The 70,117-nt window shown below is 39.5% G+C and overlaps 3 protein-coding genes across 7 annotated transcripts; 1 reads left to right on the forward strand and 2 right to left on the reverse strand.

Moving 5' to 3' along the window:
- Nucleotides 1–1,070: 1,070 nt before the first annotated feature.
- On the reverse strand, nt 1,071–32,897 carry LOC135465390 (E3 ubiquitin-protein ligase TRAF7-like). Of its 3 annotated transcripts, none has more exons than XM_064742615.1 (15): nt 32,695–32,897; nt 31,355–31,467; nt 30,686–30,832; nt 30,042–30,139; nt 29,560–29,681; nt 27,249–27,367; nt 26,494–26,602; nt 24,660–24,801; nt 18,117–18,221; nt 17,289–17,366; nt 16,637–16,723; nt 8,896–9,031; nt 6,910–7,058; nt 3,197–3,316; nt 1,071–2,003 (listed from the first exon to the last, which is right to left on the reverse strand). In XM_064742615.1, exons 1-15 carry the CDS (start codon nt 32,805–32,807, stop codon nt 1,968–1,970), a joined length of 1,674 nt encoding a protein of 557 aa, XP_064598685.1. In that variant the 5' UTR covers nt 32,808–32,897; the 3' UTR covers nt 1,071–1,967. The 3 variants fall into 3 exon arrangements, 2 of the variants coding, with proteins under 2 accessions (XP_064598685.1, XP_064598686.1); XM_064742616.1 differs by lacking the exon at nt 6,910–7,058 and adding an exon at nt 7,583–7,731; XR_010444041.1 differs by lacking the exon at nt 6,910–7,058.
- A 2,430-nt stretch (nt 32,898–35,327) lies between these two features.
- Nucleotides 35,328–56,677, reverse strand: LOC135465389 (chromodomain Y-like protein 2). 3 transcript variants are annotated; one of them, XR_010444040.1, is made up of 8 exons: nt 56,606–56,677; nt 52,572–53,181; nt 44,553–44,983; nt 42,487–42,650; nt 41,391–41,601; nt 40,502–40,645; nt 38,530–39,905; nt 35,328–38,464 (listed from the first exon to the last, which is right to left on the reverse strand). XR_010444040.1 is itself a non-coding variant. In XM_064742613.1 (7 exons), exons 1-7 carry the CDS (start codon nt 56,630–56,632, stop codon nt 39,744–39,746), a joined length of 1,749 nt encoding a protein of 582 aa, XP_064598683.1. In that variant the 5' UTR covers nt 56,633–56,677; the 3' UTR covers nt 35,328–39,743. The 3 variants fall into 3 exon arrangements, 2 of the variants coding, with proteins under 2 accessions (XP_064598683.1, XP_064598684.1); XM_064742613.1 differs by having other exon boundaries at nt 35,328–39,905; XM_064742614.1 differs by lacking the exon at nt 56,606–56,677 and adding an exon at nt 56,139–56,182 and having other exon boundaries at nt 35,328–39,905.
- A 29-nt stretch (nt 56,678–56,706) lies between these two features.
- LOC135465488 (enoyl-CoA delta isomerase 2-like) lies at nt 56,707–69,886 on the forward strand. The gene is made up of 10 exons (XM_064742729.1): nt 56,707–56,759; nt 58,047–58,203; nt 59,057–59,155; nt 61,211–61,393; nt 62,125–62,197; nt 63,774–63,876; nt 64,502–64,622; nt 67,547–67,636; nt 69,105–69,248; nt 69,610–69,886. Exons 1-10 carry the CDS (start codon nt 56,707–56,709, stop codon nt 69,754–69,756), a joined length of 1,170 nt encoding a protein of 389 aa, XP_064598799.1. The 3' UTR covers nt 69,757–69,886.
- Nucleotides 69,887–70,117: the final 231 nt, after the last annotated feature.

Raw genomic sequence — 70,117 nt, forward strand, 5'->3', positions numbered from 1 at the left:
TGAATGTTTACCTCGGGTATGTTTGACTGAATACAAAACTGCATTTATATGTTTACCTTGAAATGGCTTCGGTAGAAATTAACAGCAGTATAATGTTTAAGAAAAATAATTCTTGCACAACAGAATGTTGGATGTGGTGTAGCATCGGTATGGTACATGTATGACTCAACAGCGTGGTGTCACTGAATGTTCACAGGGGAACGTTATCACAATTTCTAAAACACATACAGTATTTAGGCACATAACATCGGTATGAATTGTATTACCTGTAAGAACTCTCCTTGAGTAATTTTGACCTCCCTCAAAAATATAGAATATAGCTTCAAAGTATGCTATTTCCATCTTTGGTTAATTCGCCTGCAGCCAACCTGACTAGTGACGTCACTCAGTGAAAATTCAGATGTTACCAAACCGTTGACACACATGCGAGCAGCTGACACACAGTTTCAATGTACAAAGATGGTCAGCAGGACTCTCACAGTGTCAAATGTCATATATGTCTCTGCTTGATGTGACGCATGGCTAAACTTACATTACACACTAATTTTACCCAATTTGACTCATTTTGTGAATAAAAGATTTTCTAGGTTATCCTGTATAGTTTTTGTCAAAACATATTTTTGGTAATAATGCTTCTCTTGAACTGGGGGAATTTTGGTATGAATTTATGTCTGTGAGGAAATATTTTGCAAGAATAATGTTGGTACGACATTAAATGTGTTAAATATTCATGATGAGTACTTTTAGTAAAAAATAAATGCTTTGTGAACAGTATACATGAACATGTACTGGTATGTCATATTTAGTTCTGACCTGAAATATTAAAGCAATTTAGTAAAATCTGGCAATTTGGATGTAGAGATTCTTAACAATAATATAGTAATAATACGAAATGGTATATACAATTTTAAATGAATAAAAAGTTTATAAATTTCACCTTCAGCTATATTTATAAATCATTAGTAACAGTATTAAAATGGACTTGACGAGTTTTTCATACATGTACAAATGTAATTCTATGAATCACTTTCTTTTTTTTTTTTTTTAAATTTTATATGATCTGACTGTGAACTGTCAAGCATAATGTAAATGTATACCTTTCATGAATATTTGTTGTTATTGTTTATATCTCTCTAATGTACAAAATATATCAAACAACTACTTACATCTACATTACAAAACATTCAAAAAACGAGCAACACGAATTTTCAGCAAATGAGAAATATCACTGTCATGATAATCAACATACCAATCACATCACATACATTTATAAATGGAATGATTATCTGTTTTTATTGAAAAAACACATTTCCTGATGAAATATCTGTCGCCTTTAAGACACAACATACACTATTTGAAAACTGAAATTTTTTGTGTATATCACAGACAACTTTCCTCTTGCCATTCACTCAGGCAAATTCTTCAGTTGTTCTGTTTTCCAGAACAAAATATTTATATAAAAAATGTTCAAAACCAACATCACAACACTAAACACTCATTTTACGAAAAAAAAAGTCTCTGAAATAATTTGTAAGCAGATTTTTTGGATCTAAACCTGAGAATGAAAGTAAATATAGTAAACATCTAGGATGTGTCATAAATGTTGAGAAAGTCTCTTTTTGCTACCACATTACGCCATGCTCAGAAATTTTTCACTTTAATTCCCTATGCTGATCAGTTTATGGGTGGAGAAAACTTGAGAACCTGTTATGCACCCAGCTTTCTCCTCAACCACATTACCAATTCTGTGACAGATTTCTCAAGATGGCTCCCATTTATGATCGGAGTTGCAAATGAATACCTGAACTTGCCACATCAATGGGTTGTTGGTTATCATGAGTTGTGTCCCTTCTAGTTGTGTCCGTTCCCAGGTTAGATTTTTGTGTCCATAATCGGCCATGTGTGTAGCCATTGCTTAGTAACATAAGAGTTGGCAATAATAAATGAACTGACTTGAGCATAGTCCACTAAAATCCTATCTGCATCTGGAAGTACTTGTAGATCTGAAAAAGAGATGAAAAAGTCTTGTGTTAGGTAAGTTTGGTATGTATGTATGTAAGTTTGGTATGTATGTATGTATGTTAGTTCGGTATGTATGAATGTATGTATGTAAGTTTGATATGTATGTATGTAGGTATGATAGGTAGGTATGGTAGGTAGGTATGGTAGGTAGGTAGGTAGGTAGGTAGGTTAGTTCAGTATGTATGTATGTATGTATGTATGTATGTATGTATGTATTTATGTTAGTTCAGTATGTATGTATGCTTGGGTTTCCACAAGAACTCATAAGATGACACAGCTTGATAGCCGTCAAGCAAGTGCAATGGATGAATGTTTGTCGGTTAACACCACATCGGCAATATTTCTGCATGGCAAGAACATCCCTGAAGAGGAAGTCATTACTGAGCCTTTTTGTACACCCCACCTGAGTGTGTTCCTCATATAGCACTAAACACATTCTTGTTCACTGTGTGGACTCTCTGTATGTCTCTTTAAGTGTGATTTTGGACGTACTTCTTTTAATGCTGAAAACCATATACTGTTTTCTGGTTCAAGCATCTTCTCTCAAGGACATGGATGAAATACAGTCAATAAGACCTTGTAAGCCACAATGTGACCTTGTAAGCCACAATGTGAACTTGTAAGCCATAATGTGACCTTGTAAGCCATAAGCCACAATGTGACCTTGTAAGCCACAATGTGACCTTGTAAGCCATAATGTGACCTTGTAAGCCACAATGTGACCTTGTAAGCCATAATGTGACAATTGTTTCCTCAAAGGCCTCTACGGCCGAAGGGGTTAGCACAGCAGCATGGCGCAATGACCCAGGTGCCTCTCACCAATGCAGTCACTGTGAGTTCAAGTCCAGCTCATGCTGGCTTCCTCTTCGGTCATAAGTGGGAAGGTCTGCAAGCAACCTGCGGATGGTCATGGGTTTCCCCGGGCTCCACCCAGTTTCAGCCAATCAAAATGCTGGCTGCTGTCGTATAAGTGAAATATTCCTGAGTACAGCTTAAAACACAAATCAAACAAATCAAATAAATTCTTTCCTTACCTTCTGACTATTAAACTGGTATTTAAGACTTTTTCACTTTTCCAACAGCAGTTAGGTTTATGAGTGGAGGAAACTGGACCATTTCTTTGCAATTGAACAATACAGACATATCAACATTAGCTGTGCACTAAACCATCCACCTTAATTTCTGTGTCCTCTGATCCAGATATCAGCAGGTCCTCTTGTAAGCTCAGGGTGTTGACTGCAGCCTCATGTCGTGTCAGGCTCTGGATAGGTAACATGTTCTCCAGGTTCCACACCTTTATAGACAATTACACAGGTGCATACATGTAAAACTAACTTGTTTTCTGTATATTTATCAGCAGCACAGCTCTAGGTATTATAATTGATTTTTTTTTTTTGACGTAATGGGTAATCCAGTTTCTAATCCTGTTATCTTTGTGGCGTGCATACAAAGCTAGTACAAGCTTTATTGCATGTATAAATACAAACAGCACAGGCTTTAAACATGTGCACCAATAACCAGCAAAGCTATGTTTATACATGTATCCACGTCTGGTACAAGCTTTGTTACATGTTTACACAATCACTACAAATTTTGTTACATGTCTACACAACCAGTCCAACCTTTCATACATTCATACACAACCACAGTTCTGAGATTGATTGGCCACGCCAGCTTCCACATTAACTGCTCTGAGACTGGGTGGCCACGCTCCCAGCTTAGCTTCCACATTAACTGCTCTGAGACTGGGTGGCCACGCTCCCAGCTTAAGCTTCCACATTAACTGCTCTGAGACTGGGTGGCCACGTTCCCAGCTTAAACTTCCACATTAACTGCTCTGAGACTGGGTGGCCACGTTCCCAGTTTAAGCTTCCACATTAACTGCTCTGAGACTGGGTGGCCACGTTACCAGCTTAAGCTTCCACATTAACTGCTCTGAGACTGGGTGGCCACGCTCCCAGCTTAGCTTCCACGTTAACTGCTCTGAGACTGAGTGGCCACGTTACCAGCCTAGTTTCCACATTAACTGCTCTGAGGCTGGGTGGCCTTATTCCCAGCTTAGCTTCCACATTAACCGCTCTGAGACTGGGTGGCCATGTTCCCAGCTTAGCTTCCACATTAACTGCTCTGAGACTGGGTGGCCACGTTCCCAGCTTAAGCTTCCACATTAACTGCTCTGAGACTGAGTGGCCATGTTCCCAGCTTAGCGTCCACATTAACTGCTCTGAGACTGGGTGGCCACGTTCCCAGCTTAAGCTTCAACATTAACTGCTCTGAGACTGGGTGGCCACGCTCCCAGCTTAGCTTCCACATTAACTGCTCTGAGACTGGGTGGCCACGTTCCCAGCTTAAGCTTCCACATTAACGGTTCTGAGACTGGGTGGCCACGTTCCCAGCTTAAACTTCCACATTAACTGCTCTGAGACTGGGTGGCCACATTACCAGCCTAGTTTCCACATTAACTGTTCTGAGACTGGGTGGCCACGTTACCAGACTAGTTTCCACATTAACTGCTCTGAGACTGGGTGGCCACGTTCCCAGCTTAAGCTTCCACATTAACTGCTCTGAGACTGGGTGGCCACGTTCCCAGCTTAGCTTCTACATTAACTGCTCTGAGACTGGGTGGCCTTATTCCCAGCTTAGCTTCCACATTAACCGCTCTGAGACTGGGTGGCCACGTTCCCAGCTTAGCTTCCACATTAACTGCTCTGAGACTGGGTGGCCACGTTCCCAGCTTAAGCTTCCACATTAACTGCTCTGAGACTGAGTGGCCATGTTCCCAGCTTAGCGTCCACATTAACTGCTCTGAGACTGGGTGGCCACGTTCCCAGCTTAAGCTTCAACATTAACTGCTCTGAGACTGGGTGGCCACGCTCCCAGCTTAGCTTCCACATTAACTGCTCTGAGACTGGGTGGCCACGTTCCCAGCTTAAGCTTCCACATTAACGGTTCTGAGACTGGGTGGCCACGTTCCCAGCTTAAACTTCCACATTAACTGCTCTGAGACTGGGTGGCCACATTACCAGCCTAGTTTCCACATTAACTGTTCTGAGACTGGGTGGCCACGTTACCAGACTAGTTTCCACATTAACTGTTCTGAGACTGGGTGGCCACGTTCCCAGCTTAAGCTTCCACATTAACTGCTCTGAGACTGGGTGGCCACATTCCCAGCTTAGCTTCTACATTAACCGCTCTGAACCATTACATTCACTAACCTGGGACTCGGTCCTGTCACCTGTGATGTCTCCAAAGTGCCAACGCTGTACGCCACAAAAAGAGGTGTCCCGTGATCTTAAAGTCATTCTGAATTCATATCACCTTATTATGTACAAATAATAAAGACCATAACATCGCAAATAACACAAATGTAACAAATGTAACCTACGCACCCACTCAGACATCAGACACTTCGTAAGTTGCCATTTTCAAATCACGTGACTCGGTTGCTGGGAAGGACTCGTCTGCTCTATCCAGAATTAAGATCATCTTTTTCACAATATAATTGATTATAGTTTATTTCTATTCATTATTAACACACAAACTGAAGTGAAGACCCCCAAACAATTTGTCAATTGTCCTTTAAATGGTGCACATCTCACTGGTTTCAATCAAATCATTCCACAATGATCTTTTTTCCAGACAATGCAGAGTGCGGCCGACTCAAATTGAAAATGGCGGTTACTGAAGTTTGGCTTGTCGCAGATGTAACAGACACATTTGTGTTGATTGTGACGCTATGGTCTTTATTATTCACGAATAACTTGGTGAATGATATGAAGTAAGAATTACTGAAGAATTACAGGAAACATGGTTGAGTAGCATACAGCTTTGACATGTTGAGGACATGTATACACAGTCAGTACATGCTCTTTTAACATGTACACAGCCAGTATATGTTCTGTTTACATGTATACAGCCAGTATATGTTCTGTTTACATGTATACACAGCCAGTACATGCTCTGTTTACATGTATATACAGCCAGTACATGCTCTGTTTCCATGTATACATAGCCAGTACATGCTCTGTTTACATGTATACACAACCAGCACATGCTCTGTTTACACGTATACACAGCCAGTATATGTTCTGTTTACATGTACACAGCCAGTACATGCTCTGTTTACATGTACACAGCCAGTACATGCTCTGTTTACATGTATACACAGTCAGTATATGTTCTGTTTACATGCATACACAGCCAGTAAAAGCTCTGTTTACATGTATACACAGTCAGTACATGCTCTGTTTACACGTATACACAACCAGTACATGCTCTGTTTACATGTATACACAACCAGTACATGCTCTGTTTACATGTATACACAACCAGTACATGCTCTGTTCACATGTACACAGCCAGTACATGCTCTGTTTACACGTATACACAGCCAGTACATGCTCTGTTTACATGTATACACAGCCAGTACATGCTCTGTTTACATGTACACAGCCAGTACAAGCTTTGCTGAATACAACTGTGTACACACAGCACAAGCTCTATTGATTGTATGTACCACAAGAAGATGCTTCCTTGTCACTCCAACAAATGTCATAACACTGTTGACATAATCCACATCTTTGCCATTATATTCATACAAAATGGATGTCTAAAATTTACAGTTCAAATTTTGTAAATGCCTAATAAAAAGTTAATACATGAACATACTCAAAATGCATATTTAGCAAACAATGGGCAACTTTAAAACAGTCTCGTCAGCACAGTGTCAACCAACTGGTGTTTAGGAAAACTCTTATAACTCTAACCCTTTTCTGCATTCTTAAAATAAGCAAACAAGAATCTCTTTTAATAAGCATTTTAGCTTAATGTAAGGGTTAGCTTGCAACTAATGGAACTGGGTTAAAAGTCAAGGTCAAGAGTTCTCACCTGGATGCTCTTGTCATATGATGCAGAAAACAGGAAACGCCCTGAAGGGGAGACAAGAAGTGCTGACACTGTGCTGATATGCCCCGCTAAACTGCGCACATGGCTGTGACTGTCTACATCAAATATCTGGATGTTATTGTTGTAAGTTCCTACAAAGTTAACAAAGAACTGCTGGTTGCCATGGTCACAAGAGTTTTCATGCTTACAGATTATAATGTCTACACATGAAGAATAAGCTGATGACAAGAGCGTTCAGTTTATTTTTTTCCCTGTCCTTTGCTGTTATTTTGATAAATGTCTTGTATGCTTAGCAGTGATCACACTGAGCGAATGTCGACTTCACTTGTTGAATTCGACGAGTCGAATGAAAACAGGCCACGCACTGTTTCTTGCAACTGTAGTATTCAGCAAATAGATTTTCTTTCCACTTGTCAAATTCGACAATGTCAGTTCGACAAACCGCACTGTGTGAAAGCTACGTTGCTAAAGTTATGGCATCCACTTTAACAGCATGTTCAAAGGAAATAGTCATACAGTACATATCAATTAGCATCACTGCTCATCACACTCCAACATAATCAGCAGATTCCACATGTGTGGCTTGAGGTGTTACCCCCCCCCCCCCCCCCCCTGTAATACTCCTGTCACCATGGAAACCAAGATGGTGGCTCACCTTGATAGACTTATCACTCGAGCTAGAGAAGAGGTACTGTCCTGATTGTGAAGCCTGTAAACTTGTGACAATACCAATGTGACCCTGCAGCGAATGCAGGTGCTGGCGTGATGCCAAGTCAAATACCTGGATGTTTCTGTTGTAAGTTCCTGTCAACAACAATCACACATCATGTTTCCTGTACTTTAATACTTGACCGGGGTCTAAGTCAAAGAGGGAGGTAACATTACAACTTGTGGGGCCTCCATGGCCTTAGCTTGTTAGTGCAGTACAAGGACCCAGGAGACTCTCACCAATGCGGTCACAGTCACTCATGCTGACTTCCTCTCCAGTCATATGTGAGAGGGTTTTCCAGCAACCTGCAGATGGTCGTGGATTTTCTCGCGCTTTGCCAGGTTTCCTCATGCATGCATAAGTCGTAAAAATGAAATATTCTTGAGTATGTCCTAAACACCAATCAAATAAATAAATAACCAGCTCAGTCAGCAAATCTGTTATGTACTATCTCATTCAAATTAGAGTGTTGCAAATGTTAGTACAAACGACTAGGCCTACTGTAAAACCAGCACAAATTAGCAACAGCTGTAACATATGCAGCAGAAAGCCTATGTTGTTAGCACATGGGTATCTTGCTAAGTTTAGAGTGACCCATATTTAAAGATAGGTCCTGAAAAATTTGACTCACAACACATAACAATATACAAAGTTGATTGTCGCAACTAAAATATTACCCATAAAGTCCCAGTGTTACATATATTTTTTTATTTAACTGGTGTTATGTTGTATTCAAGAATATTTCACTCATACATGATTACAGGTCTTTCATGTTGAAAATATTGGTGTAAAATAAAAATCAAATGGCCTGGGGTTGGAGGATGTCTTCATGGCTGAGGAGATAAGCAAGCCAGGAACTTCCCACCAATGCGGTCGGTGCGAGTTCAAATCCAGGTCATGCTGGCTTCCTCTTCAGCCATACGTGGAAAGGTCTGCCAGCAACATGCAGATGGTGGTCACAGGTTTCCCCTGGGCTCTGCTCAAGAATTTCTCACATACACTGATGACAGCCAGGAGTGACAGAGCCCAGAGTAAATCACCAACCTTCCCCAGTTACATCAAAACGACTCAACGCTGCAGTTAAAACAGAAAAAGCTGGATTTGAACTCACCACCTCATTGGTGAGAGACCTGATAGTTGCTGCGAACCAACACTTCAACCATCTGAGTCAGTGATGTTCATTTACAATATTTTATTACAACTGGCACTTTTATTTATCTAATGACATTTGATCATTAAATCTAATGGCTTGTGCTTACCTGCAATCAAATACTCATGAGTAACAGTCAATGAATAGATGGAGCCAAAGGTGTGTTCTATTTTCCCCTCAGGTGTAAATTTTCCTGTAGCATCCCAGATGTCAATAGTGTTGTGAGAACCGCTGAAGAGTACTTCCTGAAAGACAAGCCACAAAACAATCTTCACAGGTTTTCTTGTCTACCTGAACAGAAAATACAGCAATACATTGTTAAAGAGCTACTTTAGTGTTAACACATGTATGTCCAAATGGCAAGGTTAAATTATAAGGACTGAGATGTTGCTAGTTCCAGAGGATAATACACAAGCAAAAGTTTTCTGCCATTTCCAATTTCACATGGTGTGACGTCATTCAAGAATACTTGAAGGCCCGCTCAGACACAATGATTTTTTCATCAGATTTGTGCTTCAGGTTATCGCATGGTTTTAGTTGAATGCTGGGTTGAAAGCTGTTTCTGACATCATGTGCTCACATACATAGATTTTTGATTTGAAAAACGAAAGAACCGTCCAGTAACGTGACAAATGATAAACTAAAATGGCTGATATGAGAACTTTGTCATCTTTGACAGCGGCGACGATCTCATGTATTTGGCGCTTGCGACTTTCACTTTCACTATGGAGTTTACAGCTGGTGGGAAAAGACAGCGAAGTAAACTAGGGGTTTATTCATGCCTTCTAAAGGAATCATCTTCACAAGACCCATCATATCTTAAATATTTCCTCCGAATTTGATATTTTTCTGGAACTAGTGAAACACAAGATACAGAAGGAAGACACCCGTATGCACGAACGCATTCCTCCTGGAGAGAGACTTGCTATAACACTGAGGCATTTGACAGACGGTGAAGTCATTATGGAAAGTCATTATCAAATACCCAGATAAAGCCATTTTTGGGAGGAAAGAAAAAGTGAAAAAAAAAAAAAAAACACAGTACACTGAATGAGTTATCAATCTTGGTGAAAAGAAAAACAGGACAGATCAACAAACAAGGTAGGCACTTCACCCTTTCTAGGTGGGACTGCTTTTTGCGGACTTCTGTCCTTTATTCTTTGCAACAAAATACTTTCCGTCACAGTGGACTGAACCAGCGACCCACTGTAAATACTGGATGTTCAATGTCAGTCAGTAGGCGTCACTGGTCCAGACGCTATGAAGTTGTAAACAAAATTTCTCTAGCCATACTCACTAAGCATTTCCCTCGGTGTAAGTCTAAGGATTAATACCGTAAGTCAGTCAGAATAGAAAATATCTGTGTATAACTTTCGAGTTAGTTTTAATTACCTTCTTTCCATTAAGACTTTTTACTCATCAGCATCAATTCCGTTTAAAACCACAATTGTCTAACAAAATAAATCCCTTGTAGTCCAAGATATTAGATTTAAGATACACAAACATGACCAACATTAAGATACATTTACAAAGTTCTCTTGATGTATCTTGAAAATGAACACATGGGGAAGAATGGATCAGTTTCTTTAATTTGTACTGGTATAAATATCCCCAAATTCCTCAACCATTTCGCATGTCAAAGAGCAACTTTCAGTGGAAATTTATGCACATTTTTGACTTGATTTTGAAGAAAAAAATTACACTGGTTGGATTGGACCGTTTCAGGGCTTTACAAAGGTATAATGTTATCAGTCAAAACAGAATGCCTTCAGAATAAGCTTGAATAAACACCTTGCAAACATCTGCAAAGGTTGAATTACAGTACAACTGGTCATCTATAAGCGTCATATTTTTGTGATATGCTCTGCTATAGTGTTAAGGTCTGAATGTGAACAATCCTGAACAACATACATTATAGATCACAACGCAACAAAGGTTAGAGGTCATTTAGTGATGGTAACGGGTTATAACATATAAACGGGTATTTAAGATTGGTAGTAAATATGTAATACAAGTATATGTGTAATATATTATTCTAATACATATTCTAAAATACGTCACAACAACACAGAATAAACTGTGAATTTTCAGAGCAACAACAGAGACACAACTTGTCATTTAAAAGGCTTTACTTAATACCACTAACAAATTAAGGTACATAAATGTACCAAAATGACCTTAAATACACAGTCTTCCAAAATGGCTATATTATATAAATGATTACATATTTAGTAAGTTTATCAGAATATTAGTAAGACAGTTAGATATTTATCCAAGAGTTACTGGAAACGAATCCTGTAGTAAGCCTACACAACAGGTAAGCCTGAGCAAGAAAAGGGTAAAGGGATGAATTTAGAGGAAACTGAACTCAACTTAACTTATCATTTCCACTGATAACAATTACCAACACCGATATTTATCACATATTACAGTCATTTTGTTGTTGTTGTAGTAATAGTAGCAGTTGTAGCTTTAAGGTTGGCGTTACTGTTAGTGTTATCATTAGTAACTAAATGTTTTCAGTTAGTGAAACAGTTAGCCTTAGTACTGGGTTCTCACTACTGTTAGGATTGGCTCATTTATACGGTAGTAATGGGCTATCAGTGTTGTTGGTATTGGCATATTAGTACTGGATTATTAGTATTGGACTGATAGTATTGTTAGTATTGGGCTATTGTATTGGTATTGGAATATTAATATTGGACTATTAGTATTGTTGGTATTGGATCATGAGTATTGTAGACATTGGACAATGGCAGTATTATTTGTATTGGATTTGGAGTACCGGTATTGTAGACATTGGGCAATGGCAGTATTGTTGGTATTGGATCATGAGTATTGTAGACGCTGGACAATGGCAGTATTGTTGGCATTGGATCATGAGTATTGTAGACGCTGGACAATGGCAGTATTGTTGGCATTGGATCATGAGTATTGTAGACGCTGGACAATGGCAGTATTGTTGGCATTGGATCATGAGTATTGTAGACGCTGGACAATGGCAGTATTGTTTGTATTGGACTACAGGTATTAACATTGTTAGTAATGGCTGGCATTCCTTTTTAACATGGATTATTATAGTAATGGATCAAAAACAGCTGCAAAGCGTAACTAGATGTTACTACTCTTACCACCACTGTTACTATTCCTACTACCACTGTTACTCCTCCTACTACCACTGTTACTCCTCCTACTACCACCGTTACTACTCCTCCTACCACCATTACTACTCCTACTACCACCACTGTTACTACTCCTACTACCACCATTACTACTCCTACTACCACCACTCTTACTACTCCTACTACCACCGTTACTCCTCCTACTACCACTGTTACTCCTACTACTACCACTGTTACTCCTCCTACTACCACCATTACTACTCCTACTACCACCACTGTTACTCCTCCTACTGCCACTGTTACTACTCCTACTACCACTGTTACTCCTCCAACTACCACCATTACTACTCCTACTACCACCACTGTTACTACTCCTACTACCACCGTTACTACTCCTACTACCACCGTTACTACTCCTACTACCACCATTACTACTCCTACTACCACCACTGTTACTACTCCTACTACACCGTTACTACTCCTACTACCACCATTACTACTCCTACTACCACCACTCTTACTACTCCTACTACCACTGTTACTCCTCCTACTACCACCATTACTACTCCTACTACCACCACTGTTACTACTCCTACTACCACCGTTACTACTACAAATAATGAAAGCTATTTCGTCCCTCATAATTTTGCGTCTACTTGCTGTATTTGAAAGGGATGGAAGATATTTCGCTCTTTGCCCATTTGGCATTGTCTGGGATCATTTCGGTAATTCCGGCAGCAACATATTTCCCAAAAGCTGACACAGAATTGGATCTCGTCACTTGCCGTTCTTTCCTTTGTTTCTGCATGATGATTCAGAGTTTTCATTGATAACTATTGGATGAAGTGGAGATCGTGATTCTTGTTGAGATTTTTGGTTTTGGTCAGGGTCTTGGTCTTGGTTGTTTGGTGACTGAACATTCAAGGGAGCTTATCTAGGTCTGGATGGTCAGAACACAGTGGTGTTGTTAGACAAGGAGTTGATGTTGAGGCTGACATGTTCTTTAGCGCCAGTTCCTGAAAACAAGAATTTTTAAAAACTAACCGACCTGTCCAGGAGAATAAAGTAACAATTTAGCTGCCAAACATCTGTTATATATCCATAAGAAAACAGACTGACTGACAGACTGATTGATTTGGACAATGTACTCCACAATGGTTTACAGATAAATGTATTACTGTATAGTAAGGAGTGGCTCAGCTGATATCCTGTGAAATGTTACATTCTGCAACAATTAAAGTAATGGAGGCAATGATACTCAACATACCATATTGTTCTTTCCCTTTTTTGGGGTACAGTGTAGTCTGAGGAACTCGTCCTGTGCCTGGAAATACTTCCATCATGGCTAATGCAGGTCTCATACTGAAGCATCACTTTTCTGAGACAACATCATTTTATTAAGTTCCTGGCCTTTGGTTTTGTTTGATTACTGATTGTAGTCTTCACCTGCTCGACAGATTCATCTGAAAATTTAACAGAATCATCTGAAAATTTAACATCTTCATTTGAAATTGAACTCATGTTTTAAAGTGTAACTAAACATCTTTAATACTAGACAAAAATGTACTTTTGGAATTACATATGAGAAATTGACTTTACATACATTCATCAAATATCAAGAGCTAGAATAACAGAACTTATTTCGTAACCAACTTATTCATGTATTTCACACCTCAGTGGTCACCTCTTCTACAAAGAAACTGGTCAGATATTGATAAATTCTGACAATATAAACTTCAAAGAAAAGGTGACAAGTTGACTAAGGCACATCTGTGTTGAGTAAATATTTACCATGAATGAGCAACAACACTGGGACTTTTTTGTCTAAAAATAAGTTTACTTACAACAGAGTGTTACAACAATATTCATTGATTGCTAATGCTAAAAGAAATAGGGTGCTCAGTGGCATTTGCAGAGGCCCAGTCTAAAAAGTTAAAGCAAATTAGTGTATCAAAAAATATGATTTACCTGATATTTCATACACATGCTTCGCAGGCTGCTTTGTCCATGCTTCCTGTTCATATACTCCTGTTCATATACTCCTGTTCATATTTTGAAGATGGATCCCAGAAATTTCCATGATCATTTGTTTGACTTCTATGAAGTTTTCAGTAGTATCTGCCATGCTGATCATTTGCAGATGAAATGAATTTCACGAGTCACTTTAAGCTATCATTTGATTGGTCAATCTTCCTTCCCTTTCGACAAACAATAGAACATGCTCTATTTCATCCAACTCCATCGAAAGCGAATCGAACCACCGAACAGAAGGGTGTTTGATTTGACATTTTCTACTCGCACGTTACGATAAATCGGATGTAGTATTGTTGTGTCTGAGTGGGCCTAAACGTCACTCATAACTGATGCATACACACAAATGATGACGTACTTTCAAACGTGCGTGACGTCATTCCAGCATAACTGTCTCACTCGACATCATATCGGCCTGATTCATCATCACACAACAAATGTCATCACGTCACATCAGGTAAATTTTTACGGAAACTGCTGAGGATTTTGTTTTTGAGGACTTCAATTTTAGGGGTTAAACAGCATTGTTCAGCGTAAAGTTTTTGAGCCTTGGTGCTTGCTATATTCCACAGGGTATCCTTCATATGAGTGTAATATTTCCACCTGGCCTCTCTTTGGGCTGAAGTAACATTTAATGTTTGACCATAGCTGTCTATTTAATAATCTTCTCGTACCTGTATATTCATTATTATTATTATTTTTATTCTTACTATTATTTTATCGGATTCTTGTTGCCAATTGTTCGCTGACATGATGACGGTTAGGTTTTATGGGTGGACGAAATCAATGGCTGGGGTATAACACCAAATTTCGACAAGTTGCTGATGAAATGAGCAACTTGTGACTTACTGAGCCCAGTTTCACAAAGTGGCGTACAACATTTCTTTATCGTACAATTGTCGTACCATATTTTGTAAGTCACTATTTCCATACCTATATGTACAATTATCGTATGTGCGACATCTTTTTGAAACTGGGTCTTCATTTGTACCACATATCAGTGGAAGATTACTGTTTTTTTAATGAATTGTCAGTAAAGTGCCCCAAACAGTGAGATGAGGGGAATGTACAAGATTTGTGAAAGAGAGGAGTGAGTGAGTGAATGCTTGGGGTTTAACTTCGTACTCAACAATTTTTCAGTCATATGACGACGAAGGAATCTTTAGGGTGCATGTACGTGTAATGTGCCTCCTTGTTGCAGGACGGATTTCCACCGCTCTTTTATCTAGTGCTGCTTCACTGAGACGCCTTACCAAAGGCAAGTAAGCCGCCCTGCCCGAGCCATTATACTGATACGGGTCAACCAGTCATTGCACTATCCACTTCATGTTGAAGGCCAAGCGAGGAAGTTACAACTTCCTCTTTTAAAGTCTTAGGTGTGACTCGATCAAGGATTGATCCTGGATCTACCGGTCCTGAAGCGGACGCTCTACCAACTGTGCTATTCGGGCCGGTGTGAAAAAGAGGACATATGATAATATCTGCTATAGATACTGCACAGTAAACATACACACATGTAGATATTTTGCCATATACCATAGATGGATCTTTAGTTAGCATGCTAGTGTAGCACAATGACTTTGAAGTCTCTCAACAATGTGGTCTCTGTTAGTGCAAGTCCAAATGATACTGGCTTCCCCTTTGGTCACACGAGGGATGGTCTTGCAGCAACCTGTGGATGGTCGTGTGGGGGAAGGGCTCCCATTTTCATCATGCCATAATGCTGGCCATCGATGTATAAGTGAAATAATCCTGAGTACAGGATAAAGCTCCAATCAATTAACAAAGTAAATAAATAAACAGAGGGAACTTTGACCCATTTCACTTACAAACCCAGGTGTGTATATCACAAGAGGAAATCTGCGTAGAACATGAAAAAAAAAAAAAAAATTCCATTCTTCGCCAGTAACCAGAAAACCTTCCAGACTTGAAACCACAGACCAGCCAGCAAGAGTTGGATTCCAGAAAGATTCATTGGTCCAAATCACAGATTTAATTGCTTCATGTGACCTTGAACTTACTATTACTGGTCAAATATGTCAAAATTACATGCATGTATACTTGGAGGTTTAACTTCGTACATCCACTATTCATATCTTATGATGATGAGGAGTCTTCCTGTGGTGCATTTTTGTTTTTCGAAACATCCTTTTTATATGAATTTGCAATATATCAAAACATTTGCCTACATGCTGAATCCAGTTTGAATATTTCTATCTTTAAAGTTTAAAACCATTATTACACTATTATTCAACTACTACAGACAATTTTATTGCAATAATTAATTTATATACATGTACCTGGAATGAGTTCAGTGACACTTTTTTTATTCACGTAACTTTACGCCGGTCAGATTTTCTACCACCACGCTCTACATCGCTTCCTTCATGTAATGGTCATCAATTTTACACGTGGACAAACCTTAGTACAGCCTTTGACAAATAACTTGTATATTGATTTATTTACTTGATCTGATTGGAATTTTATGTTGAACTGAAGATTATTTCAATACTACTACAGCCGCCAACTTTATGGTATAATAGCTTTCCATGTACAACCTGAGAGGAAGCCAGCATGAGCTGGATGTAAGCACACAGTGATTGCATTAGTGAGAGGCGCCTGGGCCGTTGTGCTGCGCTAGCATGTTAACCACTAAGCCACACAGGCCCCAATAACCTGCATAGCCCATCAACATACCTTGTTTGTGCTGACGGCCATTGCTCTAACCCAATGATACAAACCCTGCATACTGTGGACATGGGTCAGAGACTTTGCTTCCCAAACCTGGAATGGAAATAAATATTTATCATTTATACATTTGATTCTTTCTTCAGATGAGAGGACACTTTTAGATTACCTTTATTACAATATTACATGTAAATCTTGGTGGTTTGGCTCATACAAAGAAAAACATGGTGTCAGAAAACAACATCGCCATCTGACAATCTGACATTAAGCTGCTGTCACACCAATGACGGCTAGTTTCAACCACCCACTCTTATGGAACTTAGCCTACCAAATGCCAGTCCTCACAAAGACCTTTGGCAACACTTCTGACCTAGATGTACCCAAAACATATCATTACTCTTTTACAAAGCACTCATTATTTCACTTGTACACAACGGTGGCCATTATGGTAGGAGGAAAAGGAGTAGAACCGGGGGGGGAACCCACCACGATATGCAGGTTGCAGGCTGACCATGTTGCATACGGCTGGAGAGAAAGTGACCATGAGCTGGACGAACTCACAGCAACTGCATTGGTGAGAGGCTCCTGGGTCATTGTGCTGCACCGGCACGCTAATCTCCTGGGGTACAAAGGTGACTGGCAAAATCTCATTCAGGTTTACCTTTATCAATGAATGTGATGATGTAAACAGGTAGCCGTTACAGATGACCATGGAACAAATGATGTTCTCATGCGCATTCTGAAAAACAAGATATACAACATACATTAGTCTTTTTTTATTAATAAATTTCTGGAATCTTTTTCGTCTTCTTCACTGTCTGTACTAAGTGACTGTAGTGTGGTCAAAAGCCATTATAATTTTGACACCTGGTAAAAAGAAAAGCTAGAATCTCATTGTTTTGTTACCATAGTAAAGAGAGAACGAAATATAAAAATTTGTGAAAATTGTAAAGAGATAAATGGGGACATAAAAAGTTTCATTTACGATCACATACATGGTAAAGAGAGAAATGAGAACAACAAATTTCATTTATCATGGTAAAGAGAGAAATGAGAACACAGAATTCCATTTATCATGGTAAAGAGAGAAATGAGAACAAAGAATTCCATTTATCATGGTAAAGAGAGAAATGAGAACAATGAATTTCATTTATCATGGTAAGGAGAGAAATAAGAATAATGAATTTCATTTATCATGGTAAAGAGAGAAATGAGAACAAAGAATTCCATTTATCATGGTAAAGAGAGAAATGAGAACAAAGAATTCCATTTATCATGGTAAAGAGAGAAATGAGAACAACGAATTCCATTTATCATGGTAAAGAGAGAAATGAGGACAAAGAATTCCATTTATCATGGTAAAGAGAGAAATGAGAACAACGAATTTCATTTATCATGGTAAGGAGAGAAATGAGAACAAAACGAATGTAATTTATCATGGGAAGGAGAGAAATGAGAACATCTATGAGGAGGCAGAAATATAAAGCACCTCTAGTGTTTTGAACTCCTCGGCAGTGTCCAATGTCCACATCTTGATGTTAAAGTCTTCACCTGCACTGTAGAGATAACCATGACCCACAGACAGACAATGGACCTGAAAAACAACAACGAGGGAGACTTAAATTTCCCCAAAGATAATAAACCTGTGCCCGACAGAAAGACAGCAAGTGAACCTGCAAACAAAAGTTAGTCATCATGAGACTTAAATTCTGTTCACAGATCAAACACCTGTGCCCGACAGAAAGACAGCTAGTGAACCTGCAAACAAAAATAAGTCATCAGGCGAGACCTAAATTCTGTTCACAGATCAAACACCTGTGAACGACAGAAAGACAGCTAGTGAACCTGCAAACAAAAATAAGTCATCAGGCGAGACCTAAATTCTGTTCACAGATCAAACACCTGTGCCCGACAGAAAGACAGCTAGTGAACGTGCAAACAAAAATAAGTCATCACAACAGACTTAAATTCTGTTCACAGATCAAACACCTGTGCCCGACAGAAAGACAGCTAGTGAACGTGCAAACAAAAATAAGTCATCACTAGACTAAATTCTGTTCACAGATCAAACACCTGTGCCCGACAGAAAGACAGCTAGTGAACGTGCAAACAAAAATAAGTCATCACGACAGACTTAAATTCTGTTCACAGATCAAAAACCTGTGCCCGACAGAAAGACAGCTAGTGAACGTGCAAACAAAAATAAGTCATCACGACAGGCTTAAATTCTGTTCACAGATCAAACACCTGTGCCCGACAGAAAGACAGCTAGTGAACGTGCAAACAAAAATAAGTCATCACGACAGGCTTAAATTCTGTTCACAGATCAAACACCTGTGCCCGACAGAAAGACAGCTAGTGAACGTGCAAACAAAAATAAGTCATCACGACAGACTTAAATTCTGTTCACAGATCAAACACCTGTGCCCGACAGAAAGACAGCTAGTGAACCTGCAAACAAAAATAAGTCATCACGACAGACTTAAATTCTGTTCACAGATCAAACACCTGTGCCCGACAGAAAGACAGCTAGTGAACGTGCAAACGAAAATAAGTCATCACGACAGACTTAAATTCTGTTCACAGATCAAACACCTGTGCCCGACAGAAAGACAGCTAGTGAACGTGCAAACGAAAATAAGTCATCACGACAGGCTTAAATTCTGTTCACAGATCAAACACCTGTGCCCGACAGAAAGACAGCTAGTGAACGTGCAAACGAAAATAAGTCATCACGACAGGCTTAAATTCTGTTCACAGATCAAACACCTGTGCCCGACAGAAAGACAGCTAGTGAACCTGCAAACAAAAATAAGTCATCACGACAGGCTTAAATTCTGTTCACAGATCAAACACCTGTTCCCGACAGAAAGACAGCTAGTGAACCTGCAAACAAAAATAAGTCATCACGACAGACTTAAATTCTGTTCACAGATCAAACACCTGTGCCCGACAGAAAGACAGCTAGTGAACGTGCAAACAAAAATAAGTCATCACGACAGGCTTAAATTCTGTTCACAGATCAAACACCTGTGCCCGACAGAAAGACAGCTAGTGAACGTGCAAACAAAAATAAGTCATCACGACAGACTTAAATTCTGTTCACAGATCAAACACCTGTGCCCGACAGAAAGACAGCTAGTGAACGTGCAAAAAAAAATAAGTCATCACAAGACTAAATTCTGTTCACAGATCAAACACCTGTGCCCGACAGAAAGACAGCTAGTGAACGTGCAAACAAAAATAAGTCATCACGACAGACTTAAATTCTGTTCACAGATCAAACACCTGTGCCCGACAGAAAGACAGCTAGTGAACGTGCAAACAAAAATAAGTCATCACGACAGGCTTAAATTCTGTTCACAGATCAAACACCTGTGCCGGACAGAAAGACAGCTAGTGAACGTGCAAACAAAAATAAGTCATCACGACAGACTTAAATTCTGTTCACAGATCAAACACCTGTGCCCGACAGAAAGACAGCTAGTGAACGTGCAAACGAAAATAAGTCATCACGACAGACTTAAATTCTGTTCACAGATCAAACACCTGTGCCCGACAGAAAGACAGCTAGTGAACGTGCAAACGAAAATAAGTCATCACGACAGACTTAAATTCTGTTCACAGATCAAACACCTGTGCCTGACAGAAAGACAGCTAGTGAACGTGCAAACAAAAATAAGTCATCACGACAGAATTAAATTCTGTTCACAGATCAAACACCTGTGCCCGACAGAAAGACAGCTAGTGAACGTGCAAACAAAAATAAGTCATCACGACAGACTTAAATTCTGTTCACAGATCAAACACCTGTGCCCGACAGAAAGACAGCTAGTGAACGTGCAAACAAAAATAAGTCATCACGACAGGCTTAAATTCTGTTCACAGATCAAACACCTGTGCCCGACAGAAAGACAGCTAGTGAACGTGCAAACAAAAATAAGTCATCACGACAGGCTTAAATTCTGTTCACAGATCAAACACCTGTGCCCGACAGAAAGACAGCTAGTGAACGTGCAAACAAAACTAAGTCATCACGACAGACTTAAATTCTGTTCACAGATCAAACACCTGTGCCCGACAGAAAGACAGCTAGTGAACGTGCAAACAAAAATAAGTCATCACGACAGACTTAAATTCTGTTCACAGATCAAACACCTGTGCCCGACAGAAAGACAGCTAGTGAACGTGCAAACAAAAATAAGTCATCACGACAGGCTTAAATTCTGTTCACAGATCAAACACCTGTGCCCGACAGAAAGACAGCTAGTGAACCTGCAAACAAAAATAAGTCATCACGACAGACTTAAATTCTGTTCACAGATCAAACACCTGTGCCCGACAGAAAGACAGCTAGTGAACGTGCAAACAAAAATAAGTCATCACGACAGACTTAAATTCTGTTCACAGATCAAACACCTGTGCCCGACAGAAAGACAGCTAGTGAACGTGCAAACAAAAATAAGTCATCACGAGAGACTTAAATTCTGTTCACAGATCAAACACCTGTGCCCGACAGAAAGACAGCTAGTGAACGTGCAAACAAAAATAAGTCATCACGACAGACTTAAATTCTGTTCACAGATCAAACACCTGATCAAACACCTGTGCCCGACAGAAAGACAGCTAGTGAACGTGCAAACAAAAATAAGTCATCACGACAGACTTAAATTCTGTTCACAGATCAAACATCTGTGCCCAACAGAAAGACAGCTAGTGAACCTGCAAACAAAAATAAGTCATCACGACAGACTTAAATTCTGTTCACAGATCAAACACCTGTGAACGACAGAAAGACAGCTAGTGAACGTGCAAACAAAACTAAGTCATCACGACAGACTTAAATTCTGTTCACAGATCAAACACCTGTGAACGACAGAAAGACAGCTAGTGAACGTGCAAACAAAACTAAGTCATCACGACAGACTTAAATTCTGTTCACAGATCAAACACCTGTGCCCGACAGAAAGACAGCTAGTGAACGTGCAAACAAAAATAAGTCATCACGACAGGCTTAAATTCTGTTCACAGATCAAACACCTGTGCCCGACAGAAAGACAGCTAGTGAACGTGCAAACAAAAATAAGTCATCACGACAGGCTTAAATTCTGTTCACAGATCAAACACCTGTGCCCGACAGAAAGACAGCTAGTGAACGTGCAAACAAAAATAAGTCATCACGACAGGCTTAAATTCTGTTCACAGATCAAACACCTGTGCCCGACAGAAAGACAGCTAGTGAACGTGCAAACAAAAATAAGTCATCACGACAGACTTAAATTCTGTTCACAGATCAAACACCTGTGCCCGACAGAAAGACAGCTAGTGAACGTGCAAACAAAACTAAGTCATCACGACAGACTTAAATTCTGTTCACAGATCAAACACCTGTGCCCGACAGAAAGACAGCTAGTGAACGTGCAAACGAAAATAAGTCATCACGAGAATTAAATTCTGTTCACAGATCAAACACCTGTGCCCGACAGAAAGACAGCTAGTGAACGTGCAAACAAACATAAGTCATCACGACAGGCTTAAATTCTGTTCACAGATCAAACACCTGTGCCCGACAGAAAGACAGCTAGTGAACGTGCAAACAAAAATAAGTCATCACGACAGACCTAAATTCTCCTCAAAGATCAAAAACCTGTGTCTGACAGAAAGACATCTAGTGAACCTGCAAACAACAAGTCATCATGAGAGATTTCTGCTTATTTAAAAGACAGCATGTACATTTTACATAAAAAGATGAAAATGCTACAAATCCAGTGAATACATTATCGCTGACAGTGATTCAAAAATCAGCATTTACCTATGCTGCATCACTAAGCAGACCAGTTTTCTTCACCCATGTCGTCTGATCACATGGTCTCTAGCTTCCAGGCTGTCTTATAGAATACAGTACCTATCTTATGATCTTTCATTCTTGACCTGTCACTGACACACTATGTGATTTTTTTCTCATACATTACATGAACATGGCACTCTGGTCAACATTTAAATTGACCAAACTCATTCTTACTGAATTACATGTATATTTAGGCACCTGAGCTCTTCAGAAATAAAGGTAGAATTAGTCATCAGATGTTGATAACTATCACTGCAACAAAAGAGTTTCACCAAAGAAATCAAAGTGAACTGAGCACAAATTAGAAGTTTTCCATGCTGTTTTATTTTTCAGCCTCTGTCATTAACAAGGGGAAGCTACAGAATGAGGTCTTTATCAGAGAGTCCTGCCAACTACCCACACTGCTCAGGATTGGGGACTTTCTAAGTTAGTCAGGCATATCTAACAGTATTCAACAAACTTCAAATGGGTAAAGGAGAGCTTTAAATTTTTAACAGGAGCATTGCTCATTTTTTTGTTGTTGCATTAAAGGCTCAAGATGACCACAATACGACGATGCAGAATTTACTTCATTTGTTTATTTGACTGATATTTAACACCATAGGCAAAACTTTCCAATGATAAGTTGACTGTCAGGTTTATGGGTGGGGTAAACCAGAGTGCTAGGAGGAAAAAACAGCCCCTCACTGCGCACCTGGCAAATATCCTCACTTAAAGCCATAGATGAAATGCAGAGACCTTGATCTGAGCATATGACCTCACTGTAGAGGGGTCAGACGATCGGTATAAACAAGTACCAGTAACGGTCTGAACAGCCAGCGAGGGGTCTGACGATCCGTATAAACAAGTACAAGTAACGGTCTGAACAGCCAGCGAGGGGTCTGACGATTGGTATAAACAAGTACCAGTAGCGGTCTGAACAGCCAGCGAGGGGTCTGACGATCGGTATAAACAAGTACCAGTAACCGTCTGAACAGCCAGCCAGGGGTCTGACGATCGGTATAAACTAGTACCAGTAAAGGTCTGAACAGCCAGCCAGGGGTCTGACGATCCGTATAAACAAGTACCAGTAACGGTCTGAACAGCCAGCGAGTGGTATGACGATTGGTATAAACAAGTACCAGTAACGGTCTGAACAGCTAGCAGGGGGTCTGACGATGGGTATAAACAAGTACAAGTAACCGTCTGAACAGCCAGCGAGGGGTCTGACGATCCGTATAAACAAGTACCAGTAACGGTCTGAACAGCCAGCCAGGGGTCTGACGATCCGTATAAACAAGTACCAGTAACGGTCTGAACAGCCAGCCAGGGGTCTGACGATTGGTATAAACAAGTACCAGTAGCGGTCTGAACAGCCAGCGAGGGGTCTGACGATCGGTATAAACTAGTACCAGTAAAGGTCTGAACAGCCAGCGAGGGGTCTGACGATCCGCATAAACAAGTACCAGTAACGGTCTGAACAGCCAGCGAGTGGTATGACGATTGGTATAAACAAGTACCAGTAACGGTCTGAACAGCCAGCCAGGGGTCTGACGATTGGTATAAACAAGTACAAGTAACCGTCTGAACAGCCAGCGAGGGGTCTGACGATTGGTATAAACAAGTACAAGTAACCATCTGAACAGCCAGCAGGGGGTCTGACGATTGGTATAAACTAGTACAAGTAATGGTCTGAACAGCCAGCGAGGGGTCTGACGATCGGTATAAACAAGTACAAGTAATGGTCTGAACAGCCAGCGAGGGGGTCTGACGATTGGTATAAACAAGTACCAGTAAAGGTCTGAACAGCCAGCCAGGGGTCTGACGATTGGTATAAACAAGTACAAGTAACGGTCTGAACAGCCAGCCAGGGGTCTGACGATCGGTATAAACAAGTACCAGTAACGGTCTGAACAGCCAGCGAGGGGGTCTGACGATTGGTATAAACAAGTACAAGTAACGGTCTGAACAGCCAGCCAGGGGTCTGACGATCGGTATAAACAAGTACCAGTAACGGTCTGAACAGCCAGCCAGGGGGTCTGACGATGGGTATAAACAAGTACCAGTAAAGGTCTGAACAGCCAGCAGGGGGTCTGACGATTGGTATAAACAAGTACCAGTAACGGTCTGAACAGCCAGCGAGAATTATATTTTTGCATTCAGAAACCTTATATTTAGAAAAGTGTTAAAACAAAAGTTGCTTACAGTTCTCTTGTGTCCCACAAGAGTTTTGACACAGCCTAGGCTTAGGTGATCCAGGTTCCAGACTTTGACCTCTCCGTCCGCCCCACCACTGTACAGTTTCCGCTTGCATGCCACCGTAGAGAACACTGTATTCTTGTGACCCCTAAACAGGTTAATGGGCAACCAGTCACTTGACCTTATTTACGTCTATAATTTATAGATTTCCTCTATTGTACTTGCCATAAGTACCCAACCCTGTATACATTAATAATGCTTCACACTGAAAATTGTCATGCAGTAAGCTGAAGTCACAATTCCTAACCCTGAGTGAGTGAGTGCTTGAGGTCTAACATCGTACTTAACAATTTTTCAGTCATATGACGACTAAGGAATCCTTAGAGTGTATGTAATGTGCCTCCTTGTTACAGGACGGATTTCCACCGCTCTTTTATCTAGTGCTGCTTCACTGAGACGACTTACCAAAGGAAAGAAAGTCAACCCCCCATACAATACTTAATAAGATATTACCCTTAATATTTTGTTTAACAGTGATTTTAATACACAATACATTAAGTCAGGAATTCAATAATTTATGGTATTTAATATGCACACACCCACTCAACTACTGAATACCCCCCTTGTGTTGTACATGTGAGCAAACCTTGAGCTCAATACATGCAGCACTTTTCAAGATACCACCCTAACATTTTGTTTAACACTGATTCTAATACATAATACATTGGGTCAGGAATTCAGTAATTTACGGTACTTAATACGTACACACTGAATCAAAGATGGAATTTCCCCCTTACATGGTTCTGCTCTACACGTGGTCAAACCTTGAGCTTAATACATACAGTGCTTTTTGGGAAACCACCCCTAACACTGTTTAACATTAAGTCAGGAATTCAGTAACTTATGGTACTTAATATGTACACACCGAGTGAGTGAGTGAGTACTTGGGGGTTTAGCATCCTATTTAACAATTTTTCAGCACGTACGTGTAATGTGCCTCCTTGTCGAAGGATGGATTTCCACCACTCTTTAATCTATTGCTGCATCCCTGAGTCGACTTACCACAGGCAAGTAAGCCGCCTTGCCCAAGTCATTATACCGATATGGGTCAACCAGTCGCACTATCCCTTTAACACTGAAAGCCAAGCGAGGTTACAACTGCGTCTTTTAACGTCTTAGGTGTGACCTGACCAAGGATTGACCCTGGATCTACTGCTCCCGAACAGGACGCTCTAGCAACTGTGCTATCAGGGTCAGTGTGTACACAACGAATCAACGATGGAATATTCCCCTCATGCTATTCTGCTCTAAATGTGTGCAAATCTTGAGCTCAGTGCAGGCAGTACTTTTTGAGAAACCACTTTATATAGGCGGGTTAAAAATGACAAGACTTTGGATCATCAAGAAAAGCTGTTCTGCGGTTCTGCAGATATAGTGATAATGACACAAATAATGAAGCAAGCAATACATCACAAAAGGGGCATAACTCTGTCTTTGCTGACAACATTCATTATTATATAACAGGCTTATGAGTCAACTGTTATATGTAGGTATGTAACTACCTCACGTTTAAAAAGTTCAGTGAAACAGTTCTTTACCCAAAAAGTTGATGGATGGACACACAGACGCCATACCATAATAATTCTATGACATGATATCAAACAAATACCTGGTTGGTTTCTTTTCACAGTTTGCTCATCTTTGTGATATATATACAAATCATGTACACATAAGCCTCAAAAACAGGGCTCCAACAAAAATGGTCCTTGTGTGATATTGATATTTACTTAATTTCTTAATCCTTAACTCAGAAAGGAGAGGAGTCAAACCAGGGCCTTACCTGTACGTTCCAATGCATTTAAATGTGAAAGGCATTTCCCACTTCTCAGGTTGCTGTTGACTTGGATAAGACAGGCTTGAGACAGAGGGTGATCTCCCTTCACGAGACACTGGTAAGCATAAACACACTACTACATAGCACGCAAGTACTACATGCAGCATAACTACTGAAAATGACAGCATCATTTTGACTTAATCAGCCGCAGAACAAAATCGAAATGAAGCTTTCATTTTTCAGGGCTACATTACTTCATGAAACTTATCAGTGGATGTACTGGACAAGCTACATTGTATATGTATGTATACAGACTGGTTCATTTATGTACAATTTATGAAAATTAACTCTAATGTGAAGACATGGAGGATTTAAAGAAAATTATAGCCCAAAAATTTTTTCATCTTTTTTTCACTTTTTGGGAATGTATTTATATCTTTTAACTACTCTGTCAAATTGTCTAAGTAGAGGAAACACGAGTGCCCACATGCCCTTGGCTGATCTTTAGGCAAATACCTAACTAACTTTTCATCGTGCGACAGTGATTTTGCGCTGTAAGACCAGCGTCACCTGCTTGCTGCCACCATGGCCCTAAGAACACTAGTGGCATACAAATCTCAGTGATTGCCGTCACAGGTTGGGATTGAACCCATACCAGTATGCGCTAAAATCACATTTAAAATTTTCACATAAGTGAAGTTAAAACAGGCACTGTGGAACTGGGCTCAGAATAAATCTCTCTATGTTGCTGTTTGACTCACCTGGTCGAGGCTTTTCCACAGCAGAAGGGGAGATAGCAGGAGATTTGCTCAGAGCGCGTTGTATGACTTCCAGAGTTCCATGTAGACCCTCAAACTTCTTCTGTAACATCTGCTGGCCACTGTGTCAGGAACAAAGAGAAAGTGATTGTAGTCAAACAACATGTGAGGAACAAATTCTGACGACATATAGGTTCTCGTGAAGTATTTATCAAGAGTGGAATATGATTATAGCTAAAATTTATAAAGATATGGTAACTCTGGAGGTTTCCCAGCTATCTCAGGTTGGTATTCTGGGCATGGTGGCTTATTCTGGGCATGGTGGCTTATTCTGGGCATGGTGGCTTATTCTGGGCACGGTGGCTTATTCTGGGCACGGTGGCTTATTCTGGGCATGGTGGCTTATTCTGGGCATCATGGTTTCCTCAACCCGTAAACCTGACTCATATGTGAAAAATTCTTCACCAAGGCATTAAACATAGAACAACTAAATAAATACACAAATAAACACATTTATTTGGATCTGAAGGCACTGATGTAATTGGTCAAAGGCCTGTGGTCTCCATCAAAGGAAGACAGAAATTATTTAACCAATGAGGGTCTACTAATACCACTATCTTTTTAAATACTATGATTTGAAGTTTGAAGTTTTTTACCTCACAATACAAAATCAATGCATCACTGGCCCATTTTGAGGAAGGGCATATCTGAGGGGCATTTTTTTCAGTGCTCACACGTGGATTTTCTGCTGACCTCAGTTTTGAGGGCCACATGTTCCCGTGTTCTTACCTGGAGTTTCGGCTGACCTCAATTTTCAGGGGTCTGTTTTCTAGTGCTCTTACCTAGAGTTTCTGTTGACCTCAGTTTTCAGGGCTCTGTTTTCCAGTGCTCTTACCTAGAGTTTTTGCTGACCTCAGTTTTCAGGGCTCTGTTTTCTAGTGCTCTTACCTCGAGTTTCTACTGTCCTTAGTTTTCAGGGCTCTGTTTTCCACTGCTCTTACCTAGAGTTTCTGCTGACCTCAGTTTTCAGGGCTCTGTTTTCTAGTGCTCTTACCTAGAGTTTCTACCCTCCTCAGTTTTCAGGGCTCTGTTTTCAAGTGCTCTTACCTAGAGTTTCTGCTGACCTCAGTTTTCAGGGTTTTGTCTTCCAGAGCTCTTACCTAGAGTTTCTGCTGACCTCAGTTTTCAGGGTTCTGTCTTCCAGAGCTCTTACCTAGAGTTTCTGCTGACTTCAGTGTCCAGGGTCTGTTTTCCAGTGCTCTTACCCCAAGATTTTGTTCAGTTCTGTTTTCTAATGCTGTTACCTAGAGTTTCTGTTGACCTCAGTTTTCAGGGCTCTGTTTTCCAATGCTCTTACCTAGAGATTCTGCTGACCTCAGTTTTCAGGGCTCTGTTTTCTAATGCTCTTACCTAGAGTTTCTGCTCTTACCTAGAGTTTCTGCTGACCTCAGTTTTCAGGGCTCTGTTTTCTAGTGATCTTACCAAGAGTTTCTGCTCACCTCAGTTTGCAGGGCTCTGTTTTCTAGTGATCTTACCAAGAGTGCTCTTCTTACATAAGTAGAGATTCTGCTGTCCTCAGTTTTCAGGGCTCTGTTTTCTAGTGCTCTTAAATAGAGTATCTGCTGTCCTCAGTTTTCATGGCTCTGTTTTCTAGTGCTCTTAAGTAGAGATTCTGCTGACCTCAGTTTTCATGGCTCTGTTTTCTAGTGCTCTTAAATAGAGTATCTGCTGTCCTCAGTTTTCATGGCTCTGTTTTCCAGTGCTCTTAAGTAGAGATTCTGCTGTCCTCAGTTTTCATGGCTCTGTTTTCCAGTGCTCTTAAGTAGAGTTTCTGCTCACCTCAGTTTTCATGGCTCTGTTTTCTAGTGCTCTTAAGTAGAGGTTCTGCTGTCCTCAGTTTTCAGGGCTCTGTTTTCTAGTGATCTTACCAAGAGTGCTCTTAAGTAGAGATTCTGCTGTCCTCAGTTTTCATGGCTCTGTTTTCCAGTGCTCTTACCTAGAGTTTCTGCTGACCTCAGTATTCAGGGCTCTGTTTTCCAGTGCTCTTACCTAGGGTTTCTGCTGACCTCAGTTTTCATGGCTCTGTTTTCTAGTGCTCTTAAATAGAGTATCTGCTGTCCTCAGTTTTCATGGCTCTATTTTCCAGTGCTCTTAAGTAGAGATTCTGCTGTCCTCAGTTTTCATGGCTCTGTTTTCCAGTGCTCTTAAGTAGAGTTTCTGCTCACCTCAGTTTTCATGGCTCTGTTTTCTAGTGCTCTTAAGTAGAGATTCTGCTGTCCTCAGTTTTCATGGCTCTGTTTTCCAGTGCTCTTACCTAGAGTTTCTGCTGACCTCAGTTTTCAGGGCTCTGTTTTCCAGTTCCACCTTGTCCAGCCTATCCCTTAGCTCTGTAACCTCATTCTTCAGTTCCTGGTTGATCAACAACAGCTGTTGCACCTGTCAACAACAAACAGGTAAACAAAAGGTAAGACTTTGTGGTAGGTTTTATCCATTAACATTCAGAACAGTTTCACGCACTGTTCCACCAGGATGCTGGAACCTAGGTAAAACCAGTCGCCTGATGAAATGTTTGGTGACACTTCCCATTTAACGGTTCTGAATAATAACTGAGAGAGAATCAATGATGAATAACAATACCAAGACCCTTGATGACACGCTCTGATTGGTTACTGACAAGACACCCCACTAAGTGGTGATAGCCTTTAAGGCATATAGCCCTACAGGTACATATTACAGTGTATGTAGTGGACATTGGATGTACACATCACACCATGTATTATAAAGGTACCGTCATACCTCATCATCCAGGTGTGCTGAAGCCCTTTGTAACCCACGGTAACCACACACTTTCAGGTGGTCAAGCACACATTCTCGTGTTCCCTTGAATTCACACCCTGTAAAAACACATCTCCATTTGTAATTACACAAACTGTTCAATTTCACTGAAAGTCGTTTTTTTCTTTTCGCTAGATAAAATTTTTCAGACTCGAAAAAACAAAAGTAGGGCTATATCTGGGCTAATTCAGATCAATGCTCAAATGCTGGTCTTTTGGGACAAAAATAGATGGAAATCGGCCATTTTAACAGAAATTCACATGCCCTTTTGGATCAACAGAGGGTACCTGCTTTGTAACACCTCTTTCATGTACAGCCTCAGGCCAAACACCTGAATTTATGACTATAAATAATACATGACATAGTGATATGCAAGACAGGAAAAATAAACTTTACATAGACTCTTCAAGCTAATATGACTCTCAAAAAAATGTAGGATTTACTTCAACTGATAGGGAACAAACAGTAGCCACACCTGACACTAAACAGAAGCTATGCAAAGGTAAGTTTCCTTAACACTTTCTCAAGCAGATAAATGTGAAAAGTTGAAAATCATGGAAAAAAAAATGAGTAAACACTAAAGAGAGAGTGTGCTGGTATTTTACCTTTGTCCGCATTGTGACACGGAGTATAGGGGCACACCTTTAGGTGCTGGGACAAATCTCTCTGCCGAAATTTCCCACAATGCTCAGCATTGTTCGGACAAGGAGAGGTTCCATAGCTACATGTGGCTTCATGTTCTGCTTTTTTACCTGTCACAAACACAAACACAAACAATGCAAAGCGTAACCATAGCAGCTAATCAAATGAGCACCTGTCAGTGTGTCTTGGTGAGCCTTTACACCTAAGTTTTGCAAATACCACACGCTGGGTCCCTCGGCGGTTACTTCAGCTAAGTCCCTGCTTTCCCTGCAGCTGTATCTGCATCTGAACAGTAAGGTTGAAAGCGCAATTTCAGCTCTTGTTACATGAAGTTTAACTGCAGCTTGTTGGGTACCTGCATGGTGAATTAAGGTGCTTTACTCCCCACCGCCGGTTTCCTCCGCTCATTCAAAATCTGACTACTTGTATAGAGAGTTAAACAGTAAACGCCAGTTAAATAAATAAATCCACATCACCTTGTTATTGCCTGGCTAGTCACGCTACCTGTCCTGATAGAAAATGCCTTTACTGTGATATAAGTCAAATTTCTCAACATACAGGCTCAAAATCTGATGAACTGCAGCTTGGTTGTACATTTGCTCTCAAGTAGATTGTGAAAAGTAGCTATTCACCAAGAGTTATCTGCTCCTTGCAACCACTTGGATCCACTACCCAGGTGCCGTTGCTTAATGTGAGTCCATAGCAGCAATATGTTAGCAAATCTTCTATTTGACTAAGGACAATTCTGAAAATAATTAAAATGTTACCATTAAAATGTTAAACAGTCTGAAATGATGTGTGTTATGCAATTAGATACAATTCTTATATCTCTCCCACTTATATACGCTGAGGTACAAGGAGAGAGTTACCCAAACTGTCATGGGCGGTTCAAATTTGACGGACTCAATCTAAAATAAGGCCTTGGAGCAGAAGTATTAGATTCTTCGTTCATCCAAATTTGTTCATGTCCCCATGCTTTCCCACGTTATCTTTCAACTCGTCATCTGCATACAACAAAGGCTACCTAACAGTCCATCTAGAGGGAATCAGTGTTTTATTTTAAAATTCTTACATTTATTGTAACATTGAGTCCATCCCCGCCTCTCAAAAGAAAAACAACCCACATTTCCGAACTCCAACTCGATGAGATCCATGCTAACAGCGCCCAAACTTGGCTGCACTAATAAGTTCACTTTTATGCCCTATATTTTCTGTTTTGAATTAAGAAGACTGAAATTGAATATGCTGACAGATATCAAAGGAAATGTAATAGCTCACAGAGGATTTCACTGCAAAACTGAGTTACATATCAAACCTGCCAGTAGGTCACATGACACATTAAAATGGCTGTCGACAGTGAGGCCCTGAGTACTGCCTAAGTTCTAGCATTCAATCTGACCGCAAGACAGGGAGTTAATTAATTTTATCAATGAGGACAGAATATTAAGAGGCCTATTTGAGATTCCACCAGCAAATTACACAGAAATGAGTTATACTGCCATGAGTGGGAAGGAGATGGAAGTTCCATTGGAAATCTGAAGCAATTTTTGCAGAGGCAGGGATGAACTCTATGCATGATTAATTAATGTCAGAATTTTAAAACAGCCATTAAAATAGAATTTTAATCCATCTAGGTGGGTTAGGCACCCAAACACGGATATAACCTGATAATCGGACGAACAAATTATTCGGGTTTAGGGTGGCCAGCAATCTCCGCGTATTAGTAAATATATGTTATCTTTGGATCCGATTTTGTCACAGCGCTAGTCTAGTCAAGTTTTAACTTCCTGTTCAGATTACACCTTATCAAGGCGTTTCAAAGTATCCTTTTCTATGTTTAACCTCATTCTCTTCTGGAGATATTACTTGAAAGAAGACTCCAAATCAAATAATTTAAGTATGGAAGTATAAAATATTGCAGTCCTAGGTTTACAAGAGAGTGACAGTTTCTGGACCCTGTATGATGGCTCACCTGTTCACGATATGGGCTGTGTTGACTATTTCAACCCCGTCTACTGGGCATCTCCCCGTGGGTACAGAGGTCACACACTGGCGACAGAACGTGTGGCCACACGACACTGTCATCACAGGGTCAGAATAGATATTATCACAGACTGAACACCGCAAATGGGTGCTCGGCTCCGTAACAAACTTTATCGGTGATACACCCGCCGCCATTATTCTCCCGCTTTCGATTTCCCCCCAAACTCCTCGCAGGGGCAAGTCTTACCAAAAATAAACTCTGCCACACTCTACTGCTAACGTCTATCTTAATCCCAGGTTCAAAGTACACAGATGAAAATGCATTTCTCTGTAATGAGCATGCTGCATTATCATCTTCCATCCAACACACAAAGATTTATTTTATTTTAGTTTTTTGCTTTTTGGAGTTGGGGGCATAAAGTTTGGTGGCAAATGGCTGATAAAAATTAACACTAGGGTAAGGCCTAGGCTACATGTTCAGATTGGCAAGATATTTACAAAAAAGTTTTCTTAGGCCTACACTTCAGCATGCTACACAGAAGATAAGTATAGGCTAAAAGTACAATTTAGTATCAGATTGGTTGATGTCATATAGGAAATGGATTTTAAGTAACAGTACATATTATTGTTATTAGGGATTTCACTTTCTGGATACTGGTAAGGCACAGATTCTAATGCTGAAAATTGTCCCAAGACTACTTCCGGATTTGAACCAGCAACCTCAGGGTCAAGCATCAAATTGCCAGTAATGCACACCAGTAGTCTACACCAATCAACCCACTGGCCTCTCGCAACAATGGGAGGTAAAAGCAGCCTTTAATTACGACAAAAACATGTGTTGCCCTCGAATGATTGCAAGGACACAGCTCCTTCAGCTAAATATATAAGACTAGTAGTTATTCAGAAAGATTTATTTATTTATTTGATTGGTGTTTTACGCCGTACTCAAGAATATTTCACTTATACGACGGTGGCCAGCATTATGGTGAGAGGAAACCGGGCAGAGCCCGGGGGAAACCCACGACCATCCACAGGTTGTTGGCAGACCTTCCCATGTACAGCCGGAGAGGAAGCCAGAATGAGCTGGACTTGAACTCACAGCCACTGCATTGGTGAGAGACTCCTTATAAAGAAAGAGGACTTTAAGTAAGTGTTATCATTATAAAAGATAAGCGTAATGCATGCTCAGCCCAGTGAATGAATGGTCATGGCTTAACGCATGTCACATTGGCAACATTCTTCCATGTTCCACCCAAGGGTCGTGGTTTAATTACTCTAGTTTTCTCCAGCAATGAAACTTACAACTGTCACAAGTCACTGGTTAAACTATTGGTAAGTGAAAAATAATGCCAATCCACAAAACATAATGCTTGTATCATCCCATACTCCTTATATGGGCTATTTGAGATCAGCATACCAGTAGTAGCCGTTGACTCATGGGAGATTCACATGTAGGTCTACATGCTGCATGGAAGTTCAACATCTGGAGTGAGATGTTGCAAATGTATTAGGAAAGGACTGGATGAAATCATCCAGATCCTGAGAGGAAGAAAGATGCTGGAACTGGATCTGATTGGTTGGTGTTTAATGCCATTGTCAGAATCATTTATTTTTGTTGGAAGAAACCAGTGTGCTGAGAATAACCCAGTAGACTTTGGCCAGTAACTCACCACTTCTGCCTCTTGACATTTTCCACAGCAGAGAAACTCAGTGAGTAAGCCTATGTCATAGAGCTGGAAACAAGTAGGCTAATCTTCAAAGAACTTTATGCCAATCCATCTTAATGACCCTATAGGCTGTTTTCTGGTTATAGCAATCAATGTACAACGAACAGTGGAGTCTGTGAATTGTCCACTATATGGCACGTTCAGTGCATATGCACTGACGCACAATCAAGACTTTTGTAAGGCAAACAAGTAGTTATGTACATGTTGGGGCCACTTTCACAAAACTTCATATTTCTCGGAACTTTTTTCATAAAAAATGTTGTCTGGGTTATAGTGCCATACGGTGATATCATTTACAAGAAAAATTGACAAAACTGATTTACAAAGTTTTGTGAAAGTGTCCATAGTTTTACAAATTCAATAATTCAAACAGAATAACAATGTATTACCGCAAATTAAATATTTTATTCCAAGTGTAACATTATGGAGTCAGAAGTTATCTTTCTCTTCAAACTCATGACATTAGTAACACATGTTCAGCAACCAAATACAATAAAGCAACAACAACAACTTTAATTAAGTTGGCCACTTGAAAGGGAAGCATTGGGAATGAAAACCTTACTGACGAGTTTCTACAACTGTATACAGCCAAGAGTAATGATGCCATGGTCATTTTCAAAACATAAACATTGATATAGTCTACAAGTATCATGTAAAACCAAAACTAGCCCCTGGAACTTCGTGCAACACAACACAATCTCTTGGGCAAGATTCACTAGCTCATTGCGCTTACAAGAGTTTGAACTAGTTTACGAGTATTGCTTGTCTGTGGGATATCATGTGTGGCTCCTACTTAGCAGCACAGAACATTTACCATTAGATAACAATGTATAACAAATAGCTTTTCACAGATTCTATTCACACAGGTTCACTGGAAAAAAAAAAAAAAAACAAAAAAAAAAAACAGATACCCTGTGAAAGTTCCAACTAACCCATCTACTTTGCATAAGATTTTCCGCCTTCAGATATATCAGAAGTGTGTCTGACGTTATCAGTCGCAACAGTTATGGACTTGATATTTCGGTGAATTACTGTTTAGTTCTCGACCCCAAACTAGCCAATGTTTGGTTTAGCCTACTGGATATTAATGGCTTAATGAAAGATTTTTAAAACTACGAAGTGAACTGTGCAGTGAATAAGATAAAGTGATGTTTCTTTGAGCCAGGGAACAGGTGGCGGTAGAGGTAAATTTATTGTGTGCCAACATGTATGACAAGTTCACATTACTGAAACAGTTTGTTGTTAGATATGAATATTTAAACTAATTAAATACAATGGAATATTAATATTTCCTAAGTCAGTGGCATGGCTGTTTTGCGAGTTATAGTATACTGGATTGCATCCCTTGCCATTATTTGGCCAGAGGCTATCCCATAAGAGCCACCCGTTATGTTAATTAACTCTAAAATGCCCCCTATGAAAGTAACATGTTATGTGCAGTCACAAATCATGGACAAGTTACTTTCTAATATGGGATAATGAAGTGTGAAGCGCTTTTATCAATCACATGAGATCATTCTCCTTTCTTTTAAGAAAAAAAAAAAATTCATCTCTTCTACTTGAAGTGTTTCAAGCTTAAGTGGTGAGGCCTATGTACAGAATGTATATTTTGATCACTGAGTAACACTTCGGTTCAAGATGTGCTTGTGTTATGTTGTTTACTATATGTATTTTGATACTTTGCAACAACTACATCAGTGTATGGGTAACAGAAAGTTCACAGCATCAGATGCCTTCTTTTAAAAGAGGTTACTCATTTACACGTCCCTACAACAACTACTCCACTAATTCACTAATGTCACATACACTCAAATACAGTTCTCTACAATACACATTACCTCACATAACATGCATATAAAAAAAAAGGACACATGCAGACAATAAATTAAAATCATGCAGAAAAACTAATTAAGGACTAATCATTTTAGGACTGTAATCTAAATTAGTTGAGATGCAAATTAAATCAGCATTTGAGTACGCTTTATGACAAAGCATTAGTGAATATGATCAGGTCAAATCAGAGTCCCATAAAACCATGCATAATCTATCTATATTATGATGTCATTTCTGACCGGACATGATCGTTATATCAAAGAACACACTTTGATCGTATAAACTCTTCACAATAAGAAAAGCCTGATTTGAATTACCATTCTCCAAATAACATTTTCACAGTAAAACACTGTGCACAAATATTTTGGTCTGTTTAACGCATTTGCATTTGAGTAAGAGGACAGAATCCTACAAATGGCAACCAAATCTAAATTAATTTCTTTGAACAAAAAGAAATTGCCTAAAAAATAAATATTAAAATAAGTGAAACTAATATAGTTTCTGTATGTTTACAACTGTGCTATGGCAAATGTTTATACCACTGACCTGTAGGATTTGTGGATATGGCAGTGACAAAAACTTATACATTTCATCTTCAACTTTCGCAGCCCGGTCTCCAGCTTCAGGCAAAATGGATACTTTAATTTACTTTTTGTGCCCATATGCTGCAGGGTATTGTTCTTTTCACAGTGTGTCTTTCACTTTCCTTCATAGATTTCATCTTCCATCTAACCACCTGATGAATGTTTTTCCACCATATCCCATTTTACCACACACAATAGAGAACTCCTAAAACTCCTTCCAGACTGAGACATGACATTCCAAAGATACGAAATCTTTTGTTCTCTTGTTTATGACGTCACAGTTTTCGGTGTACGACCTGTTGTGTAGCTGGTCCTGGAGTCTCCTATAAAGGCTTGTTTTGTAGAGGTCAGAGTGTTAGGCAAGATAAGATTGGTCTTCAATGTATCCACTTCCTTGTGCTGGCCTGCATGTGGCACTATGTTACATAATACAGTGTGTTACATACAGTCGTAGAGACAACTTCCTAATCTACCATTTTCAAGACAGTGCAGGAAATTCCAAGATTATAGCCTTCAAAAATGTTTGGGAAATTTGAGACACATTCTCAAATCTATCTTTGAGAATTCTCTAAAATGCCATCCTTGTGAAGCATTGACTGAGCATTTGGTCCACTATTTGAAAACAAAGAAACCCTGAGAAAACGAGCACCCAGTAAACAAGTATAACTGTGTTGTGAGGTTTTGTGGCTGAACTCTAAATAATTTTAGTAAAACCCTGTGTACATCTACATATTTCAGTGTTAAAACTTGATTAAGAACTGATCTGTTGGCAGGTGCATCCTCAACAATGTTGACAACAGGGTAATATGATGTCACTACCACAAGCACCTCACACATGAAAGGCTGGAGCAAATTCAAATGTGAAACTTGGTGTTATGCATTAAAACACACAGTTCAGAAGTGATCATTCATTTATTTATTTGATTGGTGTTTACGCTGTACCCAAGAATACTTCCCTTGTACGACGGTGGCCACCACTATGGTGAGAGGAAACTAGGCAGAGCCCGGGGGAAAAACCACCAAAAGTGATACGGTTTGGCATGTACACATGGTGGCATGACACATAGTGGCATGACACATAGTGGCATGTACACATAGTGGCATGTATCATAGAGAGGTACATGAAACAAGGCCATAGCCACTTCCACAAAAGAAAAGGAACAAAATATCTCAATAAATACAAGAAAATTTGCTGTGTAAGATATCAAAGATAACAGAGGAATAAAACGACTAGCGAAGAAGTCAATGCAATGTGCACATGATTGCAGAGGTTGATATGATTTCTAAAAATATAAACTACCTTACATGTATATACAGCAGAGACCGCTAAAAGTTGTTTTGTTTTAAAATTCAGTGGCAGCAAATCTGGCTGCTGGCTACTGGTACAAACAAAACCATAAAATCGATACTTAAAATAGTAGGAAGTAGTAGGAAAATTCTCAGATTCACAGTGCTGAAATGTACAAGACAATAAAGTACATCTGTACACAATGTTGTTATAAAATGTACAATGTACATATCACTGGATTTGAATATTTCATCAACTTCTTGCTATTAACCCCTCTGAAGGACTGCCTATACCTTTTCCCCAGCCCACATTCTTTCCACTGTGATCCTCACCAACACATCAATGTTGGAAAGACACTTATCAGACATTACCACCCACCGTTGCTAATCCACCTCAAGGTGACAGGACAATTAGCTAGGCTTTGATCAGATCAAAAATCTGGTCAGTAGAAGGTGTAACTGATGATAGATGGACATACCTCGCTGTTATTGTAATGAATCTACTTTTGTGTAAAAGGACACCATAGGTGTCTGGTGTTCAGGACGATAGTGTTCATACTGTAGGCCAAAAAACTGGTGTTCAAACCTCCGTTCGATACCTAACACCTTACTACCAGGTGTCACAACCATTAGGGCACTTATGTGTATTTCTACTATTAAACAACCTTTTCAATTCAGTCAGATCATAAAACACTAGACCATGGTATCTAAACGGAAAAAAGCTTGTGACAAATGTGGATTGCTTACGTCAACAACACCAGCCCAGACTACACAGTTACTTCCTTGATGCCTATGTGGAGCATATACTAGCAGAAGGTACTCAGTGACAAACCTCAAAAAGGACCAACACACTGTGCAGTCTGGGAAGGTGTTTTTAAACAATACCTGCAGAGTTTTCTGTCTTCCCTTCAGGAAGTTGTCTACCCTGGGGCAACTTCCCCTCAATCTGCAATCCTCACTGGTGCTGGTGTTCTGACAATACACCTGCCAAAGACTTGAGTGTCTCCCTAGTATTCATCCCAGTTTCTCACATTTTTTGCTAACGTGTGTTTGTCTTCATTTGCCGTATTTTTCACTTTTCATGAACTACTCATGATTTGCTGTAGTTTGTTGTATTCATGAATTGTTCCAGCCAGGTGTATTCTGCACATGTAGTATACCTAGTGACACATGCACACATGACATGTCTTGCTTTGTAAAACTCTTTCTGCAGTTCTCTTGTTTACCATTACTTCTTCCCTGCCTAAACTCTGCTTGCCTTACAAAACCTCATCACCATGAACTATCCATAGTTCATTTCTTCTTCCTTAATGAACCAATCCTCCTTGGCTAAACTCTGAACAAACTACTTCTGATGCCGAGTTCAACTCAAGTCACAAAACTCCCTTAAAGCACAGTATTCCTCTTACTGCATACTCCACCCTGCTTTGAAGTGCTTCATTTTTCTCTGTACTACTTAGCGCTCACATCACAAATTCTTGTACGCATCTCAATAGCCATTACAAAATCACACCATAGCTCAAAATCCATCGCTCAAACCTTAACTTAAGTATTCGGATGCCACCTCAACAACAACAACAACCCGTTAATCCAGCTGTACCTGTGTTCTACAGGACAAGATTTTTTTCGTCTTCCAGATAGGAGAGTATACATTTGTGGCACTCTGAGGATGTCCAGCGATCATACAGTAGGTTACACTCTGTCTCACTGGTCAGCTCCAGTTTGGTTCTTTGATGACTGCGAATCAAAAGCTTTGTAGCTTCCTGAGCCTAAAACAGAAAAAATTGTTCCTTTTTTTAAAACCAAAGATAAAGTCAGCTTTCATTATTGATGACTTGCCAATGGGATACTAATACAAACACACGCACAAACAAACAAATCTGCAATACCTGCAACATAGGATTTCATGTTGTCTTGCACTAAGTGCCCTCATTATTTGTGAATGGCCCAAAGGACCAATATTAAACATGTTAAAAGACAGGATGTCAACAATTTTACCGCCTGACAGACACACAGGACAGACTTACTTATGTTACGTGTAACCATTTGTCAGCTACCAAACTGTTGTTGCCACTCTGTTTTAACCCTCTGTGCTGTAAGCCTTTTAGATTATAGAGCTGCTAACTCGCAACTTAACTTATGTTCACACGATTTTGATCAGCATTTTCTACCTTGGCCACACTCAAAACAAAACTGCAGTTACAAAATGTAAGACAGCAATAGTATGATATCTGTAGGTATTTCCTTTCCTTTAAGCAGTTAGTTTAATATAATAGCTTATCTTACACACAGATGTTTTCAAGATAGTATTGACAATGACTGCCCATAGCTGGATTTGAACTCTGACCATTAGATTCCTACATACCTTTGCTGAATTCATGGCCATGTTCTGCACCCTGGGTATAACGTCCTGCATCATACTGGTGGGCCAGAACACCTGAGAGACCAGACCCAGCTGGTACGCCTCTATCGCTGTTATCTTTCTACCAGCAAACAGCAGTTCATTTGCCTGCAGACAAAAAAAAAATGTACATACATGCAATTATGCCACAATTACTATTGGCTTAAATGGTCACATTATTCAAAGTAGGCAGCTACAGGGACAGCACTTGAGAGCAGCCTGCAACTTTCCTTTTTGATTTATTTATTTATTTATTTATTTGATTGGTGTTTTACGCCATACTCAAGAATATTTCACTTATACGACGGCGGCCAGCATTATGGTGGGTGGAAACCGGGCCGAGCCCGGGGGAAACCCACGACCATCCGCAGGTTGTTGGCAGACCTTCCCACGTTAGGCCGGAGAGGAACCCAGCATGAGCTGGACTTGAACTCACAGCGACCGCATTGCCCCTCTTTGAACACCGTGCAAGCTGTTACATTTCATATACTGACACTAAAAAAAATTTGACAGAAAAATTCTTTGACATTATCCATTGTGCTTGACTACTGTCCAAATTGTCTTCATCAGTCATGTTTTTTTTAATGACATTCCTGTCTTTCAAGATTTTCCCATCATATGATTATATGTCTTCAACAGGAAAAACTGCAAAATATACAATAAATTAGATGATTTTTCAAGTTTTGTTTTTATTTGTTATACCCTCCTCTGACATTGAAAGATTTGTTCTGCCTGTAAAACAACAAGTGGTGTGGCCTAACCGTGTTAAATAGCACATGACAGAAGGCAGTTGTGGGTGAAGTGTTCCCGATCCTACACGGTATTAGCTGAGGTACACTGAATATAGACATACCATGGGGAACCCAATGAGATGCGGCAGTGTGAACGACAGACCTCCCTCGGGCGTCTGACCCAGGCGGCCATAAGGGAGGTAACACGAAGCTTTGTCGCTGGCATAGATGACATCACAGAGTGGCAGAAGCCCCACCCCCATTCCGATGGCAGGCCCATTGACTACAGCCACCACAGGCTTCGGAAATGTGATGAATGTCTTGGTCAGATCTCTAGAAAAACAATCAGAGGAAGAATGTGATACAACGTTACATTGGGGTCATCACAATAATTCCAAGTCCCATATCCACAGTATATCTCAACGGAAAGCCATGTCAGCATAGTATAAGCTGATTCACTGGAAACTGGAGTCCACCTCTGCCACCTGACAGATTTAGTATTTCACTAACTTCCTGACAGAAAGCTCGAGCTGCACCAGCAAATGATGGCCACGAAACGATTCCTGGAGGAAAAAAACAAAACTTTCAGCCGGTTAAGCCACTGATTTTTCTCTGAAGAAAAGTGGCAGCTCCCATGGCTTAAAGTGCTATATGATGTCATAGTCTGCCTGTCCTGACAACCTATAAACATATCATTTGTTTGCATCTCCACGCTCCACACAAATTAATGTCCTACGTAGGTTTTCCATTGTGAAAACGAAATTTGGAACACTATCCCCATCCCTTGGTCAGTGGAGGAAACAGGCTGCAACAGGTTCATTTTTTTGGCACCGTTCTTAACAAGCTCAACACTGGAAAGATAGTGCTGTATATTCTGTGTAAGCCTTCCCCTGTATATGCTAACACCTTAGAGAGAAAGGTGTGACGGCCAGGAAATCCAAGATGGCTGACAAGAGCTATACAGGTTAATGTAGAGGGATTAAAATCAATGTCAACCATCACTTTGTTACCACAGTGTAAATGAGATGTTGGTTAAAAACTGTTTAAAGATGTGATCAGGTGTGACAGTCAAACACTTGGATACCTATAGAGAGCAATTCCATCTTCCTTCACTACTTTCGGTAGCAATTGACAAACTATGAGTAAAAGAGAGAAAATGTACTTGGGACATCAGGAAAAAGCAAAAATATCATCAACAATTCTAGGCTGGTTGCTCACCTAATGGCATCCACCATTTTCCGTGCAGCGACTTTGCGATCGTCACTGAGCAAATAGTGCAGATCCACCCCTGAACAAAACATACTCCCCAGGCCACTGAACATCACCAGGCGACTGTCGTCGTACTTTGCGTAGTTCATTGCAGACACAATTTCCTGTATGACCTGGGGTAAGACAAAGAAATCAAATACACTTGTACTTAGATGCTTCTTTGTCTCCTTGTCCCTGGCCAACACTGTATGATGCTATGTCTAGTTGGAGAAAACATAATAAAGTTTCATACATGCCAGTTTGTCTTAACTACATGCCAGTTTGCCTTAACAACATGCTAGTCTGTCTTAACTACCTGCCAGTTTGTCTTAACTACATGCCAGTTTGTCTTAACTACCTGCCAGTTTGTCTTAACTAGATGCTAGTTTGTCTTAATTACACACTAGTTTGTCTTAACTGCATGTCAGTTTGTCTTAACTACATGCCAGTTTGTCTTAACTACATGCCAGTTTGCCTTAACAACATGCTAGTCTGTCTTAACTACCTGCCAGTTTGTCTTAACTAGATGCTAGTTTGTCTTAATTACACACTAGTTTGTCTTAACTGCATGTCAGTTTGTCTTAACTACATGCCAGTTTGTCTTAACTACATGCAAGTTTGCCTTAACAACATGCTAGTCTGTCTTAACTACCTGCCAGTTTGTCTTAACTAGATGCTAGTTTGTCTTAATTACACACTAGTTTGTCTTAACTACATGTCAGTTTGTCTTAACTACATGCCAGTTTGCCTTAACAACATGCTAGTCTGTCTTAACTACCTGCCAGTTTGTCTTAACTACATGCCAGTTTGTCTTAACTACCTGCCAGTTTGTCTTAACTAGATGCTAGTTTGTCTTAATTACACGCTAGTTTGTCTTAACTACATGCCAGTTTGTCTCAACTACATGTTAGTTTGTCTTTATCTACATGCTAGTTTGTCTTCACTACATGCTAGTTTGTCTTAACTACATGCTAGTTTGTCTTAACTACATGCCAGTTTGTCTTAACTACAACCCAGTTTGTCCTAACTACATGCTAGTTTGTTTTAACTACAAACCAGTTTGTCTTAACTACATGCTAGTTTGTCTTAACCACATGCTAGTTTGTCTTAACCACATGCTAGGTTGTCTTAACCGCATGCCAGTTTGTCTTAACCATGTGTTCATTGTAGAACTACATCGACAATGAGTGCCTTTCCAGACCTGTGGACAATGACAGCCAATTGTTCAACAAACTGGTGTTTGGTGTTCTCTGGATAAAAGTTTTCACATAGTTTATCACAGATTTTCTACAGTAATATATTTGTTAACTTAATTATTTGTTTCTTCATGCCATGCTTAAGAATTTTTGTTTGTAATATGGTGGCCAGTTTGGGTGGACGAAAATAGAGTGCCTGGAAGAAACTAGTTCCTGCTGAACTTCCCACCAATACTGGAGCAAGCAGTCTCCAGTTAAATTTTATGCAAGGCCTCACAATAAAGCACCGCTGGCCAATTTTAACAACCAGGCCCAGAAAGCAATCAAAGCAAAAACATTAAAATTCCCAAGAACAGGACTGAACCCACATCTCATGTGACCAAGCAATTAAGTACCTAGACCACAGCCACAGCCATCTCCCTACAGTAACAGTTGGACGTGTTTCAGAATACTAAAGAAATAGGTAATCACCTCTTACCATACGCCACTGCTGCTATTAAGATGTTTGTACCTTCAGTGAACTGGGTACAAAAGCAAGGGATAATTTCAGTCATTAAACAAACTAACTTTCCTGGGCATCCTTTGTTTGGGGAATCACATTAAGTTTCATACTTAATGTGATTTTTTTACTTGACTGGAATTTTACTCAGTATTCAACAATACTTAACAGGTACAATGGCTGCCAATATTATTGTCAGAGGAAACAAGACAGATCCTAGGTGAAACCTATGACCATCTGCAGGCTGCTGACAAAGCAAGTCTAATTATTACTTTCATACATTACATTGGCTTGCAAGCAGATTTTTTATTTCTCTAGTTAACAGACAGAGCAGAACTTACCTGAGGGTTGAGAGCATTTTTCTGTTTAGTATTAGAGAATAGCCAGATCTGGGTGTAGCCTGGGCATTTCTTCACCACGATGTCCTTATAACGGAACGCACACTCACTAGAGCGCACGCTCTGTCGCCTCTCCACCACTGTATCATCATCCTCGTCATCGTCACTGTCTGGCTTCTCTCGCTTCGGCCCTTTCTTTGGGTGGAGCTGGAGAGGCAGGTTGTCGAGCAAGGTTTTGTAGGAGATAGCTGATGGACTGCTGGGGATCATGGGAACCACAGAGGCTGCTGGGATATCCCCAAAGTACGAGTCCATCATAGAGGCAGGTCGACCAGCATTTGGTGAGGTCTGCACCATCCCCCCACATACCTGAGATGTGCCCGAAAGGGACTTGACGGAGTTGAACCCCGACACTGGAGATACAGGGCGGTGAGCTGAAAAGTACCAGACAGGTTATGATTGCTTAGCTGATTGATTGATTGGTGTTTAATGTTATACATATATATATATATATGATGGCAGTTAGTTTCACGGATGGAATGTCTGGAGTAAACCACCGACCTTTGGCAAGTAACAAACTCCCTCACAAGTGTCACACTGATTTTCACAAGTGTCACACTGATTTTCACAAGTGTCACACTGATTTTCACAATGTTCACACTGTACATCTGTTATTTGACTATTGAATGTTAAAACAGCTTAGTAAAATGTACATATTGCATCTGGCATTCAAACATTAACTTCATAATACTGTAAACAATGAAAAGCTATAACATACAGTTCAGGGTACACAATAAGTCATATTTATGTATCAAATTGCAATTTACGCTTCCACAACATCTACTTTTTGTTTTTTTGTTTGTTTTTTAATGCTTTTACTTTTTATTTTTTAACGTGGACTGAAAGTCAGTCCCTGTCACACTGGTGACGTTATGTGATCCATCGTCCTGACGTGGTTACTACCTGTCACTTGAGCATTCACTAACACCTGCTGTAAACATCTACACACAAATTCTATCACCTTTAACACTTACACTGGAGCATGAAATCAGAATTAATTCCACATTATGACATTATAACAGCAAAAGTAAATGAGACTGACAGGTTTCTTCATTCAACCTCAGGCATTTTACAGGTTGAAAAGCTGAAGACGTCAAGCCCCAATAGAACAAATTTTTTGTCAGAAGACAAAGATTCGTTTTCCCAAGAAATGGTTGCTTGACAAAAAACAGTTCAGGGGATCATAGCATCCAAAGGCTTTTTCAGAATGTAATATCAGAGGTAACCTAAATGACCTCAACTTTTGCTTACAAATTGATTTTTAAGAGGCAAATAAATGTCACAAAATAATATTTTTGGTGTTGAAACTTGCTTTTTCCAGCAGAATATCATCCCATGTTCCAAGTGAACCCCAAAACACCTTTCTAAAATCAACAAAACTCTCAAAATCAGGTAAAAAGAGCAAGTTAATCATGGATATAATTGATGGTCATTTAGGGCATATGTGCAATCAATGTATGTACAGATACCCTACTTCCTCATCCTTTTTGCATTTGAAAGAGCAACTTTCAGTGCAATTTTGCACATTTTCATTTTCATTTTGGAGATAAAACTACACTGGATGGTTTGTGAAGTTTTACAGCAAAAAGCATAATCCTATCAGTCATCACAGAATAATGTCTTCAAAATATGTGAAAAGGTTGAAGCATTACAGTACCATGAAAGCATGTCACCAGTGAGTAACAAATCTCATTACATGCATTGACAAGCTGCTACTAAACACACATACACACAGTACATGCCACAAGTACACATACAGTATGGATTTGTGTGACCAGTGGAGTGAACTGCATGTGAAAGGTCAAGTAGTACAGTACGTGTGTAGGGTCAAGTTCATGCACTTCAAATACATACAATGTAGCCTAGGTCTATACACCTTAATATGTATATGTGCATATATACATTAACCCTTGTTAAAAAAAACTGTTTGCAAGATGTACATGTATATTCAGAAATATTCTAAAAGGCATTATTCTGATTCAAACTCATAGTAAAAATGTTCATAAATCGCACTGAAAGTTGCTCTTTCATATACGAAAAAGTTGAGGAATTAGGGCAGCTACATTTTATGTATACATCGAATACTGGATTAACTACAACGTTTATTTATACATCAGATTATATATATCCTAATTTTCTGAGCTGCATACAAAGTGAGAAATACAAACTTTAACAACAGAATGGTTTCTGTGTAAAAATAGAAAGTAATAAAAAACCCAGCCTCAAAACAAACTAAGATTTTTATCATAAGCCTGTTCAGTAACTGAATACCAATAAAATAAAGATGAAGATCAGTTTTCGTTAAAATTCACACTTGGCCTTTCACAGACAAGTTTCATTTCTTCACGTAAAGTGAGGTTGACTGAAGTGGTGGAGTACGTGTACTTTTGAAAACTAATCTTTTGGGTCACATGTAAACTAAAAGGTGTACTTTTTATTTTCTAGACATTTGACAAAGCCTTAAGGTGAAAGGCTTATTTCCCCTAAAACATCCCCAAATGATTGTACAAACCTGTAATACAATGGGGCCTGCTTACACAGGTATTGTAGACCCTACCCCTGAGTTTACAATGGGGCCCGCTTACACAGGTATTGTAGACCCTACCATTGAGTTTACAATTGATTGTAACAGTAAGTTACCACACTTGCACAAAGGAACTGTAAGGCGAATGGGAATGACTGAAGTTACAATCGCGACTGTAAGCCAAATATGAAGCGTACATAAAGGTGGCCTTTGTAAATGGACAATGTTCCAGTCAATAAATTTTCTTGTCTTCGTTTTCAAAAGAGTTCTACATCCTAATGATTCAGCAGTTAACAACATCTGAAAACACACTCGTACCATCTTTCTGAGACAATTACATTGCACATCTTTTCAAACCAACTAGAAAATTACTAACAGCATACCAAAGGCAAATATTTGTACTTAACATTAAATTCTGGGTGATTGTAAATTTTTACAACTAGGTCAACCCGATTATGATTTCTGGTGGTAAGTTACAACTATCGTAGTTTAAAATCTCCTCATGCAATGGGGTGATGATCATTAGCAAAGGCTAGGATCATGATCCTAGTAATGTACAATGTACTTACACTAACAATCCCTTTGTGCAAGCCGCCCCTTGAGTATTATTTATTTATTTATTTGATTGGTGCTTTACACTGTACTCAAGAATATTTCACTTGTACGACGGGCGGCCAGCACTATGGTGGGGAGGAAACCGGGCAGAGCCCAGGGGGAAACCCACGACCATCTGCAGGTTGCTGCAGACCTTCCCACCCTTGAGTATTAAGGTCCCATATTCAGTACAACTGGTCTTCAGTACAATGTCTGTCCAATGTCACTGCAACTTGCCACTGCAGACACACATGGATTTTCCAAGCTCAGTTTCCTTCCACCATAATACAAGCTGCCATTATATAAGCATATAGTGTACACATAGGTTTAGCTAGCGGAGTGCCTTAAGTGTCTTTGAGACACCATATTCTGAGAAAATTAGCATGGGAGAAATGGGGAAAATTACAGCATATAGTGTACACATAGGTTTAGCTAGCGGAGTGCCTTAAGTGTCTTTGAGACACCATATTCTGAGAAAATTAGCATGGGAGAAATGGGGAAAATTACAGCATACAGTGTACACGTAGGTTTAGCTAGCGGAGTGCCTTAGTGTCTTTGAGACACCATATTCTGAGAAAATTAGCATGGGAGAAATGGGGAAAATTACAGCATACAGTGTACACGTAGGTTTAGCTAGCGGAGTGCCTTAGTGTCTTTGAGACACCATATTCTGAGAAAATTAGCATGGGAGAAATGGGGAAAATTACAGCATACAGTGTACACGTAGGTTTAGCTAGCGGAGTGCCTTAGTGTCTTTGAGACACCATATTCTGAGAAAATTAGCATGGGAGAAATGGGGAAAATTACAGCATACAGTGTACACGTAGGTTTAGCTAGCGGAGTGTCTTAAGTGTCTTTGAGACACCATATTCTGAGAAAATTAGCATGGGAGAAATGGGGAAAACTGGAGAAAGTTGGAAATGATATGGCCTAATTTCAAATTATGGCTAAATCTATGCATATAGTGAAACATTCTTGAGTACAGCCCAAAAGTTACACCCAATTAAATAAATACATGTAACTAAATATCAAATGTGACACTATCCCTTTTGTCAACAATAGTCATTTGAATTCTGAAGTGCGGCTGTCCCCATCATGCCCATTGGCTAGTCAACACCTTGTCAGTAGGAGGCTTATAAATGCGAAACTTAAGCTCTGTACACAATTAAAGAACTTAAAAGATTGGTGTTCAGACTTAGCCACTGGTCCTAATTATAAAGATTATAACCTGATTAAACAGCATGTTATCGAGAGGGCTTCTGGGAAACCTGATAATGACTAAATTCACCCAAAACAAAACATTTACTGCCCTCAGCCGGCTTGTTGAAATTTCGATTTATGACAATGATATCTCTGACCAGATTCAGATTCTGAGTTTTCAGACTCTGAATTTGATCTTAATCTGTCCAGTCATTTCCAACCACACTAGCAACATGTACAGGTAAGCTATAGTTTTATCCTGTGATACACTGTGCAGTTCGCATGATTATCTTAAGGTTTAATATTTATTTACTATTTTCTCCCTCCGTCCGCTTCATGATAAATATCATTCCATAACCCAAGGGATTCTAAATTCATACCTATATGTGATGACCACTATACCGCTACATGTTATTATGGGCAAGCTTATACCCACAGCGGCCATTAGCTGTATACAATATAAATACACGTACAGTGTGGACGTAGGCATCAAAGTACAGAAATTTACTATCTATCAGTTTTCAGTTCAGTTAACAGTTAACTGCTGTGCACAGGTGCCATTTTGGAAATTCAGCTGTATTTCTCTTGTAGCTTTCAGCTATATAATGACAGGAGCAGATATGGCTTTTTTTTGGTGAGTACAAAATCCTTCCGTGTTGTGCTGTAAATCCATGCCTTCCTGAGGGCCAAATCGTCTGAAAACTTGAGAAAACAAACTCCTGGGTTCTTTGAGGACCTGTTTTTACAAGCTTTTTTAACGCTGAACTAAATGGCAAACTCTGACAGCTTGTAAAGCTTGGACTTGTATGGCGTAACTCGGCGGAGGTTACAGGGTGTTGGTGGAAAAAATACATAACACCAGACTCATTATCTAGTGATTTTAAGTGCCGTATTACTCAGTTTAACGTGCCCTTTATCAGTATTTTTTACATCCAATTTATCAATATGTACAGGGGTAGCCAATTATGAATTAATAGTAAATCTGAACACTAATCCTTTGAGCATTTACCTTGACAAGGATTCTAATACATAATAAACACAACCCTCATGTGTTTATGCTTCACAAGCATGAAAAACCTGAGCTCAATACCAGCAGTACTTTTGTGATACCATCCATAACATTTACCTTAACACTGAATCTATTCTACACAACAGAGTTCGAGTGATGGAACAAGCCCCTCATGTTGTGCTTTACATGATGATGTATGCAAAACCTGAGCTCAATACAAGCAGTACTTTTGTGATACCATCCATAACATTTACCTTAACACTGAATCTATTCTACACAGCAGAGTTTGAGCGATGGAACAAGCCCCTGAGGTTGTGCTTTACATGATGATGTATGCAAAACCTGAGCTCAATACAAGCAGTACTTTTGTGATACCATCCATAACATTTACCTTAACACTGAATCTATTCTACACAACAGAGTTCGATTGATGGAACAAGCCCCTCATGTTGTGCTTTACATGATGATGTATGCAAAACCTGAGCTCAATACCAGCAGTACTTTTGTGATACCATCCATAACATTTACCTTAACACTGAATCTATTCTACACAGCAGAGTTTGAGCGATGGAACAAGCCCCTGAGGTTGTGCTTTACATGATGATGTATGCAAAACCTGAGCTCAATACCAGCAGTACTTTTGTGATACCATCCATAACATTTACCTTAACACTGAATCTATTCTACACAGCAGAGTTTGAGCGATGGAACAAGCCCCCGAGGTTGTGCTTTACATGATGTATGCAAAACCTGAGCTCAATACAAGCAGTACTTTTGTGATACCATCCATAACATTTACCTTAACACTGAATCTATTCTACACAGCAGAGTTTGAGCGATGGAACAAGCCCCTCATGTCGTGCTTTACATGATGATGTATGCAAAACCTGAGCTCAATACAAGCAGTACTTTTGTGATACCATCCATAACATTTACCTTAACACTGAATCTATTCTACACAGCAGAGTTTGAGCGATGGAACAAGCCCCCGAGGTTGTGCTTTACATGATGTATGCAAAACCTGAGCTCAATACAAGCAGTACTTTTGTGATACCACCCCTAACATCTACCTTAACACTGAATCTATTATACACAACAGAGTTCGAGCGATGGAACAAGCGCCTCATGTCGTGCTTTACATGATGATGTATGCAAAACCTGAGCTCAATACAAGCAGTACTTTTGTGATACCACCCCTAACATCTACCTTAACACTGAATCTATTATACACAACAGAGTTCGAGCGATGGAACAAGCCCCTCATGTTGTGCCTTACATGATGATGTACGCAAAACCTAAGCTCAATGTATGCAGTATGTCTTCAGATACTACCCCTAACATTTACCTCAATGATTACAATAAACAGGAAGCTAAGTCGTACATTTTGTAATTTATGACAAGTAATAAATAGGCACGTAGGGCATCAAAAATGGAACACCCACCTTTTGTTATTCTGCTTTACATGTACATGTATTCAAACCCCGGGTTCAATACAAACAGTAGTTTTTTAAGATACATGTACCACACCTGACATTAACAGCTTTCATGGTTGTTATGCTCCACTTGGGCTACATTATGTACTTTGTACAGGCATGCTAAAAAAAGGTATGCGCCCTGTCATACCTAAAGGTAGCTTAATTGTATCCCAGAGCATTTTAACACTCTTTTGCAACATCACAATCTTAAACCCAGAAAACCTTGATCTTGCCCCTGTAAAGTCTGCTGTATGCATGCGCATGGCACATGTATATGTCAGACAGCAGTGTGCTGAGAAACTGGAATGTCTTATTCTCAGAATCTTTAGCGAGATACAGTGTAAGTTTGTTTTCTTAGAAAAAATAATTGAATATTCAACAAATCAGCAATTTCCTTTGTTAAAATCAGGTGTGTTACAACTTAGAAGATAATAATAACTGAAATTTAATTTTTTCGTTTTTCAGGAATGTAGCCGACAAATATGCTGAACAAAGAATCTTCACTTTTTCAGGACTCAGCGTATGGCCTCATTCAGGAGTAATGGGCATATCAGTTTTTCTGGCATATACATGTATTGTAGGCGTTTTATTGTAAAAATGAATCGTAACATAAACATAAACCAGGGAACTCTGTTCTATATACCACTGTATCAACTCATCACCTGTTCCTATCATGTCTGGTTGTATGGCTATACACATCAAATTGGTTTTGAGTTGAAGGAGGCTATACTCAACATTTATTCAGTCATGCAAGGGCTACCAGCTTCAACTTCAAAATGACTGGGCGACGAAAAATCGTGTATTCGTAGTGAGCCACCAGACTTTCGTAAGTAACTCAAAGGTGTCATCTTCCATGTGTGACATACCGATACAATACTGATCCACATATGTGGAAGGCACACCATGGCTGAAACAGATTTACAGGCAACTACCTCACATGATTTTCTGATTTTGTGAAAACTGGGGCATTAACTATATTGCACAGGAACAGTATGAACAGATTTAGTCCAAAGACAACTTGTATAACATTGGTGTTTGCTCTCTGCAGATCGAGAGAACCACAAGCTGGACAAAGGGCCACTTAACCACAGCAAACACAGTTAAAGGTTAAGTCACTACGTCGAATAGACATTTGTCCAGAAGTATAAATATTGACTTACCTGCCTGGAACACTTTAGATTTCATGCTGTCTATCAGCCGAATCTTGGACTTCGGGGTTCCTTTTCCATTGCCTAAGCATCCCGACCCATTAGGGTTTGTGAAACTTGCTTTCTTGATATCCAACTTGAGCTTTTTGAGTTTTCTGCTCTCCTTCTTTGACACCAGAGAGTTGTTTGTTTTAGATTTTGAGGGTTCAGTTCCAACATCCTCGTTAAGAGAGTACCTGATACAGTCATCATCAGAAGAGGAACTTTCATCCGGCAACTCCAAACTTTCTCGTTTCCTTTTTGTATTGGTGGTTGAAAGTTTTTCTTTCGAGGACTTGTGTGGCTTATGCAGTTTCTTACCAGAACTCTTAAGGGCTTTAGTCTTTGGTGCTTTGTTCTGCTTTATTATTGGCTTGCCCTTTTTAACAACAGGCTTTTTGGAGCTTGCTTTGGATTTTCGGATTAGTTCTTTGTTATTCTCTTCGAAAGTTTTGATCATTTTCATGCAAGACTTCAGATTTTGCAATGGTTCCCAAGTATCTTCTTCAGGACCAAAGTTTTGCCAGCGAATGAGGTACAAAGGACGGCCATTCTGGATCTTTCGACTTAAAATCTTGGATACCTGAAACAGATCACAACTGCATGTACAATACACTTCATCAGCCATGTTAATATAAAAAGCCTACAGCAAAGGGAATTAAGCTTGTTTAATATGATACAGAACGGCAGCAAGATTAAGAGTCTCTGTACTGAAGTTTAAGACATGGGAGCAAATTACACAGAACCATTATTACCCTTCGTCAACAGAATCTGTAGGGGTAGGGAAATACAGGACAATGTAACATGGATTTTCAAGAATATTAGTTTCTTGAATTTTTTAAATTTGCTGGCTGAGTTTAATTTTTCTGTTGCCAGCTGATTAAAATAAATTTAAAGTTTGTCAGATCTAATCTTCATACCTGTCTTCTCAAAGTACAAAAGTAAATGGGACTTTAGTATCTTAATCTACCTCTTATGCATCAAAACAGATATTTATATACCAGCTGTCAACAAAGATGAATATTACACGTCAATAACTGAAAGGCCAATTCCCGAAGCAACGTTTAACACTACCTAGCAAAGAACCAAAAGGGTATACACGAGTACTAAAACACGAGGGAATCATGCAAAGAGTAGCAGTCAAGAGTTTTCAATGATGCTGGATGGACACAAGGTATGTTCTAGACAACTGAGTGAAATCATTATACAAATGTTAATACTCAGCTTAGTTTTCAATACACTTTTGATAAACTCTGCCACGTTCATAATGAGCAACTTTAAAGTTAATCACAACTGTTGTTTTATTCTTGTTTGGTCATTTTAATCCGAAACTCAGCCATATTATTGTTAATTCTTATTCTTCCTTCATCACACGTCGGCCTATACACACCAAGGTATATTTCAAAAGCATCATTTTACAAATATAAGCAGATAAAATCAATGTTCTTGTGAAGCATAGTCTAATAAATACTGTTTTTTTATTACTGTTTTCATTATCGCCAATTTCACCACATAAAATTAATAAATTCCACCAATCTTGTCTGACTCGCATGCAACAAGTGAACAAATTTGCCAATACTGTAAATGCCTTTCTATTTTCACTGATATTATCTTTCACCGATTTGCTATGAAAACATGTTAGAGAAATTTAAATTTTGTGGATATGCACACATATACATGTAGATATATATAAAGATGGTAAGGAAATGTCACCTGTGAGACAGAAGACAAAACTCATCAAAATTAAAAAAAAAAAGGCAAGAAATGATGCATGTATCACAACAGGTGGCCATTAATGGCATAAACAACAAGAGGCAGGTTACAGCCTTTCTGGTCATGAGCAAAGCCCATGACCTCATGCCACCCTATGCCACCTACACAACAGGTGGGATCCTATGTAATGTGACATTCCCCGCTGGTTGGAACATCCCCCCCACTAAGATTGATAGACTCATCCAGATATGCAGACATGGTCAATGGACCATATTCTCAAAAAGAACAGAAAGTCTTAACGGAAGACAGTAAGGAAGCAACAAAAAGTGCTTGGTGACAAGTGGACAAACATCCTGTATGTGAGCTACACGCATGTGCACAGACTTATACTTCTCTGTCAACAAAGAGTTTAAGGACAACCAAAAGAGGAATTATTCCACAGTTGCATATTTTGCAAACAGGTCATTACAACAACATCCAAGAAAGTAAATGTCCCGTCAACAAAAAGACATTTACAGTATTTAACTTATAAAGTATCCAGCATGAAAATGTGAAATTTCATTTCACAGGTCAACAACATTGTATAATAAGAAATGTAACAGTGTAAATTAGGAAGCTCTTGTGGATCTGCTTTGGAAGATCGTGAAAACTGATGTCAGCCTGTTGGGTCATACTTAAATTTATGTTTGTCAGGTGTAATTTGACAAATCCTCCAAAAACGACCCTGTTTTAATTTTTTCATTGGCTTTACGATGGAAAAATATTATACATATAAAAAATATATCTTTTTCATTCACAAGAGTAAAAAAAAAAATGGATAGGGTTGAGTTATGACCAACAACAAAAAAAAATGTTAAGGATGGCCGGGTTTTTGTCTAACATTTTTTCCTTTTGCTACCATGTAGCTAATGATTAGTGTTGAGAGTTCAATTTTACCAATACTATTATGATTTAACCCAAAAAACTGTACAAATTGCATATCAAAACCGAGAAAGTTTATCTACCAGAACTAAAAATCTTCAGTTCGTTTTATTTTTGATTCCCTCAACTATCTGAATGAAGTTTTCTAACAAAAAGTATCTAGCTCCTTTAAAAGATTTGGAAACAATTCTGATATCTGCAATTTAAATTATTTTATATATATTTTTCACAATTATTTTCTACTTTTTTTTGTTTGAGTTAATAATTTTTAATGCTCTTTTCTGGAAAGCAACATTCAGAAAATATAAAGATGTGCATGTTCATGTAGGTTAGCTAAGACTTAATTTAGTTACTAAATTGATGGGTTCCTTTACACATGCATACCATAACATGTGTCAGATACATTCAAGCCTGGAAATAATTTCTAAGTTGACGTAGGACATAACTGGTAAAACTAGTTACCTACATGATGTAAATAAAAAGTTACACTGTTATCCACATGACACTTTCATGGCAGGTTTGTCCTGAACCATTATTGGGTGCTGCAAGGACGTGCAGGGCATTGTTCTCGGTCTGCAGTTTATTTCTAGGCATGTACCGGTACTGACAAAGACAGAAAAATACTTTAAAAAAAAAAAAAAATGCCAAGATGTCAAACTGCAGAATCATTGTTGGTCGAGATCTTTTGTAAACTTCGGCTCAGCTGAGCAGATGTCCGAATGAGGCGTTCATAACAATGGTTTCGGACCTCGTGCTGCGGGCGGCGAATAAAAACAGTACTGAGAATCGGGAAAGATTTCCACTTATTCGGCAATATAATATAACGCCGTGTGTGAAAGAAATGTAAGGCTTAAGACATTATATCTCATCATGACATAGACGTCTGTGTATAAAAAATGAACTTACCAGTGTTAACGTATTCATTTGTTCCGCTCACAACTATTAAACTGTGACCACTGAGTTGAAATCATGAATGGATTCTTGGTCAAAACCCACACGTCTTATTTTCTTTCAGTTTTCTTATCGCTAAAAAATAATTGTTTTATTCTTTCGAAGAAAATACATTTACCAGAAAATAAATACATGCACACCCCAGGGGAAAGATTGCGAAAAAGCTTTGGGGCATTGTGTAAATAAAGCGGTAAGATCCCAAGGTAATGCTTGATATCTAGGCCCAAATGGGCATTTCCCGCTGTGTGATTTCTCCAGAAATTTTATGCACGCAAACGTCAACTGCACACAGCGAGATGCGACATTTTCCGCGCTATCTCTGAAAGAAAGCCGTTCCCTGAGAAACTGGTCTCTTGAAATCGATACAGCAATAGAGTGCTTCATGCGTATTTAGGTCGTTTTCGACTAAGAAATTTACAAACCTCGAAAATATCGGGTCCCTGCGCCATTGTTAAAAGACGGCTTTCCGCCTCGTTCCATTTGCTAATGCCCAAGACGCTCGACAGAGGGCGCTACACTGAAAATGGCCGCCTCCGTCCAGGGAAGATGTGCACGGCGTTTGACAGCCAAACTTAGGTGCTGAAAGCGAATTTGTTCTGGGGGTTCATATGCTCAGTCAGCTATTGGTTTACAAATCCCACTGACTGTTTCCCTTTTCCCCAATGCCATTCTAACAATGACGAGCAGACAGGCTTAAACTGTGGTTTATACGGCCACATACATGCCACACACCGTTGATCCAGGGAATGAAAGGCGTGGTTCTGTTCCTAGCAAAATAGTACTACAGGCACTTCACTATATCTGTACGGAGGTCAATGATGCTATTAGATGTCCACTGATATGTACATCTCCACGTATTACGAAAGTGATTTCTGATGTATTAAACTGAAACAAGACTTTACTGTTTTCTGTGAGCATTTGTTAAGGCCTAATCGAGTGAATGGTTTTATTTATTTATTTGATTTGGAGTTTTACACTGTCCAGAAGAATATTTCACATATATGACGTCAGCTGGCACTTTGGTGGGTGAAAACCAGGTAGACCCAGGAACCCACACCCATTTGCAGATTGCTGGAAGATCCTCCCACACACAACCATAGAGGAGGCTATAGCAAGATGACTTTGGTAGCCTAATGGTTAGACTTGGAGCATCCACCTGAAGTCAGGATATCTGTGATCAAAACCAGATTGGGTCATACCAAAGACTATAAAAATGGTACTTCTTGCTGCCTCACTTGGCACTCAGCACGGAAAGGTTAGAGGAAGGAAACAGGACTGGGTGGCCGGATGTCAGTATCATGTGACTGGGTGTCATGTCTGGTGTCTTAGGCATGATACTTCAGTGGCGGCAACATTTTGGCGACATGGACTCGCCTTGCCATAAGAAGACGCAGTATTTGTACACACACCTAATGATGACTCATAATCATATAACGAATAGTGTTGAGCACCAGAAAGAAGTACTAATTAATTGTTGAAGTTATGGATATTTGATAAGGCGTGAGTTACAATGTGAAACGACATGCTTTGTGTCATAATCTTGGAAGAAGAATATTTCTTTGCCAATAAAAGTGATGCACCTTCATCCACTAAATCCCTAAAAAGGGGCCTTGCACTCAGATGAAGTAAAGTGTGTGACCAGTGAGTTAGGAGACTAATCCACTTCATTCTAGCTATTTTGGCTGGGACTTTCTGTCTGGAGGTTTTCTCAGGGATCAGGTGAAGGGCACTGGTTTATTCTGTGAAATCATGTTTAGCAGTTTTAAAAGTTGAGGGAGAATTCTGAAAAAGTGATCTCATTGGCTGTTAAAATTTCCCTGATTTATCATAGCCATTGTATTCTTTGACTCTTTGACTTTTCAGATCCTGTCTCCAGTGCAAACAACGAGCGATAAGTCATGGCCGTATTCTATGGGCTACTCATGATGTAGAGTTTGATAAGGCCAAACAGCGGCTGAACAGTCTGAAAGAGGACCCTGGAAATGTGACCAAACTTCAGATGTATGCTTTATTTAAACAGGTATTGTTTGTGACATTGTCCATGTTCAAAAAAGAAATTCAGGGGAATGTGCTGCAGTTTGTAAGACAGAGCTCATAGTTTTAATTTCATGATTTGGCAGAATGAGAAATTCTCTTCATCTTTATGTACACATGTGTTTAGTCCTGTTCTCATTTATAGTGATATGAAATTATCTTTGAAAACCCAGACTGGCTTTGGGAACTAATGGGTACTGCTGACAGTATCTTATGGACCAATGCCTTAGAAGGTGGTACTTATGTGGGAAGGTCTTCCAGCATCCTGCAGATGGCCATTATACATTTTCCCCTGGGCTCTGGCAGGTTTCCTCCCACCATAATGCTGACTGCCATCATGTAAGTGAAATATTCTTGCATATGGAGTACAACACCAATCAAATAAATACATAAATAAATATTCTTAACTTGACCTTCTTAACTCAAATAAATGAATACAAATCAAGCTCCTGAAGTTTTGGCAACAGTTTAAATCAGGAGGTTTGTTAGGTACGGTGATCTCTCCCAAGACTGCTCAGTTTCCTTCACCACAATTAATCTGCTGTCGTAAAAGTGGAACATATTTGAACTAGGCATGTATCAGCAATCATCAAATAAATACTGTAATTCTTCAACTTTTTGGCGTGTTTGCAAGATGTTTGTTCAAGCATATTGGGATGGCATTATACTTTGTAGACTGATAAAATTGTACTTTTTGTCTTGACCTGAAATTTGATAATCCAGTCAGTGTATTTTTTTTCTCTAGAATCAAATTTGTAAGGTGCATAAATTGCATTAAAAGTTGACCCTTTCATATGCGAACAGGTGGAGGAATTAGGGTAATTAAATTGTATTTGAAGGCCACCGTGGGAAAATGCAATGTCCCCAAGCCTGGAATGATGGACTTCGTTGGGAAGGCGAAATGGGATGCATGGAATGGTCTGGGGGACTTGTCACAGGTGAGTCCTGTTATGTCAACTTCTGGGTGACTTGTCTCAGGTGAGTCCTGTTGTGTCATGGTGTGGGTGAACGACATAACAGGTGAGGTCCTGTTGTGTCATGGTCTGGGTGAACGACATAACAGGTGAGTCCTGTTGTGCCATGGTCTGGGTGAGCGGACAGGTGAGGTCCTGTTGTGTCATGATCTGGGTGAGCGACATAACAGGTGAGTCCTGTGGTGTCATGGTTTGGGTGAGCGACATAACAGGTGAGGTCCTGTTGTGCCATGGTTTAGGTGAGCGACATAACAGGTGAGGTCCTGTTGTGTCATGGTCTGGGTGAGCGACATATCAGGTGAGTCCTGTGGTGTCATGGTTTAGGTGAGTGACATAACAGGTGAGGTCCTGTTGTGCCATGGTTTAGGTGAGCGACATAACAGGTGAGGTCCTGTTGTGTCATGGTTTAGGTGAGCGACATAACAGGTGAGGTCCTGTTGTGCCATGGTTTAGGTGAGCGACATAACAGGTGAGGTCCTGTTGTGCCATGGTTTAGGTGAGGACAAGACAGCACGTGGCTTAAATATATTTCAGGTGAAAGCAGGATAGTCAAGCTTTCTAGAAAGTATCATTTTGTATTATTTTAATGAGATTTCACGTAATAACATGTAGAACAAAATGACAATACCGCATAAATGGCTGGTGTGAATCGAGGCAGCCATCTTGAGAAGTTTATCCAATCAAACACATTGCTGTCAGACTGTGTGGCCTAAGCTATGACGCAGCCTTTACCCATTGCTCCATGAAGTGACATATGAAAACACAGAACTACTGCATTTGAGATTGTTTACAACAATTTAGTTACACGAGCTGAAGGACCATTTCACACAATGTTGATTGACAGGTCTGTATCATTTCCGGAACACCACAGATGTAAAATAAGTTGATTTACAAGCTGTGTAATATTCAACAACAGATTAGGTCATGGACTATGTCGGACACCAGCATACTGTCTCGGCCCAAACTGCATTCATCTGCCAATAGACCTTATAGGCCTACATAGTCACTCTGTTCAAATTATACAAATACATTTTTTGTCGTTCATTTTAGTGTTTAGTCAGCAGTGTCTAAATAACAAATATCAGAGTCAGTGAAAATTTCATCAGGGATGCTGAAGGTTTATGGGAGTAACAAGACAGCTTCTCACTGGACAACACTTAAAAATAACTAAATCTTATGATGTTTTTTTTTTCTCTCTGAATTTATTAGAACTGAAGAATTTAAATTTTGCTTCTTCGTCTTTCTCGTGTAGAAGGAATGTTTTTTTTTTTCTGTCTTCTTTTGTAAAATACAGTAAAATTATTAAAACGTTGTGTTCAAGTCAAGATGCTGTCTATGATGTCCGCGAAAACTAGGTCAGCACCGCTCTCATCACCAGCACAACCCCTCTGGAGGCTACGAAATGAACCAGGAGTACCCCAGCTGTGCATCTGCAGGCTATTTAAACAGGGTCGCTGGAGTTCCTTGTAGATTATGTAGTAGGCCTACGGTATCAACAGTTCAAGCAGTGGAAGAAATGTTCTTTCAGTATGTCCAATTACAGAGAAAGCTATTTTACATTTGGGCCTTCGTGGCTGAAGCCCACAACTTGTATCTGCCATAGGCTACTGCTTAGACCATTATACGGAAAAAATTTTCAAATTTAGAGACCTAGAGTAAACGTGACGTCAACTTTTCTCTCGATAATGGGGACGCACTTAAGCTCTGTCAAGACTAAGTTTTTCTAAACTTTTAGTGGGTTGAAAAAAATCTAAACAAATTCTTAATACCAGTTTAAGATAATTTGAATGGTAGTCTTTCAGTGGACATAATCATTAGTCAGGTGCTGTCTTTCACTTTAAGTTGAAAATATATTTGGGAAAGTTAGGGCTGTATTTCTCCAGCCATTGTTTAATTTCCTTCACCCATTAGTCTGACTGCCATCAGAAAATTTGTCTTCACTCCAGGTGTAAAGTTGTAACAAACCTGTTCCAGGTGTAAAGTTGTAACAAACTTGTTGGGTATTTGTTTACCATGCAGGATGATGCACAGCTCCAGTACATCAAGATAGTAGAAGAGTTGGTTGCCAAGGAGTCGCCTGCCTCTGAAACTAGCAGTTCATCACCATCCGGAAAATTTTCAGAGCTCATTATAAACAACTCTAATGGAATATATGCTATCACACTCAACAGACCCAAAAAGAAAAACGCCATCAACTATGAGGTAAGCTGGCCCTTGATTTGTCCAGGTGGTGTTGTTGTTCAACAAGCCTGAGCACTCATGACGTAATGTATTTCATCTAATTATTGGTAAGTAAAATGCACTTTCAGAAGCATCTTAAAATAATACTTTGAATGTCAACTTTTGGGATATGAAATTAATCAAATTCTTATCTAGCTGTTCATTAGGTGGATGAATCCGTCAAAATGAAGTGAAATGCTAAATTTAAGGTGAAATACCGTATATGTAGTTCTAAATACATGCTTTATCCAGGGATGCTATATGAAGTATCTCAGGTGCCAGCTGGAAGAATTAAATTTAAATGCTTTCTTTATTTTCATTACTTGGTACTGTGTAACCAATTTTAGCCCATAAGTTGTCTTAGATACAACAGATAATAACAGAATGGATCAGAAGGACACAACTTGGGTCTGGATTGCTTAAATTGGGATTTTTCTGTTGAATAACACAGATTTGATGTATGTGATTAAATTTTTTATTTACTGGCGTTAACTTTCATACGTGTGAAATCAAAACCCATGGCACTAAGATAGCAAACACCTTTTCCTGACTGTGATCAGCTTACTCATTGTTCACAAGAACACATCCAAACCTGTATCTTACCCATTAGGTGACTTTGCCTTCGTACAAGATGTACAAATATTATAGGTTTTTTTGCATAATGAGCATGGGAGCGCCTAATAAAATGCAATCTGTGGTGGAATACATTCCAGATGTATGAACAAATTCAGCAGGCATTGAAGGAGGCTGAGGAAGATAAGAGTGTCATAGTGGCAAGTATGACAGGTCTGTATATTTCACATTATACATGACATTTAGCAAGTATGACAGGTCTGTATATTTCACATTAAACATGACATTTAGCGTGTGTGACAGGTGCGTACATTTCACACGGTCCTTTACATTTTATATACGTTTATATACGATGTACAACATAAAAAGTCTGTATTCTTCACATTATATACAGTTTAAGGTCCACAGTATCAAAGGAAACATTGCTGTGGTCCACGCTACTAGTCTCTTGTCTGGTAGATTTATGTCTGTAAAGTTCATGATAATGGTAAAAAGTGAAAAAGATAAGCAGGAATTATCTGGATTTGAACCACAGGCAGCTAGATATGTCCATTGGGGCTGGTGAAGACCAATGAAAAGGAACATTGCTTTCAGATAGCAGTGCTGGGCTACATGTATAGCTGTCGCGGACAGTAAAAATTTGGTGGATCGGCTCTGTACGCTGTGAATAAATTATATACGGAATAGTAAACACAAAAATGCCAAAAAAAAACTTTTAAAGGAACATACTGGTTTTGAACCCAAGATTGCCAGGCATCATTAGTATGGCTTATTACTGAAAATTAGCATAGAGATTGGACAGCTTTGATCTTCTGCTGATAGCGGAGAACAAAAGACATAATACATTGTTGAACAGTTGGTGTCCATGGCCAAAAGACAGTAAGAATACATTCATTCACAGTTCCATGTAGTCCTTCAAATAGCATGTTGAATTTTGGAGAATTGAACGATTTCTGTTCAAAGTTTTTGGTATTTACATGAAAATCACAACTCAGCGGGAATAATTCTTTGAAATTCATAACTCTGAAATCAAGTTATCCTCAGAAATGTTTTTGTTTGATATAATTGTGCAGTTTGTGAAATTTACCTATTATTTGAACTAATTAGGTTGGTTTCTCCCAATTTGCATACCAAACTCAATGATTGGAATCTTTGAAGGGCAATTCACTTAAAAACTGTAAACGAAAATTTTATCTCCATGGGTTTAGCCGTTATGGGGAATATTCTTTAAGCTAATCTATGAAATTCAAAATGGCTGCTAAATCAGCAATTTTATGAGGCAACTAATAATAATAATAATAATATTAATCTGAACAATTTCAAGAGTTGTCCTGCAAGGATAAGGTGGACCCCTAATATGCGCAAGATTGTGGTGAATTTGCGGAAGAGCTGTGTTGTGTGAAGAACTGAACACTTCGGAGTCAAGATTAAAGGAATGGCTCCGGCCATACGTGGGAAGGTCTTCTAGCAACCTGTGGCGACACAATTTAGGTGATGTCTGGTGAAAAAATGGTGATATGTCAGGAATAAGGGCACATTGTTCAAAACCACTCAGCATTATCATTTGATCTACAGAAAAAAACATTCGTAGGTGGGTGGGGCTTGGGTGGGAGGTGGGGGTGTGGTGGGGGCTTAGTGTCCCCACTTTAATTTCAGCACCTCCCCCCGCTGCTTCCTGGTTTTCTCCACTTCTGACTGCACTGATGTAAATGAAACAAAAGTACTGTTATAGTGTGCAAGAAAACAAATAAATGAACAAGAACTAATTGTGTCTGTTTTATTTCTGCAGGTGCTGGTAATTTTTATTGCAGTGGGAATGACTTGGGGAATTTTGCCAATGTGACTCCAGACAAAATCCCAGAGATGGCGCGTAAGGGAGGAGAAATCCTCAAGTAAGTTTGTTGGTCACGTACGGGGCCAAGTGAGGTGCTTACTCTAGACCTTGCACTATTTCTTCACCATAAGGAAAAAAACCCTGAATTAAAATGACACTAGACATTTCTCTGACAGTTTGAATTTGAAAGTGACTTTTATAATATTCCTTTTATCAACATGTATCTTTTTCATCATAGGATTGAAGTTGAATATTTTGCCATATATTTGATATACTTCAAAGCCTTATTCGGGGGCCTCCGTGGCTCAGTTTGTTAGTGCGCTAGCGCAGCGTAATGACCCAGGAGCCTCTCACCAATGTGGTCGCTGTGAGCTCATGCTGGCTTTCTCTCCGACCAGACGTGGGAAGGTTTGTCAGCAACTTGCGGATGGACGTAGGTGTCCCCCAGGCTCTGCCCGGTTTCCTCCCACCATAATTCTGGCCACCTTCGTATAAGTGAAATATTGAGCACGGCGTAAAATACCAATCAAATAAATACATAAATAAATAAATAAATCAAACCCTTAGTCCAAATGGCAAAGCTGTATTTGACCTTTAGAGTTTGATTATGTTGTATTATCAGGTATTATATAGCTGTCTGCATGTACATCGCCCTTAGGAGGTTCGTGTGTGTTTTGTTCCAGACGTTATATAGCGTCCTACATCGACTTCCCCAAACCCCTGGTGGGCCTGATCAATGGACCAGCAGTAGGAGTGTCTGTCACTGTACTCGGGCTGTATGATGCAGTATATGCTGTAGACAGTGTAAGTAATTGTGGCGAATGACTAGTTTTTGTGTAAAAGCAGAGCCGAGACTGAATGCTCATGCACGGTAGATGACCTAAGGTTTCACCCTGGGACTCCTAAAGTGTATCCACAGATTCATTGTGTTGGTTGTTGCTGTTACTGACTGAGCACCGCAGGAGAGCATCAGGGGTGGGGAGGGGATTATAAGGACAGTTCAAGAATGTATTAAACAAGCTCACGCTTCACTGAGCAGTTAGCCTATGCTCCTACCACCAACAGTTCATGTTTTCCTCAGTTTTGATCATAATAATTTTAGTTCATGCACTTCGCAACAGGTTTATTGTTTTATTATAGTTATTTTGTGATAAAACGAAATTTCAGAGAAAAATTTGTGGAGATTAATTGTGACTATCCACTACCTTTATGCATTTGGAGTGTCATGTCAAATGTCCGTTTTTAAACTGCACGGCTCTCCATACGGAAAGCTGTAGCAGAATTTAGCACACCTCGAGTCCATACTTGCAGACTTGGCCTACCAGCAGACGAGATGAAGATGTTGAATAGTAATCAGAGTGACACCTACTCACATGCGATTGGACCGATGCAGCTAAACATTTCTCTTTTCATTCTGGCGTAATTTGAAAGACTGTCAACTTCTGCCCATATTTCGTAAACATGAATACTTAATTTACTTTGATATTTAATCATGTCCTCTCAGATGAAATTTTAGTAATACTGATTGATTTTACCTACATTCAGATACAAGCCACTTACCATCACAGGATTCCAAATTTCCACATGTCTACCCATCGATCACGTGATTTTTGCTGGCAAAAGGCAAAACAATAATCATACCTGTCGCTGGCGACACATTAATCACTTCTGGGCAAAACTGCGTACAGGAAATCATAAAACAGTTTGTTTATATTGCCAGTGACGGTGTTGTGCAAAGTCCTAATGTGATAACAACCCAAACAAGTTCTGTCTCCAGATTCCGGGCTCGCACACAGTGCTACCAAATGGGGTAAAAGTGGATTGTGGTGGTTTTCGGAAACCTCGTGTGGAGTATGGTTTCTATGTTTAATGGATATAAAAATGCGAGGAAAGGAGCTCTTTTGCAATAGGAGGACAGTTCCGACTGTAAAGAAACAAAATGTTGTGTAGACCGACATACTAAATTGGAATAAAATGGACGTGTCAAGTTGATGACAGATATTTCTCAGTGAAATTCGTTTTTAGTTGACATACATTTACACACATATTGGGGCTCTCAGCAGACAACCATTCACCAGATAACGGTGTATAATCAGTTCATCTGTAGTGTACAGATGTTCCTTGTTTGGCGTGGTCATGCTTTCAAATGGTGTTTGCAATTTAAAGGTTTGTATTAGACATTGCTTGTCTTAATACATTCTTCGATTTTGTTTATGGGTATATTTAGAGATGTACATTTAGGCCTACTAGTCGGGAGACCTGCACACATCACTGTCAGTGAATGGACGTTATGTGGCGAGGATTAGCAACCAGAGCTGCTGAATGCAAGATGATGACATGGGCAAGAGGCTAATCACTCTCTTTTGTCATCTTGCTGGCAACTCATGCTAAAGTAAACGACAGTAGTTCACTTGCGAAACACCGACCCGGATAGCAAAGTTGGCAGAGCGTCCGCTTCGGGACCGGTAGATCCAGGATCAATCCTTGATCGAGTCACACCTAAGACTTTAAAAGAGGAAGTTATAACTTCCTCGCTTGGCGTTCAGCATGAAGGGGATAGTGTAACGACTGGTTGACCCGTATCAGTATAATGGCTCGGGCAGGGCGGCTTACTTGCCTTCGGTAAGTCGTCTCAGTGAAGCAGCACTAGATAAAAGAGCGGTGGAAATTCGTCCCGCTGCAAGGAGGCACATTACACGTACATGCACCCTAAGGATTCCTTCATCGTCATATGACTGAAAAATTGTTGAGTACGAAGTTAAACCCCAAGAACTCACTCACTCACTCGTGAAACTTCAGGTCATTTACCATAGCCTTCCCTTTGCTAGATTACCCAGAATCCTCTGTGAGCAAACTGAACATCCATGGTGTTACACTCAGGAAGCAGTCTCCTGGAAACTTGAAAACTCCCTTGTGACTAGCAGTCATTTTAAGAAGGTCTAATTTTTCTTGAAAATCCTAGCTCAGCACCCTGCATTTTTAAAATAAAAAGTTGACAGAACATAAGCAATAAAAAACAAAAATACCCTACAGCTTCTGTGCTAAAACTAATCTTGAAATATTGGCTAATGGTATGAATAAAACCAGAGAGTAATGAATGTACACCTTTCTTGCCTACATAAGCCGGATCCAAGCTGTGTAAAAATACATAGATACCATAGTAATGCTTGTGATTCTTTTACAGACTGGTTTTACCAGTGGCTGGACTATGTTCCACATTGTTAAGATTCTATATTTGCTGACGTTTTGCAGACTGGTTTTACCAGTGGCTGGACTACGTTCCACATTGTTAAGATTCTATATTTGCTGACGTTTTGCAGACTGGTTTTACCAGTGGCTGGACTATGTTCCACATTGTTAAGATTCTATATTTGCTGACGTTTTGCTGACTGGTTTTACCAGTAGCTGGACTACGTTCCACATTGTTAAGATTCTATATTTGCTGACGTTTTGCAGACTGGTTTTACCAGTAGCTGGACTACGTTCCACATTGTTAAGATTCTATATTTGCTGACGTTTTGCAGACTGGTTTTACCAGTGGATGGACTATGTTCCACATTGTTAAGATTCTATATTTGCTGACGTTTTGCAGGCTGGTTTTACCAGTGGCTGGACTATGTTCCACATTGTTAAGATTCTATATTTGCTGACGTTTTGCAGACTGGTTTTACCAGTGGATGGACTATGTTCCACATTGTTAAGATTCTATATTTGCTGACGTTTTGCAGGCTACCTTCCACACACCTTTCACTGCCCTGGGTCAGTCTGCCGAGGGTTGCTCCTCCTACATCTTTCCCAAGCTGATGGGTGCAGCTAAGGTAGGTCAGATCATTTATTCCTTAATTCTTAATGGTATCATTGTGTATAAGAACCACAGGATATTCACCAGAAATGGAAAAGGAATAGTTTTTGATTATTATTGAAGATGAAACATCCAAGGCCAAAGTTGTTTTTTGGTTTTTTTGGTTTTGCATGGCATTTCCTTTTCGTTTATCGCTCAATATTGCTTTGAATGTCTTTGAATGTCTGATATTTTAGGGTAAAAATTTTAGTTAATTTACCACATATTTCGCAGTACCCCTGTAAAATGTATTTGTCTTATGTTGTGCATGACTAACTTCTCTGTGGGATTTTGATGGTATTTTTAAATAACATTCAGATATATGCCAATAACTGTGTATTTTGCTGTTAGTGCACAATCCGTAGCTTTGATGCATGGGCAATGATTTTACACTCATGGTTCAGGTTGTGCTTTCTAAGTTGATTTCAGCCCAGTGTATAAATGGAATTAGGTGCAGGTGTTGCGAATGTTCACATTTATCGTGCTGATATTAGGATTTGATTTGAGTTAACCCAAAGAATGTTTATATCACTCAGTGCTGAATTCTGTTGCACACCAATTCTGTTGCACAGTTTTTATAAAAAGTGTGCTGTGTTGTTTTATTTTGCTCCAAAAACTAAAAAAATCTATTGAATGACTGTTTTCCCCTGTTGTTTAAAACATCTCAGTGCAAACTATATTCACAAATACATATTTAAGATTTATCTAAGCAGACAGTTTTTGCGTTTCCAGGTGAAAGTTTTTATTTACCTATAGACGAAAGGTAATCAAAACTTTCATGCCACACTTTAATCGATCATGGTTTTTTTTTTTTGGTTGTGGCACTTTTGTGTTCATTTGTGACCCATCATTAGACCAGTGCATGTAACAAAGACATGAGCTGGTCTTGAGCATATGGACATATTGTGCATTGAATTGATCCCTTTGAGGAGCAAATGTTTGCTTGTGTTTTTCTCTAAAGAATAAAGCATAAGTTGAACGTGTCCTAAATGTGGAGCATGCATGGGGAAAACACAATAGGTAACCTGTGGTACTGATGTTTTTGGTGGCCAACTTTCATCCTCAGCCTCAAATAATGCAATTCATACATTTAAAACCATGCAACTCAGAACTCAAACAAAGGAGTGTTATGAAATGCAGAAATCTGAGGCTATCAGATATGAATGTATCTAAAAGATATTAAAGCATTTGTTTATTTGCTTGGTGTTTTGCGCCATACTCAACAATATTTCACTTGTGCGATGGCAGCCAACATTGTAGTCGGACGAAATCAAGCAGAGCCAGGGGCAAACCCATGACCATGTGCAAGTTGCAGGCAGACCTTCTGGAGAGGAAGCCATTAAAACATTTAAGAGATGCTACAAATTACATATTCTTTGTTGTGATAATTTGTATGGAAAGATTGAAGATTAAACCCTTGTGAGTATTCCACTCTTTTCCCCCAGGCCAATGAGATGTTAATGTTTAACCGTAAGCTAACGGCTGCCCAAGCCTATGAGCGAGGCCTGGTGTCTGAGGTCTTCACAGAGCAGTCCTTCTCCCGTGAGGTTCAAACAAGGCTACAGGAGATGGGAAAGTTACCCCCTCAGGTACGTGAAGAGTGGAGAGTCCCTGAAAATTTCAGCAAACCTGCACAAAGTAGAAGTAGGTGTTAATAGAGCAAGTGTTAATTGCAGTACATACATACATATTGCTAAAACAATGATACTCCGAAAAAACTGAGAAGTTGCAGTTTCAGTATTTCAACAAATCTTCAGGATATGTAAAAAGTCACACACTTAGCTAGTGTATACACAGTTCAGTGACACAAACAGTAGAAGGCTCAGCGGGGGTTAGATTGGGGAATTTCTTTTCTCCGAGCAGACAGAAAAAAAGCAGTGGATAGAATGTGGACAGCAATAGACGTCAACAAGTATATAAACCACGTGATGTATTTTTGTCTGTTTGCAGAGCCTGTGGAAGTCTAAGAAGCTGGTTCGTGATGCGGCGAGAGACACACTGCACGCTGTGAATGCCCGCGAGTGTGAAGTACTGGTGGAGAGATGGCAATCTGAGGAGTGCATGAATGCTATCATGAAGTTCTTCCAAAAATCATGACAAAGCAATGAAGTAGCATAAACAATACCACCGGAAGTGCTGAAAACATTACCTGATTACTGTGGTCATTATATACATGTACGCTCCTGACCTTCATTTATGTCTCTGATTTGGACTTATTTTTTGTAATGAAGACCAAAATGGAACGGTGACATAATTGATTGTCAAAAATCATGAAAAATCTTGAAAAGAATTCATAAATTCTAATTCAGTCGAATTCTGTTTAATGGTCAAAAGCGTTATAGCATAATCACTAAGCTCAAATTTGACTCTATGTGAAGGTGCAAAGAGGAATAAGTAACAGTTATTCCTCCATCATCTCTCCTTCCTGAAAACACGAGAGTGATGCATTCAAACCTTA

Source organism: Liolophura sinensis, chromosome 5 (assembly GCF_032854445.1).
Source record: "Liolophura sinensis isolate JHLJ2023 chromosome 5, CUHK_Ljap_v2, whole genome shotgun sequence".
Lineage (NCBI taxonomy): Eukaryota > Metazoa > Mollusca > Polyplacophora > Chitonida > Chitonidae > Liolophura > Liolophura sinensis.

Coding starts and splice junctions, on each gene's coding strand:
- LOC135465390 (XM_064742615.1), bottom strand. CDS start 32,807: ATGACAGTGTCGTGTGGCCACACGTTCTGTCGCCAGTGTGTGACCTCT. Junction 27,368..29,559: donor GAGGTCAGCAGAAACTCTAG/GTAAGAGCACTG, acceptor TTCCTGACACAG/TGGCCAGCAGATGTTACAGA. Junction 16,724..17,288: donor CATCACATTCATTGATAAAG/GTAAACCTGAAT, acceptor TTTCCATTCCAG/GTTTGGGAAGCAAAGTCTCT.
- LOC135465389 (XM_064742613.1), bottom strand. CDS start 56,632: ATGGCGCAGGGACCCGATATTTTCGAG. Junction 44,984..52,571: donor ATCTAAAGTGTTCCAGGCAG/GTAAGTCAATAT, acceptor GGTACTTTTCAG/CTCACCGCCCTGTATCTCCA. Junction 42,651..44,552: donor AAAATGCTCTCAACCCTCAG/GTAAGTTCTGCT, acceptor GTCTTACCCCAG/GTCATACAGGAAATTGTGTC.
- LOC135465488 (XM_064742729.1), top strand. CDS start 56,707: ATGGCCGCCTCCGTCCAGGGAAGATGTGCACGGCGTTTGACAGCCAAA. Junction 62,198..63,773: donor CATAGTGGCAAGTATGACAG/GTCTGTATATTT, acceptor TTATTTCTGCAG/GTGCTGGTAATTTTTATTGC. Junction 67,637..69,104: donor AGCTGATGGGTGCAGCTAAG/GTAGGTCAGATC, acceptor CTTTTCCCCCAG/GCCAATGAGATGTTAATGTT.